Source organism: Centruroides vittatus, unplaced genomic scaffold, assembly GCF_030686945.1.
Source record: "Centruroides vittatus isolate TY-2023 unplaced genomic scaffold, ASM3068694v2 contig_728, whole genome shotgun sequence".
Lineage (NCBI taxonomy): Eukaryota > Metazoa > Arthropoda > Arachnida > Scorpiones > Buthidae > Centruroides > Centruroides vittatus.
Genome location: NW_027122465.1, coordinates 1 through 52,898, shown reverse-complemented (window position 1 = coordinate 52,898; position 52,898 = coordinate 1). Strand labels below are relative to the sequence as shown.

Here is a 52,898-nt window from a genome sequence, read left to right as displayed (position 1 = left end):
AATTTTATTTTAGAAATTGTGATAATTATTATAATTTGAACTGAGTAAAATCCTATCGGTTTCTTAGCATTAACTTAATTATTTCGATAAAAGAGATAAAACTAAATCTTTTAATTGGGTTTTACCACAATCTAACGATAAAATAGCTCTAAGTTTGACCTTTCAAGATAACTTTGATAAAAGCAGATAAATATATATAATAAATTACTCAGAAATCATTAATTGACGGAATAAGAAATGTTACCCTTTCAATTAATTCTTTTTTTCCCGTTAATATTAGCTGTTAGTTCGGAGTTTCGTGATAAGTATGATTACGTGATTGGTAAGTTCTATATTTAACTTAAAAATTTAATTTCGCATACAGTATGTTTATACTAATCATTAATTATTCATATTAAATGAACTTAATAGAAGCATATAGTCTTTTAAAATAAATTTACTCTCCTTTTAAATGATTAAATTTTCACATATTGTCATAACTGCTATATGATCGGAAATAGATGAATTGGCACCCAGACCAATCAAAATTGCAGAGTCTATCTCTCTCCGAGTGTCATAAAAATACGTAAAATATGTATATGAATAAAATCAATAAAACAAAAAAGACTTTTCATCGTTCATTAAAGGAAAATATAATTTATATATAATTTTTATTGCCATGTTTTCTATAGAAAAGATTACACAACTGTACTGACTAGAAATTTAAGTCTATTGTCCACGTATAGTGAACGTTATCGGTATTAAATTAAAGGATAAATGATTAATTTTTAAAATCTTTATTTAACTTATTTTGATTTTTTTTTATTTGGATACATTCCAAGTAATGAAGTTCAACATTTATGTCAGTAAGAAACAAACGAAAGAGATACGTTTAATAATTTATTTATTACATATTTATTTGCTTAATAATTTAATGGCTATTGTTATTCGCAAGTTTTTACGCATTTATTTATTTAACTAATGTATATGTTATGATTATTACGGGTATTATGAATAATGCTTTATTAATCATGTGGTCCATAACATATAACATGTTATAATAAACAAGTATCATTGTATATGTTCATAATACAGTCAAACCTGTTTTTTTTTTGCGGTCTTTTTCTGTGCGATTTGTTTTGTGCGGTATATGAAAATTTCAATCAAATTGGAACATAATTGACTCCTGTAAAATTTTTTAAAACTCTATTGGATGTTTTCTATGACATCAGCAGGTTTTTTCATTTTTTATTCAGTAAAATTTTTTTCTCATACTTTTTTTCGGTCCCCTCTTATTTTAATAGCATAAAAATCATAAATATTGTGTTATATTTGAACAGATGCGGTAAGTTAGCTCCCCTTCAGCTTTAGACTGCAGGTGTAAAATTTCACGCCTTGTTAAATGAAATAACACTTTCTGCAGCTATATTTATCAAATAAAATCATTTTTTAACGATTATTTTTAACTTTTTAATGTTAGATTGGGATTTAAGTGGAAATAATTAATTAATATAAAAAATAAAATTCTTAGAGGATTTTTTCCCATTAGGGATTGCAGAAAAAGGCCCAAGGAGTTAAAAAAGCAATTCCTAGTTATTTCGTACGGTTTTGAGTTATTTTCTACGTGAGACTTTTTTATATGCGGTGAATAGGGACCGCATAAAAAAATACTTTTTAATTGTATTGCGAAAACTATTTTTTATAGCCACTCGTGAAGTTTCGTGCGATTTTTTTTATGCGGTCCCTATCCACCGCACAAAAACAGGTTTGACTGTACATAGTTCATATCATCGTCTTCAGGTGATCGTAGATGGCTGAGGCATCTTCTGACAAAATTTTTATTATAAAAGATCAAAAATCTTATCGAGTGAAGTTGTAGTCTAGAATGTTTTGTTTTTAGAACTGCTTAAATAAATTCGATATTAGATTCTGATATTTTTATTTATTTATTTATTTATTTAGCATTCTGGTACAGATTCTGATATTGTTTATTAATTTTTGTGATATTTTTATTTAATGAAAAAAGTTTTAGTATATTTGTATTTGATACCATTGATCATTTGTCTTTCTCTGTCAACATTTCATACGAGAATAGATATATTTTAATAGGAATATTGTAAAAGAAATGGAACAACGAAATATTCGTGACCTCTCTGATGATAGCAACAATGCTAGTCAAGCGTAACATTTATTAGATTTGGCTTCACATCATGTTCTATCAAGGACCCAACACACCATAATCATGTAAGGCCGGATGACTCCGAGGGACCCTGGATTGAGTCCAGGCAAGTCGAAATCAACAGGAATTTTTTGGGTATGGTCTGTCTAAGATATGTTTGGCACCGTCCCTCGCCACATGACCGTCCATCCTGTATTATACATAAACAACCTGTGAATATCACATATCACGGATTGTATATATTAAATATATTAAATATTTAATAATTTTATAACGTATATAAAATTGTCATTAATATTTTAATCAATCCGATTTGTTTTAAAATCGTAGAACAACTTTCCAATTATCTGGTATCTTACGTAAATTAATCAATTGTTTTCTTTATTCTAGTGGGAAGTGGCTCTGCGGGATCCGTCGTCGCAAACAGATTATCTAAAGATGAAAATATAAAAGTTCTGCTTTTAGAAGCTGGAGAACTTCCTAATTTCATTTCGGAAGCTATTCCTTTCCCCATACACCTGCAAAAAACGAAATACGATTGGAAATACAGAACAACCAGACAAAAAAATTCTTGTCGGGGATATAATGAACAAGTACTGTACACTAATTAGCTTTTTATTAAATTTCTATACTGGTTATTAAAATTTTTAATTCTATAGAAAAATTAAAATTTCATAAAATTATAATTTATTTTATATAAACATTACTATTCTAAAATGTTATATTATAAAAGTTTATTTTTTACATTTAAGTATAATAATAAATTTATTTGAAAACAGCGGAGTAACTGGCCAAGAGGAAAAGTACTGGGAGGAAGTAGCGTTCTCAATTCTATGGTTTATGTGAGGGGTAATAAGAGAGATTACGATCAATGGGCTGAAGACGGAGCGACAGGATGGAGTTTCGATGATGTCTTACCTTATTTTAAAAAATCGGAGGACAATAGAGTTCCAGAAATAACCGAAAAAGGTATGTAATCAACTAAATAATTTTTATTCGATTTTACAAGTGAAATATCTATAATAAACGAAGGAAAATTGTTTAGAAATTTAGCATTATCGTTGTTAAATTTCTACATTTGTTTCTTTAAATTTCTTTTCAGATTATCATGGAACAGGAGGTGAATTAACAGTTGATAAGCCATCGTACAAAAACCCTATAAATAAGGCCATGTTGGAAGCTGGAAAAGAACTCGGTTATCCCACTGGAGATTACAATGGAGTATCTCAAAAAGGTGTACTAAAAATCTTCCTATTAAGTTGTGTTGATACCACGAATTACTGATTATTTCCTTAAAATAAAGTACCACTTTTTTAAAACTTTTGTTTTTTACCAAATGTACTACGTAACGTATTAGATGGAAGTATTGATATCAACAAAGTTAACATACAAAAAAATCAATTTTCTATAAGTTTTACAAAATTAAAAAAACCATATATAGGCTATATATCAGAGGTGGGCAAGCGAGAGTTCAGTGGGAGCCGAAATGTAGGTTTTTCAAAACGCATGGGAGCCGCAGTTCTGTACTGTCGTGGCGGATAGTATGGTGAGGCAGGGAAGGATAGGGTGTCTTCCATCCGGGTCAAGAACTTGTTTTAAAGAAATAGATTTGAAATGCCAATTTAATTTATTGCACCAACTTGGAAATAAATTACTAAATATTACATATATATAATTACATATTTTGACAAAATAGTGGAAATAAAATTGTAAAAATAATAATAAAAAGCAGAAATTAACACTTTTAGCAAGAGCCGCATGTAACTCAAAAAGAGCCGCATTTGCCCACGTCTGATATATATATTATAGATATTGAGATTATTGATATATATAGATAGAAATTGATATTATTGTTAGTAATATATTATAAATAATAATATCAATTTTTTCAACTACTATAAATAATTAAATTTAAATGTAATTTATAATGAAGTTTGTTCTATATTTTCAGTATTTTCTGAAGTTCAAGCAACAATAAGAGATGGAAGACGATGCAGTACAAAGAAAGCATTTTTAGATCCTATAGTTGGAAGAAGAAATTTAGACATTCGTACTTCTGCATTCGTAACAAAAGTATATACTTTTCAATCATATATTTTCTGGTTTTATTAATAACTTATATTTTGTTTTTAAATTTATGTTTAACAGATTAGAGATACCACCTTAAGTTAAGCGGGATTGTTATATAAAGCAAATGTGAATTTTCAGCTGCATTGTTTTTGGAGCTGAAAATTTTCAAGGCGATGTAATTCTTCCCGTGAAAAAATTATTGTTTTTTGCATTAACGAATTAAAAGCTATTGGCTTTCTTCAGTAACACATCACACAAGGGGCAGTATTGATATAGTTTTTATTGAAGGAGATGCATTTCGGGTCTTAATAACCTCCCTTTAGTCCTCAGACTTTACGAAGGGAGATAGATCAGGATTACATTATACAGAATAATACATATAATATTTTAACAAAATTTTTTAATAAAAATAACTTACGTAGTTTATTGTTGGTTACAATTGACATTAAAGAGTATATTGGGTAATTGACTGGGTAGGTAATTTACCAGGGTTGTGGCAGTGTTCTGAACATCTTTAAGCACACGATTGCATTTGCAAAATGCAGTTGTATCTGTTGTATAGGAGGGTAGGGTAGCTTCATCTGAGTACTTTGAGATCATTGAGTGAAATCTCGTAACCTTCACTATTGCAATGTATGGCTACGGCAGAATTAGTGTAATTAAATTTAATAGCAGATGAATGTTCTTTTAGTCTAATTTTTAGGGTTCTCCCAGTTTCACCTATATATTGGTAATTCGGTATATGACGTTATTTTTTTCAGCCTGACAATATTGCTCTTCTTAGTAATAAAATATTATTACTAAGAAGTTCGAAAATGATCAACTAAGTACTTTTTTTTCGCGTTTAATATGTGTTTACCAGGGATATCAGTTCATTTAGAAACGATGCTTTTCATTATAAACAATATTATTTCACCAGAAAGTTGTTGGCTACAAGTGCCACCAGTAAAATGCTCATTAAACGTGAAAGCGAATTTTAAATATTCTTGTAATGACTTCTATGATCTTATAAAATCTAATAAACAGTAAGAAAATATTATCTATTGAAAAATATAATGCAATACTGTAGATCAAAAACAAAAAGAAGTTATTTTCATTATTTAGCCTACATTGTATATCTGATTTATTTATTGACAAGACTATGTCTTGTTTATAAAATCGTACTGCCTAATGTCTTACCAGCTTAGAAGTATGAAGGAGTACATGTCAGGAGTTGAAATTTGGCAAAGAGTATTTAGGTGCCCAAATCATGCGCGCATTAAAAAAAACAGACTCGTAGGTAGTCAGGAGACCGAGAGCCGAAACACAATAAAATACAAAATGGCGACACTCTATACCAGGGATGGCGAACCTTTTTGAGTCCGCTTGCCATATTGTAAGCATACTTAGCTTTAAAGATGTTAATGCGTGCCAATGTCTTAGACTTCGAATAATGATATTTAAAGAAATTAAACGAATACGCTTTAATTCGAATAAATGTAAAAAATCTGATTGAAAAAAAATGATCAGGTGATAAACAGAAAGGATGATTGAAAAGGACAGAAATCATATGATACATTACGTGCCAGATGATTTCTCTTACGTGCCACTTTGGGTACGCGTGCCATAGGTTCGCCATCCCTGCTCTATACAAACAGAAAGTAGTTAGAGATTTGCGCATGCGTTGCTGGTCGGTAAGTTGAAAATACGAATATTGTGAAATCGAATTTTGACAAACACGTGCGTTGGGAAGTTCGAAAAGCGAATGCTGCTAAATCGAATTTTGACAAACGAATCTTTCAAAAAACTCATTTACCTGTCTCGTGTTATTCTGCCATATTTCTGGTCGCCACGTGCTAAGCTCGACCGATTGACCGGAGATATCTCGTTTCATCATCGGAACTTTTTGAAACTAGACGGCGCATCGTTAAAATTTTATAATTTTATATTAAAACTAACTTCCGAAATAGAATTATTTTTTCTTTTTACATTTATTAATATATTATATATATATATATATATATATATATATATATTTCGTTTGTGCAAAATAAAAAATAAATAAATAATTGCGAACGATACGATATCCACCATTATTTTTTTTCAAAAACGGAAATTTTCGCATTGACAAAAATTCAACCTGAGGCGTCATGCAACATTTCAACATTGGATAGGTTAATTTCACTGAAAATGCATCGTAAAAGACCTCGTGGTGGTGGCTGTGGCCGGCGAAGTTTGAACGATCGCGCTCAAAACCAGCGATACCAAAGATGATTAGAGAACGAGAACGAGACCCGCCGTGAGCGTCGAAATGATCCCGCTTAGTAATGAGTCTCCGAGACATAGTCTTGTCCCAAATACGGCCTTGCCGTTTTACTTGTTTTTTTTTTTTAATGTGCAGATTTAACTACTGTATTTTATGGCATGTAAGACGAACCTCCATTCCAGCACAGAGCATTTAGGAAAAAGTACAAAGTATCTTGTGTATTTAATTTAAGCCATCTCATCTCTTTGGCACTCGGCAACAAATTTTTTAAACTATATTCTAGTAAAAAGAAAGTAAAATTAGAACGCACATTTTACTTATCAGGTAAAAAAAGGAGTTTAAAAAAAAGTTATTTTTCATTAAAATATTCTACATGCAAAAGCTTCTTAGCTATAGCAAATAACAATTTATATTGTTCAATAAAATATATTATTATTAACATTTTTATTCGACTTGAGCTAGGTAGATGTTACCTGTAGTCTACGGAATGCCAATTTGCGTAATTCACTAGCCTATGTAAAATCACAACTTCGTCTGTAAGATGCAGACCTGGCAGTTTTTGTCCAAATTTAACATATTTTTAATTGCCTTATATTAGGCAATTAAAAATATGTTAAATTTTACAATGATTATGGGTTTTAATTTAACACATGAATTAGATAAGAATAAATCATGTGCGTTAATGATAAGTAAGATGTTATACTGTATTTTAGATCAACTTTGATAATAATAAACGTGCAACTGGTGTGACATTCGATTACGATGGCAAAACTATAACCGTTTCAGTTCGTAGAGAAGTTATACTGTCTGCAGGAGCAATAAATTCTCCTCAGTTATTGATGCTGTCCGGTATTGGACCAAAGGAAGAACTAGAAAAGCTTCAGGTAAAATTACTAACTTAAAACTCTTCAAACAAAATTGAAAGTTTACAATGTACTACGTATAGTAAATGTAATATTAAATTTCAGATTCCTGTGGTTTCCGATCTTCCTGTAGGAAAAAACCTCCAGGATCACGTGTTCACCTTAGCCATGATCGCTACCGTAGAAACACAGGAAACTCTTTTAACATCTAGAATAAAAGTAGACGATGTTTTATCATATTTAAAAGAAAACAAAGGTAACCTATCCATCGATACGTATTGTACGATGAATGTCTGCAAAATGAAACAGAAATTATTTTTTTAAACATTTCAACATTTCCATTTTAAATGATTTTTCGTACATTCATCAAATCAGACACGAGATAAAATGCATATACTTTAAACAAACTTTGTTCTTCCTATTTTTTGCTCTTTCTGCTCTGTGGATTCTGAGAGAATCTTTTAATTCATTCCCATCGTGAATTTGGCCAGGCGCACAATAACCGCCGATATTGTGTGCCTGACCAAATCGCTATATTTTTTCATTAATGACTTTAGTTTCGAAATATTCGTGATTTTTTTTAAACTCTACAATTAAAATTTCTATTAAACAATTGAATTCACTAACACAATGAAATAGTTATCATAATAAATAAAACAATACTTTAATATTAAATATATTAGTACCAATTCTAACATAAAAATCTGAAATGTAGAAAATATGTTTTTTTTTATTGAATGTAAACTCTCACTAAAACTTATTTGTGGAGAATATATAATTGAAATTTATATATAGGAGAAGGTCGTCTAGTATCGGACAAGCGTTGTTTCTAACATCTACTGCAAGTAGCAGAACCTGTGAAGACACCAGCATATTGGGTGAATAAAGAAAGTTCAGATTACCGCCATATTTAGTCAATCAGTAGTGTTGTTGACACGTGGCAGAAAATTTGATAGTTTTAATAGTGTTCTGAGTGAACAAAGATGACTTCTGGTTGTCATAGCTTGCCTGAAAATGAGAATAAGTTGTTTTTTTTTTTTTTGTTTATTGTTGAAAACAACATTTATTGTTCTTTAACTTGTAGGCCAGAAATCTCCTTAAGCTTACTAATACATATGTGGTAACCGATGTTTTGTTCTATGATGTTTCGTGTTGTATCGGAGGTCCATGTTGCGGTTTGTATGAACTCTATGCCATTCACATGTCCACTAGCTGGTCAGCCAATAACTATTCCAACAAGAACATTGCAATAATCACTGATAGTGCTTCTTCCATCACCCTTCTGCAGAACCACAATTATCATCCCATCGCTAACTCTATTCTCAACACTATCACTAACTCCACAAATAACTACCATATCTATTGGACCCGTGCTCACCAAGGTACTGAGGGCAATGAGAGGGCTGATGCCCTGGCTAAGGCCGCCTCTGTAGACAGTTATCTTCCCATTTCTTATGATAGTTTTAATATTCACACCCTAAAAAGCATTCTTTGGCAGAACTTGATTCACACATGGCAGCTTGAATGGGATGATGGTTGTCTCCACTCCATCACTCATAATTTTGTTCCCAACATCAAGAACTTTTACAGCTACAAGTGGTACAGACCAAATCATAATCTGACTCAATTTCTTACAAACCACGGCGGGTTCAACTCTTACCTGGCACGGTTTACTGGTGCGGCTAGCTCCCACTGTGCTCTTTGTGGTGTGGTCGATGGCAGCAGGCACTACATCCTGGACTGTCCTATGCTGGACCTGCAACGCCAACACCTTAAAACTGTCATCATGCAGCATGGCCACAGCTGGCCACCCTGCCTTAGCCACCTCCTAGGTAATGAGGATATTCATAAAGTCTTCATAGACCTCATCAGTGCATACTTTAAAACCACTACTGTGCCAAACTATAGATAGCATCTGCACCGCTCGTTCTGCCTTTGGCCGTAGTGCCTAACCATTTGTTAAACTATTTGTGTTTGTATTATTGTTATTATTACTTATATTTTGTGCTATTGTATCTTATTTTCTCTTAATGTTTTCATTTTGCTTTTTAATATTTTGTATTGCTATTATTATTCCCTGTATTCTGATTTATTGTATCTAATTTCTTATTTATGTATCATTATGTATCTTTATTGTTGTATTATTATTTTCATACTTATTTTTATTTACTATATTCTGATTATTATATGTTATATTTCTTTTACTCTTATAGTAACACTCTGTATTTTAATATTTGTATCACTATTATTATATATTGCATTTTATTCACTTTTAGTGTATCATTTGAATTTTGATATTGGTATTATTACTGTCATTACTCATATTTTGATGTATTGATTGTATTTACTTAGTTGTGCCCAGCGGTACCAAGTATGCACTGTATATTATGTGTGTTAAATAAAATGAATGAATGCGGTTTGTATGAGACAGAGGTGTTACGGGTTGTATCGGAAACAGTTTAAAATTGATAAGAATTATATTCTCACAAAATGTTTTTCCCATATTATTAAAAAAAAGCTAGATGACCTTCCCCTACCGGTATATATATATATTTATATATTTCAACATGGAAAGACTGTAAATAGCAAATCATAAAGTCTAAGTAAAATATTATTTACTTTTACAGGAATATTGAGTACTTTAGCAGGATGCGACACTGTTGGCTTTGTGAATACAAAATATAATAAAATAGAAGATTGGCCAGATATAGAATTGGTATTAGCAACAGCCTCTTTAGCTACTGATGGAGGAACTACTTTTAAAAACGCTGTTGGTTTATCAGATCAGGTATTTAAAATCCAGTCCTTAAAATGTTTTTTTTTTTTTTTTACACTGGACTTTTTGTAACTTTTATTAGATTTATTTGGATAAGTTAATTGTTTAATAAATAAATGCGGTAATTGTTTATTTATAAACAAAGTCCAAGTATTCGTGTATCTTTGAGACAGAAATCAGAGTTGCATCAAAATCGTAACAAATATTCTAGCAAATTTTAATTTCGGATATAAGAATCGGAAGCCCCCTTATATTTCTATAAGATTTGAGTAAAATCTTACTTTAATTAAATAATTATTAAAATAATAATTCTTGCAAAAACATGTAAAGGCAAGAAGGAAGTGCTGACAAAGACTGATAACAATATGAGAACATTTTACCTCTCTCTCTCATAGCAACTGTTAAAATTATGTTTGAAAGGTCCTAACTTTTATACAGTTTGTTGATAGATAAATTTCTAATCAAAATGTTGTATTTATTTGGATGTAATAGGACCACAAACACATTAAATTTTGTAAATTAAGAAAAGAGAGGATTTCATCCCCCTTTTGTAAAGGGATGTAAAGTTCCGTTTTTAAGATCGTTATCGATGACTAAACTGACGTCAAGTGTTTTACTCCTTTGTTTATTCCCCAAATGATGTAAGATTGAAAGGTTTTGATTGGGTAAAGCACAAGAGTATTATCGGAATTCGCACTCAAATCGAAGAGTCCAGCCACAGTCTCCGAAGTAGAAACAAAGGTTGGTCCTCCAATATAGATACGAGTCCGTCAGTAGCTTCAGAAGTAAGCACATATAAGAAATCCAATAAAATAGAGGTTCGTCGATTGTCTCCACATAAAGTAAATATGAGATAAGTCTCTTCGTACAAAAGTGCCTAATTATTAAGTGGAAGATAAAGGCTTAAATTTACGTGCCAATAGAAAACATCTAGATTCATCAATAAATGAGGTATTATGATTGTAGATCATTTTGTAAACTCTCTCTCTCTCGAGTGATAGGAATTAGATTAAGATAGATATAGATCCGATCAAATTATGTTGCATTTATCCTTTGTATTCATTTTATTGGTTTAATTAAATATATATATTTGTTATTGTTATAATTTGATTTATCTCTGACTCATATTTTAGTAAGTCCTTCCAAACTTGCCCATCGTCCCTCCCACTCGTTATTCCACGAGATAGGTTTAAATACGCGTGTTATTCCGCGTGTAATAAGATTGAATAACTGGTGTCAGGAGAAGCAAACTTTCAGGGGTTTTTGCGAACACCTGATAAATAAATAAATATCTCTAGGAAGCCATTCTGAACTTTGGGTAACTGTTTTGTAACAGGGTCCGTAAGCAGTGAATAGGTTTTACTTAACGTGTCTATCACCCTGGCTAGAACCTCACACGAATATACAGGAAATTTGTTAATTATGCATTTATTTACATAAAAAAATTTTATAAAAGCATATGAATTTTTTGAAGTTATTCTATACGTTACAAAATCTGTTGAAATGTCCTCCGCGTATACATGCTAACCACTTTATTGATTAACATACGACTGAATTTAAAAAATTATGACAATATTGTGTATTTATCTAATGTGTTATTCTTCGTCAAAATTGTTTTTAATTATTGACCTTGTGCCGTTAAATTAAATGCCTCATATAATCGAAAGATAATTTTTTCTAGCATTTATTCTTTCGTTACAACTTCGACAATGTCTCGTTTTTAAGCATATGCTTACCAGAACTTTTTTCTGTTCATCTTGACTCATTTAAGACATGATTTAAATTTTTCCAACTTTTTGAAATTTCCTACGTATTATAATAATCGTTTATTATAATTAATAATTTATTTCTATCAATTAATTTCTCCAATAAAACATTTTATAAGTATCATAAATAAATTCATATAGGTATCGTATAAAATTCCTATATGACATACCGACTTAATATAACTTAGCTTGTCTTATCGAATAAGTTGGAATGAATATTTCTTATTTCAGTAACCATTATAATTAATAAATATACTAATATTTGTGTAAATTTCTTAAGGTTTAGGCTAATACATCAAACGTTTCATCGATTGTTTGTGCTTTATTTTAATCTGATTGTAATTCTTAATTTTTAGGTACTGAAAGAATACATTCTCCCTTATGTTAATAACCATACAATCTCGTGTTCACCTCTTCTACAAAGACCTAAAAGCAAAGGAGAAGTTCGATTAAATTCGGCTAATCCTTATGATCATCCCATTATTGATCCCAATTACTTTTCTCATCCAGATGACCTTAAAGTTTTGGTTGAAGGTATTATTTTAATATTTTATAAAACTATAATAACCAACACTAATGACATTTTAATAATATTTCTATAATCTCTTTCATATATTTGAAAGATCTATCAAATATAATTACGATATTAATTTAAATAGATCTGTTTAGACATTCGCCTATTATAATAAATATAAAGATTGTTTCTTTTTAAAATTTTTTTAAACTATCAAATATGTATGTAATCATTACATAAATAGGGTAGCTGCTATCTTAACCAAGACAGTATTCTATTATATTGAATTTGATTCCTTAAATATTAGGATACTACCGGGTGGGCCCGGCGTTGCTCGGGAAAAAGTAACAATACCGAAGATTAAGAATATTACCTTATCCGTTTTCACAGAATACAAGGATTGGGTTCCCCTGTTTCCAGACTAATTAGAGAATTTTTAGATGGGTCTAAAAATATGTTCGATTTCCCACAAAAACGAAAAAAACTGCATCTGCGTCTTGCACGTCGCTTTCTCTTAACAATTTCATTGTTACGTAACACTTTTATTGTTGACAATTCCATTGTTACGTAACACTTTTATTGTTGACAATTCTATTGTTACGCAACACTTCCATTGTTGACACTTCCATTGTTACTTAACACTTCCATTGTTGATGGAAGTGTTAAGTCTTATTCCTGTCCCTCTCCCCCGTGGGGAGGAATTTCGAAAAATCCCTTCTTAGTGTGCGTTCTCGTGACGTACCCTAACTGTGTACCAAATTTCAACTTTCAACTCCTTACCGTTTGGGCTCTGCACTGATTATTATTATTATCAACTCGTCTCGATTATATATATAGATATGATGGGAGGTAGATTCATGTGTTCAATAAACAACGATATTTTGTCATTAGAAACTATAATTAGGACCTATGCTAATAAAGACAGATAGCCTATATATACTGTAGGGGAGAGCGGGGCTAAAAGTTCCCGAGGTAAGTTGTTCCGATTGAAATAGCTCCATAAGGAAAAAAAGAAATATAATTAGCAAATACGTCATGAATCTAATGTGATTGAACATTAATAATTGATAATTTCAAGGCTGATTAGCTACTTAAGCTAATATAATGGTTAATGTTTCAATCGTTAAATAAAAATTATAAATGTTAAAAAGTAAAAATATTTAGTTTATAATAAATTTAAAAAAACAACTAATTATTCATAAGATATTATTGATTAGTCCTTAAATACATACTTAGTTAAATAAATTATTGTTTTTTTTTGTACATATTACACCTTCCATAGATCTCGTAACAATTTGCCCCACCCTGTTAACAACTAGCCCCGAACCGGGGTAAGTTGTTACTTTCCGACTTTAGGTATTGTATTATTAATTATAAAAAAATCTTACACAAAACGACCCCAAAAACTGTCTTTATAGCAAAGTTAGATATATTACTAAATTTTAATCTCTCAATACTTAGACTAGAATTACGTTTTCTTAACAAATTATGACGTTGATTAAAAAACGGAACTTGTACTTGTAGTCTCGCTCTCCCATATATATATATATATATATATATATATATATATTATTTTTATCGAACTCATCTCTACCCTCAAAAAATTAAGCCTTTTGCCACTTTATAATAATTATTATGTTAAAAAAATTTAAATCTTATGACAGAAGGCGCCACATACAATTTTAACTTTTAGCCAAAAAAGTTACGCAACTCGTAGCTTAATTTTTTTTTCATTTGTTGCACTTCCACATTTTCTGTTAAAATATCAAAGTTTTGTGTAGTGGGTTTGATATTTGCAGTCGAAGTTGTGCTACATATGGTTATCATTTTACTTTACTGGGTCGGGATATCACCGTCACTACTGTGATCTTTGACACGTAATTGTGACATTTCGATCTCGAGTTCGAAGGGAGCTGAGAGTTAGTAGTTAGTCTTCGTGTCACGAATTGATTACATCATTATATCCATTTCTTTTTTCTTATATTCGCATGTAGCGAACATAATCAAATGTAATAAACATTCGAAGGCAACAAATTTCACTAATACCCCTATTCAAATTTTCTGAAGACTTACATATTTTCCTGTCATTCAGGAATAAGAAATAATGGTAATTCACTTCGAATAATGATGAGAATCCAAAATTACAAATTCGAAAATTATCTGATTCGTCTTCGTGACCGCAATTAATCGCATAAAGCGAATCTAGAGTTATAAAATCTTTTTTGGTCATCTTAATTCTCCCCCCCTTTTGGGAGAGGGAAAAATTAAAGTGCCCAAAAATAGAACTTTGCACAAGGCAGATAAAACAGATAATTACTACTTTGAGTATATGCGAGTTTGTATTGTTTTATATGTATTGTATGTCTACAAGCTTAATACCGTAATAATTTCTATATGCAAGTTTTAATTTTTAAATAGTTATGATTACATACAAATAGATTGAAATTAAATGCTTACCCGTTTGCTAACAGCAGATCGAAATGTTATCTGAACTTAAGCAATAAACTGTATAATCATTAGAATTTTTACATTTAATTAAAATCAATTTTATTAGATGAAAAAACTAATAGTATATAAACCTTAAATATTTTAATTTTATTGAAAATAAATTCTGGAAATTGAGATAATTAATTTATAATTGAATTTGTTGTTAGAGAAATATTTGAAACAGTTTATAAGTATTGTTATTTAAGAAAGTTTTTACAAAAAATATCAAATTAAAAATGAAAAATTTTAAATGTATAGGCACAAAAATTTGTCTGGATCTTTTTTCGACTTCCGCAATGAAGAAAATTGGTACCAAAGCAATAGATGCCATTATTCCTGGTTGTGAACAATATAAGCAGTTTTCGGATGAATATTTGGCATGTGCTAGCCAGACTATCACGCAAACATCATATCATCCTGTCGGCACTTGTAAAATGGGAAACATCCGTGACAAAAGTACTGTAGTGGATCCCCGTCTAAGGTAACTTTTATTAATAATTAATTATAATAAGTAATTTACACTGATCTAGCTTTAACATATTGTCACTTTGAAAATATAGACTGAAATGATAGCTATATTGTATAATACCGATTGTAAATTTTCTAAATTAAAGAACTAAATTTACAGTAGAATATAACTATATAACTGATAAAAATTATAATTTGTGTTACTCTCTAAAACAGAAAATAATATCTTTTTTTAATGTTTGAAATAAGAAATTTTGGTTATTAATTAAACAGTTAACTCGAATTTTGGCGAACTTATTGTGACTTTTCAATTGAAAGAGTTGTATGACCGCTCTATTTTTCATAAGCAAATGTACGGATTATTTTGATCTTATAGATCAAAATAATCCGTACATTTGCTTATGAAAAATAGAGCAGGTAGGCCATTAAATAATTACAAAAATGTTTTTTTGATGCTTTTTTTTAATCCTAGAAATAACTTTAATTTTGGAAACGTGTAACTTCTTAAAATAATTACAATGTACTATGTACTGTACATGTTTAAATTTCGTTCCTAAGTTTTAATTTTATTTTATTTTACGTTCGTATATTTGAAGATTTATCCATTTCGTAATAATACTTCTTAATATCTCTATGAACCTAAGGAAAAATAATTATTCATATTAGTTTCTTATTTTGTCGGTTATATTTTTCTTTTAAATTTGTTCGTTTTTATTTTTGTACAAGTTTCGATGTGATTTTACATTTTAAATATTTTATCTTCTAGTTTTTGTTTCTTATTTACAATATCTCGGTCCCAATTTAATACAATATATAAGGTTCTTGTATGTTTACATTAAGTAGCCTAATATTATATACATATAAGATAATAAATAGTAAAAAGTTAATTTAACATTTATTCTTAAATGATTCAACTGATTAATCGGTAATCAGAATACTTCGATACAGTTTAAATCGGGAATTGGGTTTGTTTATTACTCGAAATCTTCATCAGTTGTTCTCTAAGTTTATAAGCAAAACACATTTTGAACATTTTTATAGTATCGCTCCCCTACAATTGCTTATTTTTATGTTATAAAATCGTTACAGTATAGTTTTTTCTTTGTATATGACTATTTTTCAGAAAATAAAACTATCCTTCATGTTAAATCTGGTTGAGATTACTTGCTTCGATTAGTCAGTATTGTATTCAGTAATATAATTTAAAATTTATATTTTATGTTGTTATATAGTAATTCATATATATATATATTTAAATTAATAACAGGGTTAAAGGTGTTAATGGACTACGTGTGGTCGATGCTTCAATTATACCTACAATGATCTCTGGTCATATCAACGCTGCTGCAATTATGATTGGCGAAAAAGCTTCAGATATGATTTTAGATGACTTCAAGAACTTCAATGAAAAACTAGAATTATAAATGAATATTTTTACAGAAATCTGAACTTTTTGCATTCGTAATTTATTCTATTTTATGATGTTGATATATTTCATTAGTTAATATTGTTATTTATATTAATTACTTCAATTTCAAACTCAGTATAATAATTTCTAAATATCACAAAATGAATTATATAAATAAATGTAAATTATAATAAACATTTTTTACAATTTAAACTCTCAAGAAATTCATATGCTGTTGGAAAATGTTTACAGAATAATAACAAGTAATATTGAATTAGATAGATGTTTGATAGAAAACACCAGTTCACTACAATTGATGCCAGTTTTGCCTAATAAAATCAACTTGATGAGAAATGATGCCAAAAAGATAGAAAATGGATAATTAGTTTGGTCTGATGAGATAAGTCAGCGAAGCAATGAATGATCTTCCAGGTGGGGAGTGGCTGCCTTCAGGTTCTATTTTACCACGAAGCGAACTTAGGCAATAGCCTATGGGCGCCAAGATACGGAAGCGTCAGCCTTACTCAAAGTAAAGACTGATCGTTAAATCTTTTCGATATTACTTTTCCGGCTGCTATGTATACATAACAAGGGAAAGTGTTGGAACTGTCAAATTTGACCTTCAAAGTTTTTGCAAATCTCCACGTTTTGAGATCTGAATCCAAAAAGAAGGTGAAGAAAATGGCAAAAATTCCATGAATACGTATATACATAATATGTATATAATGTGTGGTGTGTGTTGGCGTTTATTTCGCTTAATATCTCAGGATGAGGGTAAAGATTAAAAAAACGAAATTTTGCACGGTCACTTGTATATGCGAGTATTGATGCTATTAAATTCTGATGGTTAATTAAAAGTCGAAAGGATGAGGAAATAACAGGCCGTTGTGTCATATCTCGAGAAGATTTAATAATTTTATTCCTTGTTAACATTTATACTTTATATTAAACTCATCCCTACCTTTAAAATTAATCTTTCTGCCATTTTTTAGTAATTAACATTATAAAAACTTTTGATAACAAAATCTCATAACAGATGGCACCACATACAATTTTATTTATTTTGCTTAATAATACAGTATAAAAATTTTTTAAAATAAAAACTCGTAACAGCCGGGAAAGTTATGCAACTCGTTGCTGGAATTTTTTAATTCTAGAAAAATACTGCTTAATTTAATATTATTTGTAAATATTATTTAAATATTGTAAATAGATGTATTTAGTATTTTAATATAATTTACGTATTCTCAGAAATAAGACAAAAACAACATAAAATGTCAAGATCTTACTGTCAAGTTAACGTTTCGAGATACCTAAAAAATCTTAACAAAATACCCAACATGTTTGGAAATGAGTTGTACATATCTATCAGCAATTTGCCTTTGTATCTATCTCTGGCTAGAGGTAAATTCAAAGGCATTGACAATTGAATTGTTGGAGACAAGGCGACTACAATGGCCAGGTCATATCTATTAAGGGAATATTATCGTTCCTTTTCAAATTTTAAACAAAAATCTAAGGTAGACTTATTTTTCAGTTATTAACTATACTTAAAAGTGAGTAATATTTAACAAATTAATATAATAACAGTGCGAGATAATACAAAATAAAATACACAGTAGTATTCAAGTTTTGAAAAACACGATAAATTAAAACACGTTGATTGCCGTGTGAAGTAGGGCATTTTTATTCAATAAGAAAGTAACAAAGTTTTATAATTGAAAATCTTAAAGATTAGAAAAGATATTAAGTAAACTCAAAGAACACTTTCACCGAATGTACAACAATAAACCAAGGGTTCTTAGATTTTTTCGCGTTTCCATATGTCTACATTTCAAATTTCTGAGATATAGGGATTAAGTTTTATAATCCGGATTAACAGGATTCGGGTAAACGGGTTTCCACTGTAATCTGTTATTTCCAATATTTTTTTTTTTAATCCCTGCTTTAAAATAATTTTGCAAGTATCATTAAAAATATTTTAAATGAAGTTAATATTTTAAAAGTGTATCAAAACATAATTTTTTTCTATTGATAATACTCACCAATAATATAATCGTACTCCTTGCGAAAATCTAGATGGTCTGCTCGTATGAATGAAATCAATGCAAGTAATATAAGACGAAACATTTTTCCGTAAATCTGTGGATCATTTATATCTGTCGAATCTGCTATTATTCATCGAAGCTGTCTCATCTTAGTTATAAGCACGTCTAAGTTCCGAAGGTCAAGTCAAGATTAGAGTTAACAATAAAATCTAGTTATTAATATCTTCCAAGATACATTTATCGCGTAATTATTGCAAAATCATTCAAGTTCTTTACAATGGATGTTTTTTGTTCGTGAAAGTTGAAATATATAAATTTTTTAAAATTTAGTTCATAGAAAAAATTAATTTAAATTATAATTACATATTATAATTTGAAAATAGTGCTGAATTGCTCATTGTTTACAAGACGAATACATTTCTGATTTTCTTCCTGAAGTGATGCTTATTTAAACGCAAAATATTTCTAAACTTTCCTGTTTTTCAACTCTGGAGAACACTTTTAGTAAATGTACTTAAACCCGACGACAGCCAATTTTACTTGCAGAGACTGGCGAAGATTAAGGACGATTACTGTATATACCGATAATTCAAAAGTTAAATTTGCCAGAATCAACGACATATATGTAGGCCTGACTATATGACATATATACCTACCATATACAAACATCATTCCTCGAAAATTAATAAATTTAATCAAATAAAATAAAGCGTAATATTTTCTCTATCTTTAATTGAAATTTATAGTTATTCTCGTCAAATGTATTAATAACAGATTATAATACTCGGATATTAGATATAGTTAGAACATATTTTCTAACTTCCAAGATCCAAGAGGCTATAAATCATTTTAATAAATCGTAATTGTCGATGAGATTTTAATGTGGTAACCAGGGCCGGATTTACCAATCCAGGGGCCCTGGGCACAAATTCCGGTGGGGGCCCTCTTTAAGAGTAGGCAAATTTGATGATTTAGAAAATTTACACAAAATACTGTACTTTCAACTAGATTTCAACTAGGAAGTTGTAAATTTCATTTAAAAATAAGGTTATTGTAAACTTACATATATATTATTGTGTAAAACTAATTATTTTAATTTAATTGAAAAATACCTATGTAAAATTTTTTTCCCGAAATTTTCCGATGTTTCATAGGTTTTTCCCGGGTTTGGTTTACTTTGCCTGTGGCTTTCATGATTAGACCACACTAGGCTGTCACAGTAATAGAAAAAAAAATTATGTTTAAACATAGTTTTGCGGGGGCCCCCGCAAAATGTCCTTATGTAAATCCGGCCCTGGTGGTAACCTTGCAATGAATAATGTCATAGGCCCCGATTTTGATATTTAATGTTTTCGTTTCTATACTTCAAAAACTAAACTTTATAATTTTTAAACGACACTTGAAAAAATGTGATTTAAACGTTTTAGAGATAATAAGGTTTTCTTTCTAATCGTTTTAGTTTAATTCTAAATGATGATAATTTTATTTTAGAAATTGTGATAATTATTATAATTTGAACTGAGTAAAACCCTATCGGTTTCTTAGCATTAACTTAATTATTTCGATAAAAGAGATAAAACTAAATCTTTTAATTGGGTTTTACCACAATCTAACGATAAAATAGCTCTAAGTTTGACCTTTCAAGATAATTTCGATAAAAGCAGATAAATATATAATATAAATTACCCAGAAATAATTAATTGACGGAATAAGAAATGTTACCCTTTCAATTAATTTTTTTTTCCCCGTTAATATTAGCTGTTACTTCGGAGTTTCGTGATCAGTATGATTACGTGATTGGTAAGTTCTATATTTAACTTGAAAATTTAATTTCGTATACGTTTGTACTAAACATTAATTAAACATATTAAAGAAACTTAATATTGTACTGGTATTTCTTACCGGCATAAGTATTAATGATAATCCTTCAATATAGTCATATTAAAAGAAAAATAGACTTTTAAAATAAATTTATTTTTTTTTTAAATGATGAAATTACCACATATTGGCAAACATAACTGTTATATGATCGGAAAGAGATGAAATGACGCTCAGACCAATCAAAATTGCAGAGACTGTCTCTCTCCGAGTGTCATAAAAATATATGAATAAAATCAGTAAAACAAAAAACACTTTCACCGTTCATTAAATTAAATTTTAATTTGCATATGCATTTCATTGCCATGTTTTCTATATAACAGACTAAATTTTAAGGCGTTGGATAAATAGCCCTAACTTTTTCCTCAATTCTTGCGTAAAAGCTTAAAACCAGTATAATTGTCCTATTAATAATTAATGTCCACGTTGACAAAATATATAATAAGCGGTGCTGATTCTTCTCTATTTAAATTTAACTACTTAATTTTTCAAAACATAACTGCATAAGGAAATATTGCCCGATATGAGAATTTTATATTAACATTTTAAATGTCAAAATTACAGAAATAATATCTTAATATTTATTCTCTTTTATTTGAAAAGTAAGTTTAGAATTTGAATATTAACTACACAACTGTGCTAACTAGAAATCTTAGCGTTAACTTGATACGGACACTAAACTATTGGTATTAAATTGAATTACAGATAGGAGAAAGTAGGGTAATGCCATGAATCTAAGAAAAAACTAAAATAACACATTCAGATTTATACAAACATCAAAACTTTATTAGTAAAATATAAGTTTAAAGTGTTCTATACAATTCAGTTTTATTTACTTAATATACAAGTTATTTTAAAAATTTTTATTAATCAATTGCCAATGCTATCCATCGATCGGGAACGTCGGGTATTACCGCTCATTGGCTAGGCTTTGGCACTCCTGTTTTCACTTAAAGACTTATGTACGACAATAGTCACATCTATAATTATTTGGTATTTGTTAGTGAGAGTATCATGACACTCTTCTAGGGACATTCTAGGTGACGTCTAGACCTTTTTTTATATAAGAAGATTCTTGTACTTTGTACCTTATTTCCTTTCGTTTTTTGATATGTCACGTATGTCTACTCTATACAGCGTAGATTAAACTCTCTGTCCCAACCAAGTAGTTCCCTTTTTACCTTTTACTCCGCTGCAACACCCTGCATTTATTACGACAGTATTTTTATACCTCTGCAGTCTTGTGTGACAATTTTTGCATTCTTGTCTGGGACTTCTTAAATTGTTGTTTACTAACGCCTCTAGTTTTCTGGAGTAGCTGTTTGGAACAACGAAATATCCATGACCTCTCTGATGATAGTAACAATGCTAGTTAAGTTTAACATTTATTAAATTAAATTTGGCTGAACATCATGTTATATCAAGAGATCAACATACCATGATCATGAAAGGCAGGATGGCCCTGAGGGATTCTGCATTGAATCCAGGCAAGTCGAAATCAACAACAATTTTTCGGGAGTGGTCTGTCTAAGATATGTTTGGCACCGTCCCTCATCACACGGCCGTTCATCCTGTATTATATATAAACAACCTGTGAATCCAGATACCACGGATTATTATATATTAAATATATTAAATATTTAATAATTTTATAACGTATATAAAATTGTCATTAATATTTTAATCAATCCGATTTGTTTTAAAATCGTAGAACAACTTTCCAATTATCTGGTATCTTACGTAAATTAATCAATTGTTTTCTTTATTCTAGTGGGAAGTGGATCTGCGGGATCCGTCGTCGCAAACAGATTATCTAAAGATGAAAATATAAAAGTTCTGCTTTTAGAAGCTGGAGAACTTCCTAATTTCATTTCGGAAGCTATTCCTTTCCCCATACACCTGCAAAAAACGAAATACGATTGGAAATACAGAACAACCAGACAAAAAAATTCTTGTCGGGGATATAATGAACAAGTACTGTACACTAATTAGCTTTTTATTAAATTTCTATATTGGTTATTAAAATTTTTAATTCTATAGAAAAATTAAAATTCTATAATATTATATTATAAAAGTATATTTATTACATTTACGTATAATAATTTTATTTGAAAACAGCGGAGTAACTGGCCAAGAGGAAAAGTACTGGGAGGAAGTAGCGTTCTCAATTCTATGGTTTATGTGAGGGGTAATAAGAGAGATTACGATCAATGGGCTGAAGACGGAGCAACAGGATGGAGTTTCGATGATGTCTTACCTTATTTTAAAAAATCGGAGGACAATAGAGTTCCAGAAATAACCGAAAAAGGTATGTAATCAACTAAATAATTTTTATTCGATTTTACAAGTGAAATATCTATAATAAACGAAGGAAAATTGTTTAGAAATTTAGCATTATCGTTGTTAAATTTCTACATTTGTTTCTTTAAATTTCTTTTCAGATTATCATGGAACAGGAGGTGAATTAACAGTTGATAAGCCATCGTACAAAAACCCTATAAATAAGGCCATGTTGGAAGCTGGAAAAGAACTCGGTTATCCCACTGGAGATTACAACGGAGTATCTCAAAAAGGTGTACTAAAAATCTTCCTATTAAGTTGTGTTGATACCGCGAATTACTGATTATTTCCTTAAAATACAGTATCAATTTTTTAAAACTTGTTTTTTTTACCAAATATACTACATAACGTATTAGATGGAAGTATTGATATCAACAAAGTTAACATACAAAAAAATCAATTTTCTATAAGTTTTACAAAATTAAAAAAACTATATATTATAAAAATTTGATAATTATATCATTTCCTCCAAATAACAATTATTTATGAAAAATTATGCAATTAATATTAAATATTGTGAACTAATGATTTCGTTTATTTCTAACTATTATAAATAATTATTTTTAAATGTAATTTAATATGAAGTTTGTCCTATATTTTTAGTATTTTCCGAATTTCAAGGAACAATAAGAGATGGAAGACGATGCAGTACAAAGAAAGCATTTTTAGATCCTATAGTTGGAAGAAGAAATTTACACATTCGTACTTCTGCATTCGTAACAAAAGTATTTACTTAACTAGTAACTATATTGTTCAAATAAATTATTAACATTTTTATTCAAGACTTGAGCTAGGTAGATATTACCTGTAGTCTACGGAATGCCAATTTGCGTAATTCACTAGCCTATGTAAAATCACAACTTCGTCTGTAAGATGCAGATGGCAGTTTTTGTCCAAATTTAACATATTTTTAATTGCCTTATATTAGGCAATTAAAAATATGTTAAATTTTACAATGATTATGGGTTTTAATTTAACACATGAATTAGATAAGAATAAATCATGTGCGTTAATGATAAGTAAGATGTTATACTGTATTTTAGATCAACTTTGATAATAATAAACGTGCAACTGGTGTGACATTCGATTACGATGGCAAAACTATAACCGTTTCAGTTCGTAGAGAAGTTATACTGTCTGCAGGAGCAATAAATTCTCCTCAGTTATTGATGCTGTCCGGTATTGGACCAAAGGAAGAACTAGAAAAGCTTCAGGTAAAATTACTAACTTAAAACTCTTCAAACAAAATTGAAAGTTTACAATGTACTACGTATAGTAAATGTAATATTAAATTTCAGATTCCTGTGGTTTCCGATCTTCCTGTAGGAAAAAACCTCCAGGATCATGTGTTCACCTTAGCCATGATCGCTACCGTAGAAACACAGGAAACTCTTTTAACATCTAGAATAAAAGTAGACGATGTTTTATCATATTTAAAAGAAAACAAAGGTAACCTATCCATCGATACGTATTGTACGATGAATGTCTGCAAAATGAAACAGAAATTATTTTTTTAAACATTTCAACATTTCCATTTTAAATGATTTTTCGTACATTCATCAAATCAGACACGAGATAAAATGCATATACTTTAAACAAACTTTGTTCTTCCTATTTTTTGCTCTTTCTGCTCTGTGGATTCTGAGAGGACCTTTCAATTCATACTCATCGGAGATTTGGCCAGGCCACAATAGAGGCGACCGGGTTGTGAGGGAAGTAGCCCGACATACCTGGGAAATATCTCCTATCAAAAATTACTGGAATTGCTTGTCAGATTTCGATCCCGTTTCCCCAGAGCGGTGGCTGACAACTTAACTCTTCGGCCATCCGACCGTATAGAAAAGCAATGATTTTAGATGATGAGCTTAGATTCGAAATATTTCTGAGTTTTTTTAAACTCCATGATTAAAACTTCTATTAGACAATTAATTTCTCTAACTTAAGTTATTTATCTTTATAAATAACACTTAACGTTTAATTTTAATCGTATCGTCAAGCAAATCTTTTAATATCAAACACAAGTAAATTAATTTGAGTTAAAAACTATATTCTAAAATAAAAACAAAATTTTATTTGAAGTCAAACCTTCACCTTATATTCATTTTATGTTTTAAGCGAATAATTTTCATAAATGCACTATATAACATATATATCAATATTTAAATAAATATTATTAAATCTAGAGAGAACTTCTACTAAAACACAAACAAATAATTAATATCTTGACTAAATGGCCAGATCTTACATCAACATTTAAATAAAACACAATCAAGATTTATAATACTTATAATTTTTCATCGTTTAAAATTATTACAAAATAATTTTTTATGAGAGATTAAATTATTTAAATTTATTAATTATTTATTTATAAAAATGTTTGAAAATAACACAATAATTTATATATTTCAAAATGGAAAGACTGTAAATAGCAAATCATTAGGTCTAAGTAAAATATTATTTATTTTTACAGGAATATTAAGTACTTTAGCAGGATACGACACTGTTGGCTTTGTGAATACAAAATATAATAAAATAGAAGATTGGCCAGATATAGAATTGGTATTAGGAATAATCTCTTTAGCTACCGATGGAGGAACTACTTTTAAAAACGCTGTTGGTTTATCAGATCAGGTATTTAAAATCCAGTCCTTAAAATGTTTTTTTTTTTTTTTTACACTGGACTTTTTGTAACTTTTATTAGATTTATTTGGATAAGTTAATTGTTTAATAAATGAATACAGTAATTGTTTATTTATAAACAAAGTCCAAGTATTCGTGTATCTTTGAGACAGAAATCAGAGTTGCATTAAAATCTTAATTTATTTCTATCAATTAATTTCTCCAATAAAACACTTTATAAGTATCATAAATAAATTCATATAGGTATCGTATAAAATTCCTATATGACATACCGACTTAATATAACTTAGCTTGTCTTATCGAATAAGTTGGAATGAATATTTCTTATTTCAGTAACCATTATAATTAATAAATATACTAATATTTGTGTAAATTTCTTAAGGTTTAGGCTAATACATCAAACGTTTCATCGATTGTTTGTGCTTTATTTTAATCTGATTGTAATTCTTAATTTTTAGGTACTGAAAGAATACATTCTCCCTTATGTTAATAACCATACAATCTCGTGTTCACCTCTTCTACAAAGACCTAAAAGCAAAGGAGAAGTTCGATTAAATTCGGCTAATCCTTATGATCATCCCATTATTGATCCCAATTACTTTTCTCATCCAGATGACCTTAAAGTTTTGGTTGAAGGTATTATTTTAATATTTTATAAAACTATAATAACCAACACTAATGACATTTTAATAATATTTCTATAATCTCTTTCATATATTTGAAAGATCTATCAAATATAATTACGATATTAATTTAAAACAGAACTGTATAGACATTCGCCTATTAGAGGGAGTCATGTGTCATTTCTAGCACATGGCAGACAAAAAAAGATTGTTACGGCATTGAATATATGCTGGTTTGTGGTTGTGTTGCTGTATATATATATATATATATATATACATATACAGTAGACCATCGATTATCCGACTCAATTGGGGACTAGGGTTGGTCGGATAACTGAAAAAACGGATAACCGAAAAGTATGAAAAAATACATTATTTGTATAGTAAATTAGTATATCCCATGTAATTAGTACATAAGTATATCGCTGTTAACCTACTTTGCGTTGAATTTTCATCGATGTTAAGCCTAACAATTTTTTTATAATAATAATTGTCGCTATTGTATCATTAAAAATTATTTCTTTATTTTGCACAAAATAAATACAAAAATAAAGTAAAATAGAAAATTAAGCCTGGTTTAAATACTGGCCTCCTTTTCATGGTCGAGCAAGTGTTGCCAGCTAAAACACGCAAAGATTTAACAAAAATAATATTAAAGTAGCCAAGACATAGTCAAATATTGTAGCGCCACATCACTATTGGACACTTGAATTTGCCAACTAGAATGCGGTCGGTTAACCGATGTGACGGTTGATCTGGGGTCGGATAATCGATGCTATACTGTATATTGTATGTCTATGAGTTGCCGTCCGTGGACGAGTTAATACTGTAATTAAGAAATATCTCTAAAATTTCTATATGCAAGTTTTAATTTTTAAATAGTTATGATTACATACAAATAGATTGAAATTAAATGCTTACCCGTTTGCTAACAGCAGATCGAAATGTTATCTGAACTTAAGCAATAAACTGTATAATCATTAGAATTTTTACATTTAATTAAAATCAATTTTATTAGATGAAAAAACTAATAGTATATAAACCTTAAATATTTTAATTTTATTGAAAATAAATTCTGGAAAATTGAGATAATTAATTTATAATTGAATTTGTTGTTAGAGAAATATTTGAAACAGTTTATAAGTATTGTTATTTAAGAAAGTTTTTACAAAAAATATCAAATTAAAAATGAAAAATTTTAAATGTATAGGCACAAAAATTTGTCTGGATCTTTTTTCGACTTCCGCAATGAAGAAAATTGGTACCAAAGCAATAGATGCCATTATTCCTGGTTGTGAACAATATAAGCAGTTTTCGGATGAATATTTGGCATGTGCTAGCCAGACTATCACGCAAACATCATATCATCCTGTCGGCACTTGTAAAATGGGAAACATCCGTGACAAAAGTACTGTAGTGGATCCCCGTCTAAGGTAACTTTTATTAATAATTAATTATAATAAGTAATTTACACTGATCTAGCTTTAACATATTGTCACTTTGAAAATATAGACTGAAATGATAGCTATATTGTATAGTACCAATTGTAAATTTTCTAAATTAAAAAATAATATGATATTACACTTCAATATTCTATGAATTGTTTTTAAATACAAGACGTTAGTTTAGATTCTCGTATTAGTTCAAAATGCAGGGGACGAAATATTCGATACTTCGAATTATCCGAGATTTACATATTTCTGTACAATATATTAAATGTTAACTGATGTAATCTGTTAAGTAAACGGAATACGGATAGGTACAAAGAAGGCGACGGCCGGATGGCCGAGCGGTAAAGGTGGCAGCCTACCGTTCTGGGGAACCCGGGATCGAATCTGAACGGGTCGAATAATCCCCAGGATTTTTTCGGGGGGTAATCCGTTCGGATATGTCGGGCCCCGTCCCTCACCACCCGGTCGCCCCATTGTGGGCCTGGCCGAATCCATAATGGGCCTACTAAAAGAGGCCCTCTTAGTGCCCACAGGGCGGAAAGAGTTAAAAAAAAAAATACAAAGAAGGCTATTTTCATGGATTAATAATTAATAATAATAATATACAGTGGAACCTCACTTAACGAGCATAATTCGTTTCAGAGACTTGCTCGTAATGCGAAATACTCGTTAAGCGAAACATTTCTTTTTCATAGAAATTAATGTAAAATACGATAATGCGTTCCACACCGAAAAAATGTTCAAATGTTTTATGTATAACGTTTATTCAAAAAAATTGTACAATATACACTGTTAAGGAGCGTGAATCATCATCATCATCATTTCTTCTAGCGCGGAATGAACCATCCTGGAATGAAAATTTGATTTGCAGAAACGAAAAAAAAAATCACGGCTAATATGTTTGATAAACACTCCAAACGATATGCCAAATTCTTGGGTTATGTAAAGGCTATAATTAAATATTAGAAATTAATTAATTTGACTAGAGGTAGGCAGTTATGTTTCCATCTCGTATTAAATTTAATAATTATAAATAGTTAATTTTTAATTCAGACATTTCTAAAATTTTATGTGGAATTGGTCATTAAATTTAATGACCCAAGAATTTGGCATATCGTTTGGCGTGTTTATTATATAACGGGCTACGGTTGCTGATGTTTTTTTTTGTAACTCTTTCCGCCCAGTGGGCACTAAGAGGGCCTCTTATAGCAAGCCCATTATGGGTTCCGCCAGGCCCACAATGGGTCGGCCGGGTGGTGAGAAACGGGGACCGACATATTCGGACGGACCACCCCCCGAAAAATTCCTGGGAATTTTTCGATCCGTCTGGATTCGATCCCGGGCCCCCCAGGGCGGCAGGCTGCTATCCTTAACCGCTCGGCCATCCAGCCGCGGTTGTTGATGTTTGTAAGTAATACGTGTGAACACAAGTTTGGAAAAATATGTGATCGCACGCATCACTAAGATGCTAGTGGAAGGAGAGCGAAACACAGACTGATGGAACATGCCGCATGTGCACAATTCGGGACTTCCCCTCTCCCCACCACTCGTTATGCGAAATATCGCTCATTAAGCGAGGCAAATTTTTACAATTTGTTTTGCTCGTTAAGCGAAATACTCGTTGTGCGAGGTGCTTGTTAAGACAGGTTCCACTGTACTGTTAAAGTAAAGCCACGTTGAATAGATTAGAGTTGTTCTCTATCTATTGTTCTCTTACAGCATGAAGGCACTTCGATCTAAACGAACGAGTTTACGTACGCATATTACAGTTCGGACAGAATTTTCAATTCGAATTTCGAAGTAGCCGTATTCCTTAACGTGTAAATTTCTATATTCTCGGCTATATAGTAGTCTGTAACTATATAACTGATGAGATCGTAATTTGCATTACTCTCTAAAATCGAAAATAATAACTTTTGTAAAACAATCGTGTTTTTCTATACAATGTATATGAAATGATTACAAAAATGAAAGTTCCAATAACTTTTAGAATAGAACAAGTCTAGTAAAGAGTAGTAAAGATAAATATGTAAAATTTTGACTATTAACTCGATATTTGGTGAACTTGTGACTTTTTAATTGGAAGGATTGCATGACCCCATTATAAGTATCTAAATAATCAGTTCATTTGTTTATAAAGAGGAGAAAAAAGAAGACAGACAAAAGAAAAACGTAAGACCTGATAATCTGTTTGTACAGTACTGTACATATAAAGCAAAGCTACATGTATAACAATTATTATGCCTTTGTGTCCTTTATCATAACCTAAATTTATCTTTGTATACTAGTACATTTATCAATTAACAGGACTATTATACTGGAAAATTATGGATGCAGATAAGCAAAGCTACATGTATAACAATTATTATGCCTTTGTGTCCTTTATCACAGTACATTTATCTATTAACAGGACTTATTATCCAGTATAATAAGTCCTGTTAATTGATAAATGTACTAGTATACAAAGATAAATTTAGGTTACATGTATAACAGTTTTGGATATTACATCCTTTAGTTTTTCTTTTTTATTTACAACATCAAAGTCGCCGATTTAATACATTATGTAAGTTCATTGTATATTTACATTAAGTAATATTTAATACATATATAGGAATAAATATTAAATTAACTTTTTAATGCTGCTTGCTATTATATACATATAGTAAATCGGGAATTGGGTTTGTTCATTACTCAAAGTTATCATCAGTTTTGTTCTCTAAGTTTATAAGCAAAACACATTTTGAACATTTTTATAGTATCGCTCCCCTACAATTGCTTACTTTTTTTTGTTATAAAATCATTACAGTATTTTTTTTTTCTTTGTATATGGCCATTTCTCAGAAAGTAAAACTATCTTTCTTATTAAATCTGGTTGAGATTACTTGCTTCGATTAGTCAGTATTGTATTCAGTAATATAATTTAAAATTTATATTTTATGTTGTTATATAGTAATTCATATATATATATATTTAAATTAATAACAGGGTTAAAGGTGTTAATGGACTACGTGTGGTCGATGCTTCAATTATACCTACAATGATCTCTGGTCATATCAACGCTGCTGCAATTATGATTGGCGAAAAAGCTTCAGATATGATTTTAGATGACTTCAAGAACTTCAATGAAAAACTAGAATTATAAATGAATATTTTTACAGAAATCTGAACTTTTTGCATTCGTAATTTATTCTATTTTATGATGTTGATATATTTCATTAGTTAATATTGTTATTTATATTAATTACTTCAATTTCAAACTCAGTATAATAATTTCTAAATATCACAAAATGAATTATATAAATAAATGTAAATTATAATAAACATTTTTTACAATTTAAACTCTCAAGAAATTCATATGCTGTTGGAAAATGTTTACAGAATAATAACAAGTAATATTGAATTAGATAGATGTTTGATAGAAAACACCAGTTCACTACAATTGATGCCAGTTTTGCCTAATAAAATCAACGTGATGAGAAATGATGCCAAAAAGATAGAAAATGGATAATTAGTTTGGTCTGATGAGATGAGTCAACGTAGCATATGAGTGATCTTCCAAGTCGGGAGTGGTTGTATCTAGACAATTGCCTAGGGTCGCCAATCTTACTCAAAGAAAAGATAGATCGTTAAACCTTTTCGATTTTTTTTAATTCTAGCAAAATACTGTTTAATTTAATATTAAACAAATATTATTTTAATTTTATTAATAAATATATTTAGTATTGTAATAATTTACGTATTCTGAGAAAGAAGACTAATAAAACATAAAATATCAAGTTCTTAAGTTACTGCCAAGCTAACGTTTCCAGATACATAAAAAAAATCTTAACAAAATACCCAAAATGTTTGAAAATGAGTTGTATACATCTGGGAGCAATTTGTTTTTGTATCTACCCCTCGCCAGTGTACTGGCGAGAGGTAAATACAAGGGCATTGACAATTGAATTGTTGGCGACTACGGTGGCCAGGTCGTCAATAATTCGGTTGTAAAACAAATGTCTCAAATTCAATTTAATGACTACAATAAAATTTAAACGCGTCGAATTTTGAAACAACGTCACAAGCTCTCAGACTTCAAAGTCATATTTTTCCGTTCAAATCACTTTAAATCTGGATTAAAGATAGGTGTGAGCCTTTGTTCAACCTCTTAGCGTGTGCACATTTGATATTCTCTCGTTAACTCAGTTAAGGATTTGCATCATAAAAATTTGATTCTAGAAATTCTTTATGGGAATACAGTAGAGAGTCGTTAATCCGAACCCCGGTAATCCGAATCGCCGGTTATCCGAACGATTTTCAGTCGGACTATGTCGTGCTGAATCGAATGTTTTTGATACTAGATTTACTTCTAAAGTATAATTTTCATGTTTTTATATTCTTCAATATATTTATTTTGTTTGTACAAAATAAAGAAATAATTTTTAACGATACGATAGCCTCGATTATTGGCTGGATGGCCGAGCGGTAAAGGTGGCAGCCTACCGCTCTGGGGGACCCGGGATCGAATCCGAACGGGTAGAATAATCCCCAGGAATTTTTCGGGGGGTGGTCCGTTCGGATATGGCGGGCCCCGTCCCTCACCACCCGGTCGCCCCATTGTGGGCCTGGCCAAACCCATAATGTGCCTACTAAAAGAGGCCCTCTTAGTGCCCACAGGGCGGAAAGAGTTAATAATAATCGAGGATTTTTTTTTTATAAAAATTTTCGTTAGGCTTAAAATCGACGAAAATTCAACACGAAGCGACACGCAAGGGAGAAAAATTTGAACATCGAACAGATTAATATATTTTTTCGTACACAATCGGTTATCCGAACAAATCACTAATCCGAACAACCCCTGTCCCCAATTGATTCGGATTAACGACTCTCTACTGTATTTCAAATTTTAAACAAAAATCTATTTTTCAGTTATTAATACTGCAATTGCATGTGTTGATGAAAAATTCGAGTAAATATCTGCAATCAATGAAAAATTTGGTTTTCTTTTAAATATATATGAATTACAAAAAAAGTACTTCAACAGAACTGCTTAAAAAATGTTTAACGTTGGAAAATTTCTTAAAACATGATAATTCTAGAGGCGTTGACTGAACAAGATGTGATCCTATCTCCAAAATATGACTGACACGAGAGGTATGGCACGTCTCCTTATCCTGTTAGAAACAACCTTTGTAAAATTCACAATTATCCAGTTGGTTCATAAATTCGTTGAATATAAACAAATACTTCACAGAAAATTTGACCGATAATGCGAGAACGAGCTATTTTTGTTCTTTATAGAATGCAATCAATTCTGCATGAAATGGTGATGTATGGTAATGTACTGTATACATGTATGTACAGACAACTTATAGCGCTCTACAAAGAAGGTTTACTATGTTATTCTGCAGAATTTCTTATTGCAGGAAAGTGAATTCAAAAATTATGACAATATAGTACATTATATTGCTGTTCTTTACAGCCATATAATGTACTATATAGCTGTAAGCTGTCTTCAGTAATATCGATTACAAAAATATAATGCACGGTATCGCTAAAACTTCTGAATATCGAAAACACTTGTTAATTTTACAAGTTTTCTATTGTCAAGAAATTTAAAATTACTGCACAATTTTTAGAAAAAGGTTCTGTAAACCTGATTTTGGCAGTTTGCAAGGTAATAATAATCTTATAAATTCATTTCGTTCATTTTCATTTCTGGTCTTCAAAAATAACGGAAAACACAAAGAATATGAATTTAAACGAAATTTTACGAGATTTTACAGATTGGGGAAAATCTATCAAACGTTCCATCCTTTGATTTAGAACAGTGGATAATTATTTAACTAAAGAAATCAGTGAAGAGGTCTACAAAATAAATAAAAACGAGTTGACAACGCATGAAAAAATGGAAATTTAATATTGAAAATTTTGTACAGAAGTTGTACACAGAAACAGAAAGAATCCAATTTTGTTGTTAGAGGAAATTGTATTCCTTCCATGAAAACAAGCTAAAGTATTGTAAAATTGATGTGTTATTAAACACGAAAGGGAAGATAATAAATACGATATGTCGCCTAATTCCACAGTTAAATAAAAAATTTTTTTCTTTTCACTTTTAACGTTTTGCGTTATCTTATTGTAAAAAAAAGTCCATCAACGAGTTTTTTAACTTTCCCCGCAACATTTAACATTTCGATAGCGCCATCTGTTATGATATTTTATTTAAAATTTTATTTACTTTTTATACTTTTAATTATTATAAAATGGCAAAATGCTTAATTTTGAAGATATGGATTGGTTTTATAAAAAATTTTTAAATGCTAATAACGAGTAAAATCATCATCAAGTCCGACTCTACTCGAGATATGAGATACGACCTCCTTTATCTCCCCATCTCGTTGACCTTTAATCACCAAAACTTAATAGCATCAATGATCCTAATACACAAACCCTTCTACAAACTTTCAGAAATTTTCGACAAAGGACAAAGGAGTTATTAAATTTCAAAAACTGGGTGTACAAAATCATACCCCCATACATACAAACACAAATATACGTACAGAAAGACCCGAATTTTTTGCATTTCTCGACGTTTTAAAGTGCTAAACATCGGAAGGAGTAATACTAGAAAAACTAAATGAATCAGCCAATTTACTGTATCCAATTTTGAACAATAATTCAAATAATTCGACTTAATCTTTTGTATATATTTTACTTATTTATGTGAATTTTTCAATACAACAAATTGAAAATATTTAAGGTTACATTTTATAAATTAAAAACTATTCAAGAGTGATAACTATTAATGTATTAACAGTCAAAAATAAATCACAATTCTTCTTTTCCATTAAATTTCTCGAATTCATCTAGAATTAAATCTGACCCCTTTTCTCCTATCATGATGACGGCAGCATTAATATTACCGGATATCATACTGGGCATGATTGATGCATCGATCACACGTAGACCTTTGACACCTTTTACTCTAATTAGCCAAAAAGAAAAAAAAGTAAGACAATGCCTAAAATAGTAATCCACGAATTCGTATAACCTACTTGAGATTAGGATCCACAACGGCTTTTAGATCATCACTGCTTCCCATTTTGCAAGTGCCCATCGGATGGTATGATGTTTGTGTGTTAATTCGAAGAGCACATGCCAAGTAATCATCCGAAAACTTTTCATATTTTTCACAACCCGGAACTGCAGCATCAACTGGTTTAGTTCCTATTTTCTTCATTGCGGAAGTTGAAAAAAGATCCAAACAAATTTTCGTTCCTGTTTATTTAAATTATGCAGTTTTAGAATATACTAAATTTAATACAGTATTGACTTTTGTTAAAGCCATTTTTATATACGCATCTAATTATAATATAAAATAATAATAATTACCCTCAACTAGAACTTTAAGATCATCTGGATGAGATAAGTATTTTGGATCAATAACGGGATGATCGTAAGGATTATTTGAATTTAGTCGAATTACTCCTTTGCTTTTAGGTCTTTGCAAAATTGGTAAGCAAGTAATGGTATCATTATTAATATAGGGAATTACGTATTCTTTTACTATCTGAAAAATTTCAATTTTTTCATATTATTTTTCATATAAGATATGAAAATTCGTAGATCTATTTGTAAACGTAACACATATCTCAAATATTTTCATTATATATAATTAATTAACATTAATTTATCATTTATAAGGATTATATTAACAAAAAAAACAGGTTATTTTTAAATTTGACAATTTATAGAATCATTTAAATGAATAAATGTAAAAATCTAATTAAATTTTAAAGTGTAAGAATTGAAAGTTTTACCTTAATTACATAAAACCAGTTATAATTTTAGGTTGTGTGGGACTTATTAGGTCCTTTTTTATAAGTATATACTACAAAGCACTTTTAAATACCTGATCGGATAAACCAATTGCATCTTTAAAAACACTTCCTCCATCACTAGCTAAAGAGGCTGATAATAACACCAATTGTATATCCGGCCATTCTTCTATTTTATTATATTTAGTATTTACAAATCCAATAATATCGGTCCCTCCTAAAGTATTTAATATTCCTGTAAAATTAAATACTCTTAATTTTAATGTTTAATACTAATAAATTTTCAATACAGTAGAGCGTCGAAAATCGGAATCAATTGGGGACTGGGGGTGTTCAGATTAGTCATTTGTTCCCATTACCGACTTTGTACGAAAAAATATATTAACCTGTCCGATGTTCAAATTTTTCTCCCTTGCGTGTCGCTTCGTGTTGAATTTTCGTCGATTTTAAGCCTAACGAAAATTTTTATAATAATCGAGGCTATCGTATCGTTAAAAATTATTTCTGCATTTTGTACAAACAAAATAAATATATTGAAGAATATAAAAAACATGAAAAATTATACTTTAGAAGTAAATCTAGTATCAAAAACGTTCGATTCAGCACGACACAGTCCGACTGAAAATAGTTTCGATTACCGGTCGTTCCGATTACCGGCGTTCCGATTAACGACTCTCTACTGTATTATACATTTACGAAATATTAAAAATGTTTAAAATTTATAATAAATTTTCCATTTTTACGACTGTCTGTAAATTATTATTATTTATAAATATTATATTAGCTATTCTTTATTTTAATTTTAATAGACGTTCATCTATATAATAGAAATTTCACTATTTAATATATAAGTTGTTGGACAGCGCTAACGCAGAAGGCTTAGCCTTAAACATTAAAAACAATGCTTGATAACATTTAAAATTCTTAATATGAAGTTCGTATATGATCATACCTTCCTGATTTTTTAAGTATGATAAAAAATCATCTACACTTATTCTAGATTTTAGCATAGTGTATGGTAATTCCATAGTTGCAATAACAAACATGGTAGTTATATGATCTTGTAAATTTTTGCCTACAGGAAGATTGGCAATCAAAGGAATCTACAGTAGAAAATATTCGAGTGTTAAATAATATGGAAAAATTTTAGGTTAATGTTACATATGGTGCCAAAATGGCGGCTCGTCTCTGATTCAAACAAACAGAAGAAAGAAAACAGTGGGGATGCACGTTCTAACCTAACCTAACCTATTCTAATAATTTGGTTGGTAATAATTATTGGTAATCAGGCCCGGATCCAATAAGTGCGGGGCCCGATTGGATTTTTTTGCGGGGCCCTCTATATATTAAATATTTTAAAAAATGCAAATTATCTTATATATAAAAATTCTCGTGTCACAATGTTAGTTACCTTACTCCTCCGAAACGGCTTTACCGATTTTTACCAAATTTGATATGCATACTCAGTAGGTCTGAGAATCGGCTACTATCTATTTTTCATACCCCTACACCATTTCCCCCTTTCAAAAATATATTTATATATGGATTAAGGCTTTTATGTCCAACAGATGGCGCTAACTTCCGACGACCTAAGTTTGTTTTTCTGTGAGGCATTCTGCTTTTCTGTGAGAATGGACTGAAGCAGATCATTTTCTATCTATCTATATAAATAAAATATAACGTTCGTTTGTTCCTACCGATTCCTTTGAAATTTTGACACAACGTTGCATTCGAATACGCACGTGTTTTTATATAATATACATGTCGAAATTCCCCCCAGTGGGGGAGATGGACGGGATTTACCGTGAAGAACTCGGCTTCTATTATACTATTTTACATGCGGTGTTTTGCGTTTTTAATTGCGTTTTAATAAGTTACGTCAACAGAATATACACTAAAAAGAGATTTTTCGATATTTCCCAGCGGGAAAAGTGACGGGATTAAGGCTTACTGTGAAGAACTCGGCTTTTATTATACTATTTTACATGCGTTTTTGATTGCGTTTTAATAGGGTACGTCAAGAGAATGTACACTAAGAAGGGATTTTTTGAAATTCCCCCCACGGGGGAAGTGTTATACATTTATAATAGATACATTTTGAGCCACAACAACGCGTGGCCGGGTCAGCTAGAAATTACCTAGAAATAATTTATATGGCAAAACAACGTTTGCCGGGTCAGCTAGTATATATATATATATATATATAAAATCAAATGTCGTGGATCATAAGATAGGTAAACTTCTACATACATTAAAAAGTAAAAATGCACAAAATTCAAAAACAATTACATTTTCTATATTATAATGTATATATATTATAACAAACACAATAATAAATCTCATCCATCAATGCGAACTTAAAATAAATATATTTTTAATTATTTGAATAATTTATAATTTATCCTTTATCGTCAAAAGCAATTTGCTTTAAATTTCGAAAAATAACTTTTTGTTAATTTTGGTGGTGATGCGGGGCCCCATCAAGTGCGGGGCCCGATTGGGCCCAATCTCTCCAATCGCCTTAAATCCGGGCCTGATGGTAATTGATTAGAATAGGTTAGGTTTAGGTTAGGTTAGAACGTGCGTCCCCACTGTTTTCTTTCTTCTGTTTGCTGGAATCAGAGACGAGCCGCCATTTTGGAACCATAGGTAACATTAACCAAATTTTAAAATCTCTGCTTTTATTGTTATAAATTTTAGGTTTATGATTTTACCTGAAGCTTTTCTAGTTCTTCTTTTGGTCCAATACCAGACAGCATCAATAACTGAGGAGAATTTATTGCTCCTGCAGACAATATAACTTCTCTACGAACTGAAACAGTTATAGTTTTGCCATCGTAATCGAATGTCACACCAATTGCACGTTTATTATAGTCAAAGTTAATCTGAAATATTTTCCAAATTAAAAGAAAATAATAAAAGAATTCACCAATTTGAATTTGCTGGTGATCTACTTAATGACAGCCGATTTAAAACCAAATACACAGCTTATTCAAGAGAGGAAGATTGGAAGCGATATTTGACAGAAATTTAAGGGCAATCTTTATAAAACGTTTACCTACGTAACCTTTTCTCATCTTTCACAAAATGCCAATCGCCATATTAATATGTATAAAATAATAATCAATAATTTATACGATGTAAAACAAAATTTGACAAATTGAATATAAAATAAACAGAGTAAAAATAAGTACTTTTGTGACAAATGCAGAAGTAAGAATGTCTAAATTTCTTCTTCCAACTATAGGATCTAAAAATGCTTTCTTTGTACTGCATCGTCTTCCATCTCTTATTGTTGCTTGAACTTCGGAAAATACTAAATTTATGGGAAAATATGCGCCAAATAAATTTAATAAATAAAAATTTATTAATATATATATGTCAGAAATAAAAATCATTAACTCATTTTCTATCGTTACACCTTTTTGAGATGCTCCGTTGTAATCTCCAGTGGGATAACCAAGTTCTTCCCCGGCTTCCAATATAACTTTCTTTATAGGGTTTTCATACGATGACTTGTCGATGGTTAATTCACCGCCTACAGAGTGATAATCTAAAGAGTAAAATTTATATTAGGAAAACTTGGACAAACTGGGACAAGAGGGGGAGGGGGAGTAAAAATTTCAAGAAAAATGCGGACGTAATTTATGGACAGACCCTAATGGGTAACAAATGTCAACCAGTTGTTGCAAAGTTCGAAGGGTCAATAAAGCAGAAAAAGGCGATGATCTGCGTTTGTTACGCGCCAGTACATAGAGCAAAGATGACCGTAGAGAAGCTGACCATTCTAGGCTGGGAGGTTCTGCCTCATCCACCTTACAGCCCAGACTTAGCACCAACTGACTATCTTCTATTTCGCGCCTTACAGAACAATATTGCCAATATACAGTTCAAAGATAATACCCGACGCTCGAGACTTTCTTCAAAAAAAAAAAAAAGGAAAAAATCCCTGTCATTCTAAGCTCCCAGGATTGAAAGTTTATAGTAAAGTGGGAAGATATGATTGATACGTATTTACGTTGATTACCTAGAAGACTGAACTGTAATCGTTGTAGAGAATTTACAAAACAGTAATAAGAAATTCTATAGAATCAGAGGATACGAACATTTGATAATTCAGAAAATTATTTCGGTTATTATGATCGAAAACAAACCTTTTTCGGTTATTTCTGGAATTCTGTTATCTTCAGATTTTTTAAAATAAGGCAAAACATCTTTATAACTCCACCCTGTCGCTCCTTCAGCCCATTGATCGAAATCTCTCTTATTACCTCTCACATAAACCATGTAATTGAGAACGCTGCTTCCTCCCAGTACCTTTCCTCTTGGCCAACTACTGCGCTATTTCAAGGAATAATAATAATAGGAATAATAATTTAAATAAAAACTTTTATATAATTCTTTATAATAAATATTTTATTAAATATACGCGTAAAAGATCGGTTGATTGGTTTGTTTGATGGAATTGGCAACGAGACACATGGACGATCGGCCAAGAGAGATACTTCCCGGAAGGACTATCTAGGTGTTACGCATGTTAAGAAAACGTGCAAAACTCCACGTGACCAGGTGTTGGTGAGGTGCGAACCCACGACCAATGGTCAGTAATTTTATACATTCGGCCACGACCAATGGTGAGTAATTTTATACATTACAAAAAGGAAATTAGTTAATTCTTACTTGATCATTGTATCCCAAACAAGAATCGTTCTGTTTAGTAGTTTTATATTTCCAATCATATTTCGTTTTTTGTAGATGAAGAGGAAAAGCTAAGGCTTCTGATATAAGATTAGGATGCTCTCCCGCTTCTAAAAGTAGGACTTTTATTTTTGCATTTTTGGATAATCTGTTTGCAACAACGGATCCTGCAGATCCTCCTCCCACTAAAGTAATAAAAAATATTTCAAAACATTAAGTTCAACTTTTGATTTTTGATTCTCGAAGAAAAACGTACAGAAAATTCATTTATTTAGGCTGATAGAATATTTAATATATTATATTTTAAATATAAAATTTGAATTAGAATTTCGCGGTTATTTTAAATAAAGAATGGGTTCATATATATTATATATGAATCCATTGAATATATTATTGTGTATATACTATATACACTGTTTTAATAACATTTTTATAATATGATTTATGTAAATTTCAATTTTTAAATAGACTATATTTAAGACTTACCAATGACATAATCATATTGTTGATTAATTTCTTGACTTACAACTAATACTAAAGGTAAGAAATAAATTAGTTTCAAGAACATTTTCTATGTTAATCTAGGCTCTTTACAAACTTTGAAGGTGATTTAATCACTTTTATAGTTTTATCTATTCTTTAACTTATCTAAAAATAAACGTTGAAGGTAATTTGATAGTAACTCTTTGAAACGAGCTATTATTTATTTATCGAATTTGTTTATCTATTACTACTTTCTTTTCTATTCTATCGAGTTTTGATAACAACAATAATATGATTGATTTTTAATTGTTATCTGGCTGAAGTATCTCTTTGATTACAACCATCGTACACAGACGGCTGGATAATCAAAGTAGTTAAGGTGGCAGTTATTGCTCCAGGAGACTCGGGATTGAACCCCAGGAATTTTTCGGGGTGTCTGTCTTCTGTTTTCTGTCTTGTCCCGTCCCTCACTATCCAGTCGTCTTATTGTGAGCCTGGCTGAACCCATAGGGAGAAAAGGATAAAGGAAAAAAAAAAAAAACAGAACATAACCAATGGCGTAATGTGCCAACCGAGGCTTAAACTGGGTGTACATAGAAAATAGTTCTAAAGTCGATATGACAACTTTAGAATGATGCCTTTCTGTCAAGTGATACGTCGAGGCGAGGCGGAGAGTTGCATACAAGAGTGACTATGGCCAACGAAAACCTTAATGCTGCCCTGAAAACTTCCAGCAACATTCTAACTGAATTCAGATTACGATGACGTTTTGTGTTAACATGTGTTAAGCCTGGACTCCACATTACCTGAAAACAGAAACTCAGAAACAGAATTCAAACATAGAGTTTTCGTTTCAGTTTTGTTCCCGTTTTAACTTGACTCCACTAGCACGTTACGTGGAACTGCGCCATCTGTTGATCAGTTTTGTACTTGTCGTAGAGTCAAACATGGACGACGCTACGGATTTTGCCTTGCTTTCTCTGCATTTAGGGGCCGTCCATAAATTACGTAAGGTATTTTGGGGCGGGTGGAGGTCAAGGATTTCTTACGATATCTTACTCAGGGGTAGGGGATAATAGATCTCGTCTTACGTAATATTCTTGTTTTTATTTTTTGATCTCGTTGAGTGGTGGAGTTTTGAATTTGGCTTTAATTTGGCGGTTTCTATTAAGAACGCTCGTTGTACTGACGCCATCAGATGTGACGTGATACAATAATAACGCTAGCAGACTCACTCTCTACACATTTTTTTATCATGGGAGAAAGGCCGTGTAGGGGTTTTTCGTTTTTTTTTTTTTTTTTTTATTTGAATAAGTGCACCACTCCTATGGGTATATAACACTAAGAATACGTAAACCAAAATACATGATACAAAGTAAACATAAAATTAGTATTCGATTTTCAGTGAAAACTAAAATGTAAAACTAGAAATTAAAAATTATAAATAATCTTATCTTCCATTATTTTTTGAACATAATTGTAAAAAGTATCAAACAGGATGTAAAAGTATCAAACAGTTACAAGATTTTTAATATGTTGCTGGATATATGTGATTTTATTGCTATTGAAATTGGTATTTATTAGAAATTTTAGGACGGACTAAGAATCACTGTAAATGTTGACAGAGTTTTGTTTGGTAGTGAAGTGGCCCACTGAACAGCTTAGTAGACAGCATCTTCTTCAGCTTGATATGTGGGGAGTGTTGATATGCAGAGCAAAATATCAGTTTGGAGGAAGATACAGATAGTTGAGCAGACATGAAGGGAGCTTTTGGACCCATCTGTGTAGATATTATTGTCTGCATGGTTATCCGTGGAGAAATGTACCCTGAGGATAACCTTGTTTACAGGGTGATAATCATAGCAGTGGCGTGCCGTCATTGGAAGCGGTGGAAGCGCCGCTTCCACCGAATTTTCTAAAATATAAATTTTCATATTTTAACGTAGTTTCAATTAATTAAAATTAATATTTTATTATAATTGCATTATGTATCTTATTACAAATTTCTATACTACATGTGAAATAAATGATAAGATTCAGTGGCGTGCCGTGACATTTGATGGCAGGAAAGCTGTGTTTCTGTAAGAAGCCGACTTCCAGAGGCAATCAGTTAATTGCGCATGATGGTCTAGGGCAGGGATGAGCAACCTGCGGTCCTCGGGCCGCAAAATATATGAATGCGGCCCGCGACGCATAAAATGTGAATAAATATATCAATTTCCCAGCTTAAGACAGTTCTTGATGAACAAAACCAGCTGCCATGATGCTTGCAAGTATGATGAAATATACGATAAGCACGAAGATCTTTAACGAGTTAGCAATACTGAAATACGAGCGAGATTTGTGCGCAGATAATTTCTTACCACACTAAATTTAACAGAAAAATTCATCACAAAACGATTATTGATGCTAATGTGTGAAATTCCATTTAATCCATGCAAGAAGTGTGATTACCAGAGCCCCTTCGGCCGCCAATTTAAAGTATTTTAATCTTTAAAATTGGCGTTTCCACTTCCCGGGACGAGGACCCAGGGGTTGGATTTGTGGGAAGCGAGTGTTCGGGTTGTTTCATTGTGTCGAATTACATACACAGAACGAGGCGCTTGACGTGTAAGTGCGTGAGTGCGAGAATTCGAGTAAAGGTTAAACGGTGTATATCTTCGTGTACAGTGATGTTATGTCCGTGGTGTGTGTGTGTGTCGTGTGTGGATCGAAGAACATCTTCGGCATGTCTAAAAACAGAAAAACAGTAAATTACGTACGAGAATAAGATGTGTTGAAAATGAAACGAAAGAGATCTTACCATCGGAGACTTCGGAAAATATTCACTTGTACGATAAATGGCCACTTCGTCCTCTTCGTGGTAAAGTTGGGGAGGGAGAAGTATCTCCCTCCCAAATGTTCCTACAAAACACAAAGACAGTGAGAAAAGAAGAAGTTCATTCGTTTATTATCTAAGGTCAACATTATTACCTGCATCAGCTAGTCTTTCTTCCCGAACAGTGTCATGAGGAGAGCGAAGGACCTGACCTAACCTAACCGGAACGCTCAATCCTCGTAACAGCTGTTTGGGAAGAAAGGTCGGTCAAATGTCACGTCCGGTGAGTAAACGTGTCACGTCCGGGTGGTCACAATCGGGAGTCAAATCCGTTGTCGTCTATCGAGTGTCACGTTAGGGAGACAAGTCCGTGGGTCACGTCCGGGAAAAGGTGTCGAATCCGGTCAGAATGTCGCATCCGGGTGCAAAGACGAGCTGGGGAAAATCGAAGAGGATCACCGCCTAGGCCAAGGGAAACGCAGCCACCCGCAGCAACAAAACCGCGGTCCCTCGACTTCGGCGGCGCTCTCCTCCGATTCTTCCCCGTTCCGACTTCCGAAAGACGATGGCGACGACGTCGCGAGCGTGGACGAAGACCTCATAAAGCAAACTCTTGCCCTGCCCCGCCTATTGGCATTACAGGGTTCAAAGAGACTATGCCTTAATCATAGGCTTTGGTCTCGTACCGTAAGGTAGTCTTGGACTCTTTTAGCTGGGCCACCGGGTACTTCTTTCGGGCTACCATCCGTTCCCTTAGGCCCAACGCTCTAACTCTGGCATAACTTTTGTGTGTATATATGCAGCTTATGCTGCATTTTAGCTTGCTCTGTCATGTATTAGCACAGATTATAAGTCGTTAAGACGTACAGACATGATTTTTTAAATAAACACACTACTTAGATGGAAGTGTGTCACCTTTAGTATTGATTTAAATATTCCTTTTTCTCTTTGTTTCTTTAATTTTTTATTCTCATTTTTGTGATATTACAAATTTATATACTTTATTACATATATCTGTTACATTTTTCATGATTTCTGATAATTGTTTTTTTTTTTACGTTGGTTTAAACTCTCTGGCAAATTTTCTCGCCGGCGTTTTGTTTACGCCGACGTTTTTAACTCTATTTTCCTTGAGAACTATATATTTTAGACAAATGCAGAACATGCTATCGTCTTCAGATATTTTTTATTCGTCTTCGATTTTCAAATCAATTCGTTATTTTCGATTTTTTAATAAACACGCCGCTTAGATACAATGGGTCATGTTTAGATTGCAATATAAATTTAAATTACAGTGTAATTGTTTTATTGTACTTTAGAAAATGTTTTTAAGACTAGACAATGTGTTTTGTCATGTTATATAATTATAAAAAATTACAATCTAATTAAAATTATTTGCCCTAATTAATGTAAATTTTTTTAATTATTTTGTTAATTTTTCTACTAATTTATGCTCTCATATTTTTGTTATTCGTCGCTTTATGTAATTTATTACATTTTTATTTAATTTTGTTAATTAATTTACCAAATATAATAGCAAGAAATGTTGTAAACAAAAACACGTGTTTGTGACAGGTCACGTGACCGCAGAAACCCCTGAGGCAGGTCAGGTGACGCCATTCTATTTCCTGTCACCTTCCTATGACGTAGAAGCTATTTAAGAAATAAAAATAATTTAAAATATTACATGTTTTCCATTATTTAAAAGCATTATTTCAGTAAATAAATTCATTTCTCATTATTTAGTTATTGACCATTAATTGAATTTAAACATAATAAAATAATGAAATTATTATTATTATAATTATAAAATTCATAAAAGTTATCATAATAAAACATATATAATACTTTCTACTTATTATTGTGTAATATTTAATAAGTTAAATTTTTTCTTTTTGTAATATATAAAATACTATTTGTGTATGTAAAAGAGTTACTATTGTGATCTCTAGATGGCGTCAATGTAACAGTTTGAAAACTTTTCCTGGCGCAGAAATGCGCCGTCATTTTTAATTTTATTTTTCTTGAGAACCATTCATTTTAGAAATTAGCAGATTACACCTTTGTTTTCTTCTGTTTTTATTCTACATAGTAGTATACTTTTTGGATTTTATTTTTAAATAAATTTGTCATTTTCGATTTTTTTAACGTTTTTACGTTCGTAAATTCGATTACTACTACTTTTTTTAAATTAAAAAATTCAAGTAATTCAACATAATTCAAAATTTGTGAAAATACACAATTCTCAATGTCACTTGTAATTTGGTTCATAAGAATATTTACTTTTTTTTCCTATTATTTATGTTAAATGATTTTTTCTATTTTTAAATTAATGTTTAATAAAAAAAGAGGTTCTAAAAATGTGTGTATCAATATTGTACTTGTTTTAATGCAAACTCTCAAAATTTACGCTACAGCGTATTAAAGTAATTTGAGCAGGTCTTTAGTTTACATTATCGTTAAAAGATGGCATAGCTATAGCAAATCGCAAATTTCCATTAAAACACCAGAAATTATTTTTTTTACTTCAAGTTACGATCTACTTTAGTAATTGCATTTACACCTTAATTGCACCTTTACTGACGGGCGATTAACGCTTAATTGTTTTTAATAGGATTTTTTTTAATCAAATTAATTAAATTTACAATTAGTAATGCTTCGAAAAGTATTGTCACAATAATATACTCGACAATTAATGATATTGTTCGTTATTAATTAGCTATTTCACAAGAATCAACAACTAAATAAACAATGACTGAACATTACTAATGTTTAGCATCATCCTTTTGCTTATAATTTCACAAATTTTGACAGAACAACAGAATACCAACAATGAAAGGATTTTTACTAATGTAATGAATAGTATATTCGGCTGAAGCCGAATACCGAATGGCCGAATATTAGGACAAACTATTCGGCTTGATTAACGCACGTACGAAAATTGGCGCGCAAACCGCATAATGGCAAGGATCGCGAACCCTACTCTCTATTGGCCCGCTGTCACTACGATTTTTTCTTCCAGTAGGTCTAAATTATTTAAATTACATAAATTATAATTATTAAAGTTAATATGAGATGGAGCCTAACGTCTACCTCTACTGCTAAATTGGTTTATAATTTATGTAATAGCCGTAAATAGCCTGATACGATTCGGTAGTTGTTGGTATTTAGATGTAAGTTATAACTTAAGTTATTTTATTTGCAATCGATCTTTTTAACCCTTTAAAATTTTGTTTTTACTACGTATTTGTAGACTGAATAGTACCCTAAGGATATACTTTAGTGGGGACATATGGTCTAGTTTCTGCCCAGTTGTGGAACAGTTCAAATATATTATTGGGGGTTTCTATTTGTGAAGTTTTGTGATATTTTGTTGCTATTGTTTTTGTCAATATTTTTATAATTAACACGATTTAAAATGTTATATTTTGTACATAATGAGAAATGCTCATTCTTTGCTTTATATATAAAATAAATTATATATTAGTTACTCATCTTCTAGAAATAGATAAATAATTCTTTCATTAAATACGATAAGTTTCAATAAAACGTTTCGTAAAAAATATTAAAATATACGCGAATACGAATATAACATAATTAACTAAACACTAACATTAATGCCCGATACATTCTAACCTACACGTCATCAATGCCATGAGATATCGGGCTAGATAAAGGCAATAATAATATTTAATTACGAAATAATTTAATACTAGAGTTAGATGCTATTTCTTATTAACTTTAATAATTATAGCTTAATGTTCAGCATTAATAAAAGTTTCCAAAATGATTAATTTACTGTGTTTTTGTTATTTCTTACTCCTGTTTTCAAGTATTCGGTATTCGGCCGAATAGCGAAAAATAGGCCGAATAAGCCGAATACCGGGTAGTAACCGAATATTCGTTACATCACTAATTTTCACCAAAACAAGCGACATCGATTACACGTTCATTTTCAGCGTTTGTCACCTTGTGTTACAGTTTAATCATTCCTTATCTTAGCCCCACACATGCTCAGGCATGGGCTTCGTTCATAACACTACAGTTCACCGTTAACGCGCGTACCTGCTTGTTCGTGTATGTATTGATTATCACTTATTGTTATACCACTGTGCACTGTATATCCACTGTATAGCCGCTTCCATTTGCACCCGTGTAACCATTTTCTTGTGTAGTCAAATTTATTTTCTTACTATGTAACATATTGTTTCAAATAAAATCCCGGTGCGGCTGGTGACCTCCCCTTCCCCTTCTCACTTCTCTTTCACATTTTCATCCCTTTTGGCCTCTGCCACAAATAACTTTTCCTTCTGTCTAACTGCTCTAACACCTTCTCAATCCTTTTCATCCCCTTTAAAGGAAATACCATTGAGTAATGCCTTCTAAACTTTCCACCTGTAATTGACATCGATTACGCAGAGTTACCAAAGTCAAAACGCGTAAAACACTAATTACAGTTCACAAGATTCAGGAAAGGAAGAGAGAAAATTAGAGGATATCTTCAATGCACCAGAGAAAAATGATCCTAAGGATGGAGAAGGACTAGAAGGATATTACTTTATGAGCGCGTGTGCCTTTTTCATGTATTGTGACTTACAAAAAACAATCGGAAATGATTTTTGTTATGGTTGTCTCGTCACCCCTACTTCGATTACGCATTCCAACCTTCTCGAAAGATCGTTTAGCCTATATTATTATAATTTAAATTAGTCTTCGATTAATAATACTTCGAACCAAATATTTGGTATCAAAGGACGACGCAATTTCTAAAATTACTAAGACGCGGCTGTTCTGTTGGTTTCGTTAGAACTACATTCATTCTGAGATACAAAAATCGACGAATCTATATCTATATCTATACTACTATATAAAGAGACAACGTATTTTTCGTTTGTGACCACTAACAGTGAAAACTACTGAATCAATCGTTTTAACTGTGGCATCTTTATGAACCCCGGAATGTTTACTACTAATCAAACTTTCAGATGCCGGAGAGGCCGCAACGGGGGGTGCTAGTGTATTATATTTTCGAATGCACGTATAGTACAAAGCGAGAAATTTGCAATTTTATTAAATCAGATGTACTGTACAGCACTTTGATCACTTTACAGAAACAAGAATGTTGAAATCTTTTACAGAATATTGAAGACTTATGTGCATTAATATCAGAGACGGATGCCCCTTTATCTATTTAATACAGAATTTATATTAACAATATATATGACAGAATTCTCTATTTAAATCCAGATTTGACCCTATTGATATAACTGGAAGGAATAATGAACATATATAGAAAATAATAGACAGACAATAAAAATACAAAAAGTAATTCATAAACTAATTGGCGATTTTAGAGTATTGAATTTAATTCGATGATACCTAAAACAACCTTATAATGTTCTAATTGCGTTTTAATCTTGAACTATCCTACAAAAACAAAACACGCCATTAAAATGAAGAATGGGTTTTTTTTTATATATAGTGTAGCTTAATCATGCTAAATTATTTATGATTAGCCAATAACCGCTTCAATAGGAAGAAACTATTAGTTTTCGATGTTTCCGAAATGCCTTTTCTGTAAGCTTCTCTAGGACTATTATCTAAACCAGGTGGAATTGATTCACAGCAAGGTCGTTACTTCCACTATCTACAATGTTTCTAATTATAACACTTTGCTCTTGCATCGTGTACTTTCTTATTTTAAATCGAAGCTTTGTTATCCACATGAAAACATTCGTTTTTATTCAAATGTTTTAAAAATAAAATATGTTAATCCGTTTTTAATTAAAGAACTATAAATTTGAATGTTTTTCTAATAAAACTAAGCATAATCGAACTTCCCAGGCAAAATATGATAGAAAAGCAAGCCAATTCAGTGTTTAAATTAATTAATTTTCATTTTTTAACAACGTTTTGAATAAACTGAATTAATTAAATTATCATTTTAGTCTATTTAGAAAATAATTATTATTTGAAAAATTGATGGTGTTTAGTAAAATTTTAATATAAATTAAAAGTACTACGTATATTATCAAATTACTTTTATTAGTTATTTAATTAATAAAACGATACATTCAAATTCTTATCGGGCTATATAATGGTCCGATAAAAATATGAATGAATCGTTTTATTAAATAAACAATATATATCGGTTGGAGATTTAAAATCAACAAAAAGAAAATGTAGAAAAATTTAAAAATTCAAAACATCTTTGATGCATTGAAATTAATAACAATATTTATAAAAAGTACTATTTTGAAATTTAATGAAAACTTTAAGGAATATGTTCTGTAATTTGAAAAGTGAAATTTTCTCTCTTTCCGAACAATGTGAAAATTATAAAAACGTTGTTTTCGTATTTTTGAACGCATTGATAAAAACATTTCCCGTTTGTCTGTGCATTACATACGATACGCTGCATTTTTATAACAAGGAAATGCTTAGCATGGTTTATTTACCAATATATAATATACCATAAATTAGTGTTCATTATAAAATATTTACTACATTTCAAAAGCGTATCACGATATACGGGGAAAATTGCGTAGACAGTAAAAGCATATATAGATATATGTAAAAGAGGAAACAGTTAACTTCACCATCTGTGACTGTGGGTGAAATAGGTTAAAAACAAGAGAGTCTCCCGAATTGTGAAATGACCCATGGTTAATAGTTCATAGAAAAAGAATTAGGACACTGTCTCCGGATCGTACTAGTGTTGGGCACAAATCAGTTGTAAAAAGCCAATTATTCGATTCGATTGTTTTTCTTAGAATCGACTAATTCAGTTGTTCTGGCATACTTCTAGAGAAACTAAACTTTTTGAAGTAATATATAAGAAAAATATATTCAAAAGACTTCAAATTTATAAATTTTTATTAAATTAGAATAAAAATTCTTACATGATTTCATTTATTCTAATTAATTAAACAAATCCGAGAATTAGGAATTACTTAAAGCATCGTCTAATTTTAAGATGGTTCGTGTTAGTTTTACCGACTTTTTAATTGTCGAAACACGAATTTACTTGTCACTAGGCTAAACCACAAATAACCGTTCCCAGTTCTGCATTTTTTTTATAAATGCATTTTTAATAATATATGGCTGATAAGAATTATTTCGTTGGTGCACAAGAATAGTGACACAACTCAAAAATTTCCAATTTTAGTTTATTGTAGAAATGTATAGCAAACTCCCCATATTTTTATGTGGAAGAACGAACACTAACATTTATTTCCAAAATAGATTTGAAAATTTAAAAAATCCAAGATCATGACAAAGCCTTACAGGAAACAAGAAACTTTTAAGTGGCTGTTCTGGAAGAACTATTTTTTTGAGTTGTGTCACTATTCTTGTGCACCAACGATTTATTCGTGTATAAGTAACAAATATATGTATTTATTTATAGTGCGGGTTTTTAATATATTTTAAAGACAATTTTTTTCTTAAAAAATTAAACAACTTCTAGGGTTTAACCGTCTTTTTTTTATCTGTAACTGCATTTTTTCAGTGAGGAACTACTACAAACTACTAAATTGTCTTTTAAAAAAGTATTTATTCAGTTTTTTCTTTTAGGATAAATTTATCATTACAGTTTTTATTAAACTTCACTATATAAATTAAAATACCAATTATATTTTATAAACATCTAATAAATTGTAATTAATTAATCGAAATTTATTAAATTTAAGAAAATTTATATACGCTCAATTTATTTATCAAAACTTTTAAAAATTATTCTAGAATGAAAATATAAATTGTTTTAAACTAATTTTTGTAAAACAAATTTTGGTAGCCATCATAAACGTTTAAATCATTTAAATAAACTAAAAACAACCATGCAAAACTATATTTTTTGGAGTTAAAGAATTTCTACATTGAACAAAATCATAACGTATTGAACATTACATATTTTATTACTTAGGTACAAAGAAGTGACATAAACTGCGTAATTTTTTATTTAACTCTCCAGAAACAGAAAGGAATCATTATGTTACCAAAGACTCTAGCATTATCTAACATTTTTGTAAACACCCCGCCCCTTTTAAAGCATCATAATGATTATCTGCAAACCCACCTATCCATATCTATATAATTTATTTTTTGGGCAGTCACTATATGAATAAAACACAGAATAATTTAAAATTAATTGCATTGATTAGCAATGCACAAGATAGATACTTGGGATAAAAAAATATAAAAGATTCTATTAAAACATTACAAAATCTATAATTTTAATTTAATAATCTAATCGAATGATTTTTGCACATCTTTCCTATTAAGTTCTTGTTTTAACATGACCTAATGAAAATGTTCGATATCATTGTAATGTCCCAACAAAGAATGCCTGTTATTCGCACATACAGCCCTCAGGGTCCCATTCCTTTCTTTTGTTCTAAAGGGATTAGTCACCAGAAGGGTTGGGAAGGAAATTTCTACAAGGAACAGAATATATATCTAATATGGCGTACAGCCACAATACAAAACGATCTTTATCGAATCTTAAATTCCAGAAAAATTTAACGCTTTTAATTAGTTGATTTCTTTATCGATTTTTATAAATTTAATAGAAGATAGCCTACTATAAAACTGTACTATAAAATTGTACTATAATTGTGCTGTACTATAAAATAATTTTTATAGTATAGTAAAACTATAGTACAATTTTATAGTACAGTTTTATAGTAGTTGTATAGTATAGTATCTTCCATTAAATTTATAGAAAATAATTTTTATAGTGCTGTTTTTAGGCAAAACAAAATCTAGCTCTTCATGGTAAAAGTACAAAACTTTACGATCGCAACAATCACAATTTTCTAAACTGCACTGACATATTAAAAAAGTTTGATTCTTTTATATCGCAACAACACGCATCAATAGCAACACGCGAATCGTGTTGTTGTTGATTATAACTAAAAATGTTTTCCTGTTGCGATTCCTATTCGAAGATAAAATTCAAAATGAAATACTCGTTTTATTGGCATTAAATATTAAAGTAATATTATTAATTTGAGTCAACAAAACAAATATTTTTCAATTATTTTATATTATACTCCGGATCTATCACATACTGATCAAATAGTCAGATACAGTAATTCGATTCGTTCATTTTAATTCGGAATATAAAAGGTTTGAAAAACATGAAAACTCTGTAGCATTCTATCAAACTATAGTGAATACAGTGGCTGGATTGACATTATTTCTTATTGATTTGTTGACTATGAACACAATATAGTGCTTACGACGATCACTTGGCTTTTCTTCTCCCTGTTATTTAGTTGAACGAAATAACAGGGAGAAGAAAAGCCAAGTGATCGTCGTAAGCACTATATTGTGTTCATAGT

At 30.6% G+C, this 52,898-nt stretch overlaps 3 protein-coding genes across 4 annotated transcripts; 2 read left to right on the top strand and 1 right to left on the bottom strand.

The window, feature by feature from the left end:
- Nucleotides 1-200: 200 nt before the first annotated feature.
- On the top strand, nt 201-16,796 carry LOC136980869 (glucose dehydrogenase [FAD, quinone]-like). Its single transcript, XM_067277069.1, has 11 exons — nt 201-322; nt 2,549-2,751; nt 2,938-3,127; nt 3,261-3,392; nt 4,110-4,231; nt 7,187-7,357; nt 7,442-7,592; nt 9,964-10,124; nt 12,235-12,412; nt 15,138-15,360; nt 16,615-16,796. The coding sequence occupies exons 1-11, from the start codon at nt 238-240 to the stop codon at nt 16,769-16,771; spliced, it is 1,773 nt and encodes a 590-aa protein (XP_067133170.1). The 5' UTR covers nt 201-237; the 3' UTR covers nt 16,772-16,796.
- A 3,702-nt stretch (nt 16,797-20,498) lies between these two features.
- LOC136980868 (glucose dehydrogenase [FAD, quinone]-like) lies at nt 20,499-33,827 on the top strand. Of its 2 annotated transcripts, XM_067277067.1 has the most exons (12): nt 20,499-20,603; nt 22,453-22,655; nt 22,800-22,989; nt 23,123-23,254; nt 23,625-23,746; nt 24,065-24,235; nt 24,320-24,470; nt 25,492-25,652; nt 26,120-26,297; nt 27,495-27,717; nt 30,721-30,897; nt 33,665-33,827. In XM_067277067.1, the coding sequence occupies exons 1-11, from the start codon at nt 20,519-20,521 to the stop codon at nt 30,875-30,877; spliced, it is 1,773 nt and encodes a 590-aa protein (XP_067133168.1). In that variant the 5' UTR covers nt 20,499-20,518; the 3' UTR covers nt 30,878-30,897; nt 33,665-33,827. The 2 variants fall into 2 exon arrangements, with proteins under 2 accessions (XP_067133168.1, XP_067133167.1); XM_067277066.1 differs by lacking the exon at nt 33,665-33,827 and having other exon boundaries at nt 30,721-30,902.
- Nucleotides 33,828-34,397: 570 nt separating this feature from the next.
- LOC136980863 (glucose dehydrogenase [FAD, quinone]-like) lies at nt 34,398-40,840 on the bottom strand. The gene is made up of 11 exons (XM_067277062.1): nt 40,740-40,840; nt 40,236-40,438; nt 39,710-39,896; nt 38,977-39,108; nt 38,750-38,871; nt 38,270-38,440; nt 36,508-36,658; nt 35,630-35,790; nt 35,110-35,287; nt 34,773-34,995; nt 34,398-34,702 (listed from the first exon to the last, which is right to left on the bottom strand). The coding sequence occupies exons 1-11, from the start codon at nt 40,819-40,821 to the stop codon at nt 34,546-34,548; spliced, it is 1,767 nt and encodes a 588-aa protein (XP_067133163.1). The 5' UTR covers nt 40,822-40,840; the 3' UTR covers nt 34,398-34,545.
- Between the last annotated feature and the right edge of the window lie 12,058 nt (nt 40,841-52,898).

Excerpts from the sequence above, each read along its gene's own strand:
- LOC136980869 (XM_067277069.1), top strand. The coding sequence starts at position 238 with ATGTTACCCTTTCAATTAATTCTTTTTTTCCCGTTAATATTAGCTGTT. Across the intron at positions 323-2,548 it reads TAAGTATGATTACGTGATTG|TGGGAAGTGGCTCTGCGGGA; the intron begins GTAAGTTCTATA and ends TCTTTATTCTAG. Across the intron at positions 3,393-4,109 it reads CAATGGAGTATCTCAAAAAG|TATTTTCTGAAGTTCAAGCA; the intron begins GTGTACTAAAAA and ends CTATATTTTCAG.
- LOC136980868 (XM_067277067.1), top strand. The coding sequence starts at position 20,519 with ATGTTACCCTTTCAATTAATTTTTTTTTCCCCGTTAATATTAGCTGTT. Across the intron at positions 20,604-22,452 it reads TCAGTATGATTACGTGATTG|TGGGAAGTGGATCTGCGGGA; the intron begins GTAAGTTCTATA and ends TCTTTATTCTAG. Across the intron at positions 23,747-24,064 it reads CTTCTGCATTCGTAACAAAA|ATCAACTTTGATAATAATAA; the intron begins GTATTTACTTAA and ends ACTGTATTTTAG.
- LOC136980863 (XM_067277062.1), bottom strand. The coding sequence starts at position 40,821 with ATGTTCTTGAAACTAATTTATTTCTTACCTTTAGTATTAGTTGTAAGT. Across the intron at positions 38,872-38,976 it reads CAACGGAGCATCTCAAAAAG|TATTTTCCGAAGTTCAAGCA; the intron begins GTGTAACGATAG and ends CCATAAATTTAG. Across the intron at positions 35,288-35,629 it reads CAATTGGTTTATCCGATCAG|ATAGTAAAAGAATACGTAAT; the intron begins GTATTTAAAAGT and ends GAAATTTTTCAG.